Source organism: Engystomops pustulosus, chromosome 4 (genome assembly GCF_040894005.1).
Source record: "Engystomops pustulosus chromosome 4, aEngPut4.maternal, whole genome shotgun sequence".
Lineage (NCBI taxonomy): Eukaryota > Metazoa > Chordata > Amphibia > Anura > Leptodactylidae > Engystomops > Engystomops pustulosus.
The window spans coordinates 71,420,382-71,492,470 of record NC_092414.1 but is presented as its reverse complement, the minus strand read 5'-3'; the positions used below and the strand labels follow the sequence as shown (position 1 = coordinate 71,492,470).

General features: G+C 42.1%; 1 protein-coding gene across 1 annotated transcript; it reads right to left on the bottom strand.

The window, feature by feature from the left end:
• Positions 1-28,447: 28,447 nt before the first annotated feature.
• LOC140129002 (sulfate transporter-like) lies at positions 28,448-41,671 on the bottom strand. The gene is made up of 3 exons (XM_072150657.1): positions 41,608-41,671; positions 37,635-38,228; positions 28,448-30,491 (listed from the first exon to the last, which is right to left on the bottom strand). Exons 1-3 carry the CDS (start codon positions 41,617-41,619, stop codon positions 28,890-28,892), a joined length of 2,208 nt encoding a protein of 735 aa, XP_072006758.1. The 5' UTR covers positions 41,620-41,671; the 3' UTR covers positions 28,448-28,889.
• Between the last annotated feature and the right edge of the window lie 30,418 nt (positions 41,672-72,089).

The following is a 72,089-nucleotide window of genomic DNA, read 5'->3' as shown; positions in this document are numbered from 1 at the left end:
AGCAGGATAATGCGCCATGTCATAAAGCTGGAATCATCTCAGACTGGTTTCTTGAACATGACAATGAGTTCACTGTACTCAAATGGCCTCCACAGTCACCAGATCTCAATCCAATAGAGCATCTTTGGGATGTGGTGGAACGGGAGATTCGCATCATGGATGTGCAGCCGACAAATCTGCGGCAACTGTGTGATGCCATCATGTCAATATGGACCAAAATCTCTGAGGAGCTTCCAGCACCTTGTTGAATCTATGCCACGAAGAATTGAGGAAGTTCTGAAGGCAAAAGGGGGTCCAACCGTTACTAGCATGGTGTACCTTTTTTTTAATATCTGCAGAACATGCAGGGCCGCATCTGCCATGATGCGAGATGCGGAACCCTTTAAAGAGCGGCGAAATTTGCCACTCTAATGTGGAGGATTCGGGCGCCTGTTGATGCCCGAATTGCCCGCCAGATAAATAAATTGCGTCTTTGTTTTTAAGACACAGGTGCAATTTATATGCGGAGTGACGCAGCGCCAATCCGGCTGCTGTCGTCCCTCCGTTCTATGCAGCGACACAGGCGGTGGATGATGACGTCATGCTGCCTGTGTCACTGAGTAGAGCCGCGTCTCACAGAAGAGCCGCAAGAAGAGGGGAGCCGCGGGAGCACCCTGCCTCGAGATGAGTATAAGTTTTATTATTTTTCTTGCAGGTGGGGGCTGTATTATTATATGGGACCAGATTCTTTTTTTCCTAGGGGGTGGCTGTATATATTTATATGGGGCCTATATTACTAAGCTGGGGGCTGTATATAGGATACAGTATATTACTAACCTGGCAGGGCTGTATATGAGATAAAGTATATTATTCAGCTGTCAGGGCGGTATATGCGATACATTATATTACTAAGCTGGGGAGCTGTGTATGGGATAAAGTATATTACTAATTTGGGGGTACTGTATATGCGATACAGTATATTACTAATTTGGGAGGGCTGTATATGGGATACAGTATACTACTAAGGTAGGAGGGCTGTATATGGGATACAGTATATTGATAAGCCATGAGGGCTGTATATGCGATACAGTATATTACTAATTTGGGAGGGCTATATATGGGATACAGTATACTACTAAGGTAGGAGGGCTGTATATGGGATACAGTATATTGATAAGCCATGAGGGCTGTATATGGGATACAGTATATTACTAAGCTGGGAGGGCTGTATATAGGATGCAGTATATTAGTAAGCTGGGAGGGCTGTAAATGGGATACAGTATATTACTAAGCTGGGGGGCTGTATATGGGATACAGTATATTACTAAGGTGGGAGGGCTGTATATGGGATACAGTATATTACTAAGCTGGGGGCTGTATTTGGGATACAGTATATTACTAAGCTGAAAGGATGTATATAGGATACAGTATATTTCTAAGCTGGGGGGCTGTACATGGGTATAGTATATTACTAAGCTGGAAGGCTGTATATGTGGGGCCAGATTTTATTTGAGCTGGAGGGAGATGTACAAGGCCTTTATAAATATATGAGAGCAGGTTTTATAAAATTAATAAATAATTTTATATATATATATATATATATATAGTATTTATTCATTGGGGGGTGCTATATATTCACATTGGTCAGGGAAGCATTGTATATAAAATCATATGTAACATAATAACAGGGTGGGATATATTAGTTATAGGATATAATAGATTACTTTCCCTCATGTAAACCAAATGTTGGGAGGGGTATATATAATTTAGGAGCACAGTATTGTTATCCAGGAGACTTTATACTGTAAGTGACTGTGGTATTTTTAAGGACTTTGGGTGGAGATGTGCTGCACGGAGCTGAAGACATTTGGCCATGAATTCAGCAGTGAAATGTCATGGTTTGGAGAACCCGGAATAAAGTTCTACTGATGGTAGAGGTTGTCATCTATAAGGTACTAGATGCCACTAATGACTCCCAGAACCTGTTGTCAGTCACAGAGTGTCAGTGAGCCTGTCTGTGGGGATGTTAATTGTTAGTAAAGTTTTCAGCATTTAGTGAACAGGGAGCAGGCAATGGAACAGTAGTGGGGGTGCATCAGGCAGCAAATATGCTAGAATTGGCCCTGAGGACATGCCATGTCTGACAGGTTTATGTTCGACCTCTGGGACTCTCAGAAAAAAATTGAACAGCCAAGTATATATATATTTAGGTCCATAAGTAGTGATGAGCCTTCCCCAACTGCACATTTGGGCCTCCAAACACGACTTCATAAGTATAAGAGTGAGGTGGGTCACATGTCTCAGTAGAGAGCTAGAGAGCCTGCAGCTAGAGATAGAGACAGGCAGGGATTAAAAAAGATTTAATAATTGCCCTTTTCAGGGAAGATGGGTAGGGACGGGAGATTGCTATATTAAGGGACAGCTATAAATATTAAATAATAGTCCTTTTTAGGGCAGTGGCAATAACTGCATATGTATAACCTTACTGTCTTCTAATGCAGTTGCAATAACTGTTTGTGTATACCCATAACTTCTTATAGCTCAGTGACATTGCTTGCGTGTATACAAATAGCATCTTCTAGCGCAGTGACAATAACTGCATGTAAATACAGACTGCGTCTTCTAGCACATGGACAATAACTGTGTGTATATCCATGCCATCTTATATTACAGTGACAATAACTGCATGTGTATAAAGATATCATCTTTTAGCATAAAGACATCAACTCGCTGTTTGGGTACCTGATAAAACAGAGACCTTTTTCTTATCCATTTACATTTTGGTCCAGTTTTTACCCTTAGCTGAAAACTGTCTTAAAAAATAGAAACCTATCTCATGCATTGTATTTTGAATTTTTGTTCTCATAACAGGAGCATCTTCTACCTGTGCACTCTAGGGCAGCGTATCTTCTACCTGTGCACTGTTTTTAGAATTACCTACACTGAAAATTCTATATTATAATAATAATAACTGGTATAAACTCTCAAGGAAAATATTAATCTTGAAGGTATAACATTTGTTAAACTATAGGGCAATTACTAACTTTGTTGAACTATATTATAATTGGCATCTATTGAAGCGTCCTTGCAGCGTTTACAACATCTTGGAGATCTTTACAACCTGATAAACTCTGACCTGCAGAATTTTCTGTGGTGACTTCAAAAGCCATCATGTACACACATACAGCAAATACATACATACATCACATACACACATACATACAGCAGATACATACACATACAGCAAATACATACAGCAAACACACACACATTAAGCACATACATACAGAAAATAGACACATACAGCATACATACATCAATCATACATATATAGGGACTTACTTACATTTCTTGTAGACTGGCTGCTGTGCAGTGGGAGACTGGTTGTTCAGGAAGCAGCGGAAATAGTAGGTCGGCTGCGCGATCGCGGTAAGCCAGCCGGTCGACCAGGCACGGATGGAATCGGCTGGCCGGGCAGCCGCGGAAGAAGTGCACCAGCCGGGCGGCTGTGGAGTAAGGGCCGCAAATGCACAGGGCTGGCCTGGCAGCCGTAGAAGCTGAGGACCGGCCGGGCAGCCGCAGATGGACTAGGCCCTGCAGCCGCAAAGTAAGTGGTCTGGCAGGGCAGCCGTGAAGACTGGGCCTCGGATGGACAAGGCCACCCGGTCGGCTGCGGAAGGAGTACGCCGGGCGGCCGCAAACAGACTGGGGCTTGCTACCATGAGTGGCCGCGGATGGTGCCGTCAGGGTGGTCGCACCAAAAGAGGTGGGCGGGCTGACTGCCAACAAATGAAGAGGCCAAGTCCGCGGGCCTGCAGTGGGCACAGGAGTCCGTACCACTATGCAAAGGTGCTCCCATCTTGGCTTTTCATCCCGGGCCCCTGTGCCGCCACTGGTATATATGCAGTGTTCACTCTTTGGGGGCTGCTTGACAAGCTGGGGTGATCCTTATTTCTCCCACCTCCAGGGAATCAGGATTTACTTGTTGTAAGTTGTAAGTTTCTGTTATTTTTCTCCCTTCACTTAAAAACTTCACTTTAATTTTGGTCCCTGTATGCTCTGTGAACTCATAGCCTTGTAAAGTGTGCTTAGCTGTGTGACTGCTAGAGAGCTTAGTGTGCATGTCTAGTAGTGTAACAAGGTGACTGCTTGAGAAGCAAGAGTGGATGTAGAGTGGGATACTTATTGGTTCCGGTATAAATGCAATAAGTGGTGGCAGCGGATCAGGAGTGCTGGAGCTGTATGAGGTGTGATTTATGCTCAATTTGTGTCCTGAGTGAAAGGTGAGCACAAGTTTGAGTAGGCTAAATTAACCTGTACATTCACATCCCAAGTCATGTGAAGAGGCAGTGGCCTCACCTTGACATAAACTTTTTAGAGATGCCACGGGTGCTCCTGCGAACCCTGTCTCGGATCGCGGGCACACCCGTGTCCCTTCGTGTCCCTTCGTGTGCCCCCACTCCGACGGCCCCAGACTCACCTGTCCCAGCTCCTGCTCCACAGCCCACTGCCATGCACAAGCGTCCCCGCCTCCTAGGGCCTGCGCGCGCTGGCTGTCAGAACTTTAAAGGGCCAGCGAACCGTTGATTGGTGCGCTGGTTGGACACCTCCACCTTATTAACCAGCATCTCCCTTCATTCCCTGTCGGATCTTTGTGCCTACACCTTTGAGAAAGCTTCCCTGTGACATTCCTGAGTATTCCTGCGTTCCTGTGTGTTCCTGCTCCTGAGTCCCATATTCCTGTGTTCCTGTGTCCCGTGTGCCTTTGTTCCCATTCCCATCTGCCTGGACCTCCTGTTGCTGACCCCAGATTGGACTTGACCTTGCATCTTTGCCATCTGCCCTGACCCTGTGCTTGAACCTGACCCCAAAACTGTCTTCGGCTAGGGTACTTCAACCATGGCTGCCACTGTGGTCTAGTCGCACCTGTGGAATGACCTGGTGGTACCCTACCAGGTAATATACTGTATGCTCTGCAATCTCATAGCCTTGTAAAGTGTGCTTAGCTGTGTGACTGCTAGAGAGCTTAGTGTGCATGTCTAGTGGTGTAACAAGGTGACTGCTTGAGAAGCAAGAGTGGATGTAGAGTGGGATACTTATTGGTTCCGGTATAAATGCAATAAGTGGTGGCAGCGGATCGGGAGTGCTGGAGCTGTATGAGGTGTGATTTATGCTCAATTTGTGTCCTGAGTGAAAGGTGAGCGCAAGTTTGAGTAGGCTAAATTAACCTGTACAGTCACACCCTGCCTTGACCCAGAGCCTGAATCTGACTCAGAGACTGTTTTATGATAAGGTACCCCGCCCTCGGCTGTCACCACGGGCTAGTCGCACCTGTAGATCGACCTGGTGGTACCCTGCTGTGGCAAGACCATCCCGCTTTGTGGCGGGCTCTGGTGAAGACAGGTGCCACTAAGATTTCGGTTCCAGGTGTCAGCTAGTACCACCTCCCGTGGTGGTCCAGAGGATATACTGATCCTGAATCCTGACAAGAGATGTGAACCCTCACTGAAATGGTTAACATATATTGCCAAAAATAGCTTAATTTGTGTCTAATTTGTCAGCATCCTATGTACGTCATGAAATTCCATGGCACCTGTTGTGAGAGAAAGGTCTAGCTTAGGGATGGTGCCGGTGTGAGTTGGGCCACTGAAAGACAGCTTCTTTGATCTGCTATTTCCTTTTGGATGAATAGATCAAAATATGGTAATCACTCGAGAAGCTTTTAGAAAATCCTTCATTCCATGCTGGGCTGTTGCCTTGGATACCGTTCAAAGGGTTTCACGCTAGTTGTATCTTGTCACTGATGCTGTTCTGAGTTTGGGTGCACTGCAGGTCTTTCCATTGAATTCTGGGTGCTTGTCAGAAATGTTTTGGCAGCTAGAAGAATGAACAGAGGAAATTCGTGTTTTATACCAGACAACTATTGACAATTAGTACAGTAATGCAACAAAATCGTGACACAGTGCTCTAAATACTAAGCAAATTTTTAAAATTTCTGTTAAGGGTTACAGGAAATCTACCATCAAAATCAAGCATGGAAAAACCAGGGATAGTCAGTCATAGGTCCAGGCTCCCTGACCTCCCTGACTGTGGTCAGAGGCTTGGCCTGGAGACATGGCTTTGAAGAACAAAGGTATACAACAAATATTCTGCAAATGCGGCATACTGTTGACTGCAGTTGAGTGGACCTGAGCCTTAAAGTTCAGATTCGCACCTAGCTTTGCAGGTTCCAATGATCTGGACCCTACCCCAAACCTCATTAGAAGTTCGGGACGAGGGCTGAGTTTGGTTCAACTTATGTCTGCATTTAAAGAGCCACAATTTGTGCTGGGACTGTCAGGAAATCTGAAATAGTTGCCCTTTTTAGGGCACTGTATCTTACAGGGGCACTCTCAGTATAGTTCCAGTTCTGGCATCATTCAGGAAAATCTTAATTTTGCTGTCTCAGTACAGTTTACAGTTCCCACATTATCCATCAAAATCTTAAAAGGGCAGTCTCAGTAAAGTTTGCAGCTTTGGCATCATCCAGGAGAATCTTAAAGTTGTTGTCTCACTATAGTTTACAGTTTCTACCTTAACAGCGAAATCTTTAAGGGGTAGTCTCGGTATAATTTGAAGTTCCAGCATCATCCAGCACAATCTTATATGTGCTATCTAAGTATAGTTTAAGGGGCAACTTCAGTATAGTTTGCAGTAGTAATCGACACTAGTGGCTGTGGGAAAAACTAACTCTTCCTCACAACAACTTAACAGATGCAATGAGAAAACCTGGCCCTTCCTTTCAAATTAATGAATACTACATTTCTCATTAGAGTCAATAGGTCTGTGTGCTAGCCATAAAAACTAGCATATGGCCATGGAATATTTTCACGTACAGGAGGCCTTAAAGAAGCAATGAAAAAAAAAACTGACCCTTCCTCCTCCAAAACTGTGCCCTGGCTTGACTGTGGAGTACCTGTCCACTGCTGGACCAGCAACCCACGCTTTCAGCCATTTGTTAACTGGCCTAACACGTGTTCCTCCATTTTTTCCTTGTTTGCCACCATTACATCTTCCATCATGGCCAAAGGGGCTTTTATTGAGGGGGCAAAAGTTACGGATGGTAGCGCTGACAACGGTATTATCAGTGCTGACCATATGGGTAATATATTGGAAGCAGTGCAACATGAAATAAATGTCCCTCATGGAGGCCCAGTCATTGCTGGTGAAGTGCTGTTGGTCAATACTTCGACTCAACTGGAGCTGAAACTCAACTATTGCCAGCTGCTGCTTACAAACCCTTTTCAGGATACGGAAAGTTGATTTGCACTGAGTTTGTTCATCACATTTGAGGTGGTGGGTGGGAAGGCCAAAGTTCCTCTGTAATGCAGATCGACGAGCAGCAGCAGGCTATGAACACCACACACACATCAAGCACTTTATGCAGCAGTTCTGCCAGGTTTGTGTAGTTGACCAGGAACTTTGCACTACCAAGTTTTTAACATGCACAAGTCACAGGATGTGCATCAACCTAGCTTGAGATGTTCCCGTGCCAGCAACTTTTTGTAGTTTCTGTTTTTGTAAATGTATTAGTTTTTTTTGTAAAAAAAAATGGTTGTTTGTTTTTTTTCCACAAAGTTTCTGTTTTTGTAAATAGTTTCAGTTGATCCAGGGAGGGACAGCTATTTTTTTTTACAAAAGATGTGTTGTGTGTGGGGTCTTTTACCCAGTCAGATGACGGATGGCTAAAACTGGTGGTGCCGGCCTGGAGTTAGGAGAAGAGGAAGCACTGGAAGAGGACGCAACTGGAGGCAAGAAGTGATGTCTGGCAATCCTTGCTAGTGGAAGTATAAATACCACAACGATTTTTACACAGGGCGTAGGCACCACTACATCAACCCAGTGGGCAGCTAAAAGATGTAACGTCCATGCACATTACTTGTACACACATGAGTTGTGATGTGTACTGAGACTAAGAGAATTGCACAGTGCACACCTTATTTTTTCCACAATCTGTTGGTGCAGGGTTGGGATGGTCTGCTCAGAAAAGTAGTGGCAGCTGGGAATGATGTATTGTGGGATAGCCACATCCATTAGATTAAATATAAAAATGCTCTCTACTAGCAGGTTGGCAGCCCTGGATGGGAGCAGAAAACCTAGGACCACCTAGAGAAATTAAATAGCATTTTAAGTGACTAACTGTAATGATTACTGTGGAATGGTGGTGTGCTAATGGCAAAATTCAAACTGTTCTGGAATCGGTAAAGCAGCACCTATTAAAAAGCTGAAGTTAATAGAGGTGATGGCAGGTGCTCTTTAACCCTTTCCCTGACAAGGACATATCTTATACATCAGGGTGGCACCTCTATGACCAAGGATGTATGTGATACATCCTCTCTTCAGAAGGCTATAACTTTGGATCCCTGGCACCTAGGATCTCCTCTTTTATATGAATTTAAAATTTCAGGGGGTCAGGGAACCTATTCAAGATGCATTCAAGTTTAAAGTGAGAATTTCAGGTGCAATTTTTGTATAGAAAATTCACTCTCGATGGCACTTTAACAGTTAATCTCTCCAGTTCCCTGGTACCTAGAAACACAAAGTTAGATTCATTTGAAAATGAATCCAAAGTTATAGTCCCCTGAAATGTGCTCCCTCTCCAGCTTCATAGCATGATGCAGGGAGAATTTGGGTGCACACAGAAGCTGTTCCTACACATGTTCATTTATTACATTTAGCAGATATAAAGCTAATTTCTTTCTGTTTGTGGCACATTGTTTGCCATGAAAGTAATTTTTTATGCATTTTTATAACATTTTACACTTTGAATAAAATCTGTATGCCTAAATTTAGATGCCTAAATCTATAACCCCTTTTATGCAATTTTGCAAATGTGGCAAGTGTCTGGGTCAATAAAATATATGTTTTTTGGGGGTTTAGTATAATTCTTTATGCTGGAAAATAACCCAACAAGAAATGCCTGGCAGGGAAAAGGTTAAAAAACATTATTTTACTCAAACACTCTCCGCTACTATCAAATAGCTGAAATCGCTCTTAAAACTTGCCCCATGTCATTGATCAGTTTTTCTTATAAAAAATATTGTTTATTTATTTGAAATAATATTACTAATAGACAGAATTGGAAATGACTTGCAAACAATTGATAAAGTTCACTGATAGCAGAGAAAGTAATCACTCCACATAATGGATAAACAGTCTCCATAATTCATTTCACCCTTTCTTCAATTACCAGAGCGTTTGACACATTTTACAGTCTGCTGTCAGAGTAAAGAAGATGGACTGATAAAAGAAGAGAAGCGATGCACTTCATTCTGAGCCGGTGATGACATTCTGACATTAGGAATGACGCTCAAACACTACAAAGATGACACAGAACACATTTGTCTGTACATCATCAACACAAATAAATCAATATGTGGAAAAGAGAATATTTGACTCTGCCATTTCCCAGTGGAATTTTCTAAGACTAAAATCTTGACACTGGAACAGAATAACAAACACTTTGTGATGTGTGCACTGGACTTATTCTTATAAGAAATTGTGAAGGTCAATAATCTTACTCATTTGTGGCAAAAAGGCTTTCTAACATCAAATAGAGAATTACACATACATCACTCTATCACCATCAACATATGTTTTAATAATGCATTTCTAGGCATAGTATGAAAAGCATTATTTGGATATGAGTCATAGCTTATTTTTAATTACTATCATATCCAATTTAGCAAAATTTACCCTCTTAGCACTAAGACCCAAAATTTGTGAGTTGTGTTCTGGTCACCCCTAGCATTTTATTGCCACCTATACTATTACTGAAGAACAATTTTTCCTGTTATTCTGCATGTACTAGACTCTTGATAAATGTCAGAACTTTCTGTATGTTTTTAGTCTACCTTGATCTATATCATCAACTAATATAGTATAACTACTAGCCAGATCTTTGTATCTCCACAGTTAGAGACAACAAACTGTTAGGACAGGGAAGAGGCGCAGGCCATGTGCTTGCACAGAACCTCTATTTCTGTCTAATTGTCGAAACTGTGCTAACACACAAGTGGCAGCTGGACAACAGTCCCTACCCTCTGGGTGCATGTACAGTGCAGATAACAAGGAGTGTCAGACAAAAGTGAGATCAGGCTAATTACGTCAAAGAGAGATGAGTTTTTCAGACTCAGTCAGGTAAAATATATCTGTATGCCATATATCAACATGCATTTTACCGTAAAATGCACAAAAACTTCTACAGGTAGTTTTTAAAGGGGAAAACTTTAACGATTTATATTTCAATCTTCAACATGTACCAAGAATTTTTAGCTATTTGACATGTTTGGTTATTGTATAGAACAATTTTATCTCATACATGTTTGCAGGAAACAAGGGTTTTTGTATCCATGGACTGGCTGCACCCAAAAATTTTTTTTCCAGGGACCAAGCCGGGTAAACCACTTACCATGGATCTTGGAAGAAAACTGGTCATTTTGCAAATACCCCATATCTGATCCCAACTTATATAATGTGCCATTTCCAGCAGCTGCCCATCTCATTAATAAAATGTCCAGCAGCAGCCTCTGCTCACTTATGAAATATTCAACAGCCCCCGCCTTGCTAATGAAATGTCCATCAGCCTCCCCTAACTAATCAAATATTCTGCAGCAACAACACTTCTTTAATGAAATGTCTACAGAAGAGCCCCACTTTAATTAGATGTGCACATCAGAGCACCTCTTTAAACCCCTTAACGCAGAAGTGCAGGGAATGTGTGAAGAGGGCTCACGGGCTGAGTCCTCTTCATACAAGGGTGGGGGTTGTTGCATATTGCAGCAAACCCCCATCGCTAATAAATGCGGTTGGTGCTTGCACCAATGGCGGCTATTAACCCATCCGTTGCCGCCGATGGCGCCACCATCTTTATTCCGATTGTCGCTCCCCCGAACGTCATCGGGGGGCGGCGACCGGTTGCCATGGTAGCCTTGGGTCTTTGTTTGACCCGAGGCTACATGGCCTCTGCAGATTCGTTAAAATGAGCCAGTGGCTCATTGTAATGAATGACCTGCAAAAATGCCATATATTGCAATACAGAAGTATTGCAGTATGTGGTAGGAACGATCTGACCATCTAGGGTTAATGTACCCTTGATGGTCTAAGAAATAGTGAAAAAAAAAGAAGAAAAAGGTTAAAAAAATAAAAAAATTAATAAAATATTAAAAATTCTAATCACCCCCCTTTCCCTAGAACTGATATAAAACATAATAAACAGTAAAAATCACAGACACAATAGGTATCACCGCGTCCCAAAATGCCCTATCTATCAAAATATAAAAACGGTTACGGGCGGCGGAGACCTCAGAGACGGGAGATGGCGCCCAAATGTCCGAAATGCGACTATTACATCTTATTACATAATCAAAATGTCGCACAGACCTCAAAATGGTAGCAATGAAAACGTCGGCTCATTTCTCAAAAAATGACACCTCACACAGCTCCGCACCTTAAAGTATGAAAAAGTTATTAGCATCAGAAGATGCACATGTACACATTTGTTTAATTCTTGAAAATGTATTAAAATGCAATAAAACCTGTTTAAATTTGTTATCACCGCGATCCGAACCAAAGAATAAAGCTAAGGTGTTATTTTGAGAGCACATTTAAAAACTGAGCCCACAAGAACAGTTTTTTTTCAATTTTTCCACATTTGGAATTATTTTCCAGCTTCGCAGTACACAGCATGTTAAAATAAATAACATCACAGGAAAGTAAAATGAAAAATGTTATGGATTTTTTAAGGTGGAGAGCGAGAAATGAGTGAAAAAACCCTGCGTTCTTAAGGGGTTAATAAAATGTCCACAGCAGAGGCCCTTTTTAGAGAAAGTCCACAGCAGAAACCCACTTTAAAGAAATGTCCACAGCAGAGCCCGTTTTTAGACAAATGTCCACAGCAAAGCCACCCTTTAAAGAAAGGTCCACAGCAGGGCCCCCTTTAACCCCTTCCCGACATGTGGCTGAGCCCTCTCCATAGCCGGTAAGTCTCTGCTGCATATGGCTGGCACCGATCGCGGGTGTTTTACTGCTGATCGCCGCCAGCAAAGGTGTCGGCAGCATCAAAAAGACGGCGGCGCCATCTTTCCGTGGATCGTCGCTCCCCGTGATGTCATCGGCGATCACGAAGACCCGAAGCTACTTCGGGTTAACCCATTCATTACAATGTGCTATCAGCACATTGTAATGTATGAGTAGTAAAATCCCCATATACTGCCATACTGTAGTATGGCAGTATATGATTGGATCGTACAGACACCCTAGGGTTAAAGTACCCGTAGAGAGTCTGAAAAATAGTAAAAATAAAAATTAAAAAAAAGTTAAAATAAAAAAATTATAATAAAAAAACCTAAAAATTCAAATCACCCCCCTTTCCCTAGAACTGATATAAATATAAATAAACAGTAAAAATCATAAACATATTAGGTATCGCCGCGGCTGAAAATGCCCGATCTATCAAATTATGATAACGTTTTTTCACTGCGTTTAACCCCGTAACGAAAAAAATCGCTCCCAAAGTAGAAAATGGCACTTTTCTGCCATTTAAAAAAAAATTAAAAGGTCAAAAGGTCGTACAGTCCTAAAAATGATAACATTGTAAATGTCATCAAAATCCGCAAAAAACTGCACCACCCACAGCTCAATACACCAAAGTATGAAAAAGTTATTAGCGCCAGAAGATGGCAAAATCCCCCCAAAAATTTTTGTACAGGAGGTTCTAATTTTTTTAAATGTATGAAAACATTATAAAACCTATACAAATTTGGTATCCACGTAATCTTACCGACCCAAAGAATAAAGTAGACATGTCATTTGGGGGGCACAATGAAATCCGTAAAATAGAAGCCCACAAGAATATGGCACAAATGCGTTTTTTTACGAATTTCACTGCATTTGGAATTTTTTTCCCGCTTCCCAGCACACGGCATGGAATATTAAATACCACCATTTTGAAGTGTAATTTGTTATGCAGAAAATAAGCCATCACACAGCTCTGTACATGGAAAAATAAAAAAAGTTACAGATTTTTGAATGTGGGGAGTGAAAAATGAAAACGAAAAAATGAAAAAGGGCTGCGTCGGGAAGGGGCTAAAGAAATGTCCACAGCAGAGCCCCCTTTAAATAAATGTCCACAGAAGAGAAAGTGAAGGGAAGCTATTTTGGTTGGTAATGCTGTCACTGTATCTCAAGGTCAATACCAATGGCTGCGTTACAAGGGACACGACATTGGGAATGCAGTGGTCCAGGGTGCTCATCCAGAAAAAAGTCCAAGATATGCAAAAATAGAAAGAAGAAAGCATGTCAGTCACCAGAACTTGCTGCAGAGATATTTATTGTACATGCAACAATACAGGTTAGTGTGCTGCCTCGTCACAGGCGACGGGCCGCTTCGCACTTTGAGACACGCTTTCCCAAGCCTTCAGGCTTGCATAACTGGGACTTGAATATGGATGCGCATCTCAGACCACTGAAGGCTTGACAAAGCACATCTCTACACGCAAAAAAGCCCTTCACCTGTGACGAGGCAGCAACCTACCCTGTCCTGTTGCCTCTGCAATAAATATCTCTGCAACAGGTTCCGGTGAGTTTCTATTTTTGCATGTCAACAGCAGAGCCTCTCCTCCCCCATTAAGGAAATGTCTACAGCAGAACCCCCCCCCCTGCGGTTCCGTCTTTTTCTCTTCCTGCCCATGCAAACACGCTATGACATCATGTGTAGTGTGTAGCGAAGGTGCTTTGCCTCATAGTGTGCGTTGACAGGAAGAGAAGAAGACAGAGCTGCAGGTAGAAGAGCTGCAGGTAAGTATGGAGTTTATTTTACGTTGAAGCCATTTGGCCGCGGGCCAGGATCCAGTGTTCCATGGCCCTATCCAGGGGTGCGGCCTGGCAGATGGGACCCACTGTTGTAAACTACAGATAAATTTAGTATTACTATTGAAATTCCTAAACCTCATAATCAGCTAATATAATACAATTTTTGCATTCACCTGTGACTTGTACACAAATGAATAGATATATGGTAAGGAATGTGTATTCTACACAAGTCAGCATAAGAGATAAATACTTTACCATGGTTTTAAACCTTTGACTAAGCCTCTTTGACGTCACAATATGATGAACAGCTTTCTGTCTGTTCCATGATGGAAGTAGATGACATTGTTATAGTGCAAAGTTAAATGGATTAAGCATTTTCCAGGAGAAATCCACTGAACAGGTTGAGTATGTACTTAATGCCCCCTGTAAGCAGAACATAAAGCAGCTGTCTGCCATATCTAAGGATGTAAGAAGAAAGCTGTTGACGCACATGTTCATCTAACCACATCCTGGTGGATGAATTATGGCAGATGCTGACATGTCTGGTGTCCGTGCTGTACTGCTTCATAACTTTGTCAGTAACAACAATGGATAGAGTTGGATCCTAATTGTTCCCTTTGGCAACAAGTTCAACCTTAGAATCAGTTTGTAAGGTTGCAACACATTCAATCTCTGAAATGTGTCTAAAACTTTTCTTTATTTTGATCTTACATACAACTGCCTGTGTCTGCTGATGCAAGGGTTTTCATCATCAGGCTGTTTTTTGTAGGCAAAATTGTTAATAACTATTTACTAGGAAATTAGGTTTTAGGTTCCTTATTTATCAGAAAAGAAATTCTAATGTTTGTATAACAAAAGGTTATACAATTTTCAATATACTTTCTGTTTCAATTCCTCATGATTTTCTACATCTCTGCTTGCTATCATTCTATAGAAAGTTCCTATCTTTAATTCCAGTGGACATAAATCTGACCCTGGTCACACAGGTGCACAGCCCATTGGTATCACAGAGATTAACTAGAGTTGTGTTATAATGAACCCTGTAACTGTATGACACATGACAATTAAGACATTTCTATCCTCTGGAAATGAAGATAGAAGCTTTGCAAAGAATTACAGCAGAGATCTAGAAAACCATGGGGGTCATTTATCTTATTTCTTTTTGATTTGGCTAGTTTTTTCCTGTCGTTATTCTGTCTGCTTCTTTGGTAATTTTGTCAATTTCACTTTTTCCTTGTGTAAAATTTAGGGTTTTTTTTCAGATCTCTTTTTGAGACATTTCTTACAAATGTCACAAAAATGTCTCAAGTCAATTCTTTCCACTTTCGAAGTTTTTCTTAAGTATGGTTTGCTCTAGAGTTTTTTGTACCATAAAATTTAGCAAATTTTAGACAATTTGAAATGATAAATTTCATTTGTGACATTTAGCATATCTGGAATAGAAGATAAATATGACTTACTGACGGAATACAAACATCCGTCGGATATTTCAAAATGTCCCCAAAGAGGCACAAAAATCGCAATGCATCAAAAAATGTCTCAAAAAAGATATAACAAACTGGAAGAAAAATAGAGATAAATGACCCCCAATTTTTTTTAAAGAAAGTATATTGGAAAATTGTATATCTCTTCACTAAACAAACCATATAATTTATAAGCTGAAATGAGACAACCCTATAATTAAAACTGTAGCATATAAGCATATATTATTATAATTTCTTATATTTAAAGAAATTTGTTAATGGTCAACATCTGCAAAGAGTTTGTATCTTCTCTCCGTGTTTGTGTGGGTTTCCTCTGGGTCCTCTGATTTCCTCCTACACTCCAAAGCCTACTGGTAGGTTGATTAGATTGTGAGCCCCATTCGGGACAGGGACTGTTTTGGCAAGCTCTTTGTAATCTGTGTAATCTTTGTTCTCTGTGTCTGTCCCACTTCCATCTGGGACATTGCCAGTTCCCCTTAACATTTCCGACTTTCAGGAATCTCTCCTGAAAGTGGTGTATATACTTTGTCTGTGTTATTTTGAATAAAGTGTAAATCATTTTTTATACCTACAAGCTCTTTTTTTTTTTTTTTTTTTTTTTTGGTGTTTGTTGGTTTTGGATTTTGGAGGGCGGTATAGATTACATATGGGGCCTTTTTGGTGTTTCGTATTTGATGTTACCACCCTTCATTCTCAAATCATCAGGATGAGCATTAGCACTAACAACTGGGGCGTTAATACCGGTAGCACCATTCCCAGCAATAAAACCCTTTAAATTCCACAGTCAAACATGAACAATTTGGCTTCCAAATAGCTTTATGTAAATTTCTACTGTTCTGTTGCCTCAGGGGCTTTGCAATGGTGTCATGGTTCCATAAGAGGGTCCAATCAAAAACTCTCTGGTTCTTCTTTTCTTCAGCAACTTTCTGAATCATGTTACCAACTGAAGCCACATGTGGCTAGCACCTTGCCGTGGTTTGTATAGACTGCACACCCTGTGTCTTCCTGCCCACCTCTAAACAGAGTGGAGTGCCTCATATATGAAGCTCAGTGCCGAGCCCTGCCTAGCGGTCCTATTGCTTTTGTCAAATACTGAAATTGGTCAAAAACTGAAATATAAGATGTTACAAGCAAGCTTTTGGGAAGGCTACGATTTCTTCATCAGGCATGGTATGATAGTCTTTCTGAAGTGACACAGATCTTATACACCAGTGATTTTCAACCTTTTTTGAGCCACGGCACACTTTTTATACTTAGAAAATCCTGGGGCACACCACCAACCAAAATCACACAAAATGACACTAAAACAGTCACATTATACATATAGTTAATAATATAGATTCTAAATTTATTTTACTCACTCAATGTGAATCCTGGGCCTGTTTCGATAAACACAAAAGGGATATCCTGGCAGGAATGGTGGAAAGACACACACAAAGCTCTTCCCCAACAGTTCTCAGTTTCTCCCTGTTTTTAGTATATGGTGCTGATTATTATGTGGCTCATATACTGCAAAATATAGGGGTACAATGAGAAGTACTATGGCCATGAGGCCAGAGTATAAGTGCCAGCTCATATACTCAGCATATGAGCTGGTACTTGTAGTACTCCAGCCTCATGACTATAGTATTTCTCATTTTACATTTCTCATTGTTATATGCAGTATACTGCTGGAGTACTAAAAGTACCAGCTCATATGCTGAGTCTTCTGCCAACAGTTCATATACTCAGGCAAAAGCTCATATAGTCAGCATTATTGGTGGGCAAATGCGAGAGTCTCTCCGCTCTCAGGATGATGCGCCGGCCTCGGTGACGTCATTTTGTAACACGAGCTTCAAAGCTTGCGCATGTGTTATTGTACATGTCTCCTACATTGTAAGAAGCCATGACTGCGCATCGCTGCGCATTGCCGGGAAACAAAACACAGGGGGCACCATAGTTTGGGGAACTTTCCCCGCGGCACACCCGACCATGTGTCGCGGCACACTAGTGTGCCACGGCACACTGGTTGAAAATCACTGTTATACACCATGAACAAAGAAGAAATGCAAACAAAATGTAAACAAAAGGACAATAGCAAAAACATAGTTGAGACTTTGGTTGACATTGACGTTGATATCCCCAACGTTGATATATCCAACATTTGAGCCACGGCACACTTTTTATACTTAGAAAATCCTGGGGCACACCACCAACCAAAATCACACAAAATGACACTAAAACAGTCACATTATACATATAGTTAATAATATAGATTCTAAATTTATTTTACTCACTCAGTGTGAATCCTGGGCCTGTTTCGATAAACACAAAAGGGATATCCTGGCAGGAATGGTGGAAAGACACACACAAAGCTCTTCCCCAACAGTTCTCAGTTTCTCCCTGTTTTTAGTATATGGTGCTGATTATTATGTGGCTCATATACTGCAAAATATAGGGGTACAATGAGAATGTCATGTCTGCTTTATTCTTTGGATCGGTACGATTACGGGGATACCAAATTTGTATAGGTTTTTATGATGTTTTCATACATTTACAAAAATTAAAACCTCCTGCCATCTTCTGGCGCTAATAACTTTTTTATACTTTGGGAGGTGTTTTTTTTTTGTGTCTTTTGATGGCATTTACACTGTCGATACCTAATGTGTTTATGATTTTTACTGGATATTTATATTTATATCAGTTCTAGGGAAATGGGTGTGAATTGAGTTTTTAGGTGTTTTTATTATAACTTTTTAAAACTTTTTTTAATTTTAATTTTTATTATTTTTCAGAATCCCTAGGGTACTTTAACTCTAGGTTGTCTGTACAATCCTATCATATACTGCCATACTACAGTATGGCAGTATATGGGGATTTTACTCCTCATTTATTACAATGCGCTGATAGCACATTGCAATGAATAGGTCAACCCGAAGCAGCCTCGGGTCATGGCGACGGATCACCACTCCCGATGACATCATGGGGAGCGACATCATGCACCTTAGCATGCCGGTAAGCCCCGGAAGATGCCATCTCAGGCAAGACTCAGAGTCGGGTATGAGAATGCATTTTATATAAAGCCTTTTAAACTTTTATGTTTGTGAGTGTATTGCTAAAAATTAAATACCTTAAAGAATTTAAAATTTATTGCACCATTGTGATCTCTTCCTTTGTCCTTAGTTGTAAATTGGCATGGACAGGGAGGAAGTGGAACTAGCAGTGAGGAAGCTGTTTTTTCCAGTGGGAAGATCTAGAAACAACACAGAGGCTTTCTGTTATTCCATCGAAACCTCCCAAGGAAAGGCCATCTCAGGATGGTGAAATCGCTTCTGGACATTATTCCTACTTGTGAGTTGTGACTGCAAGCTGAAAAGGTATTGTGTTTCCTGTTTGATTCCCTTCGCGACATATTGCCATTGGATTAAAGAGGAGGGCGTAGAAGCAGAGGAACTCATTTGTTATTTGCTACTTGGACTTTGTGGTTTTGTCGGACCTTGCCATTTTTGCTTCCCTTGCGCCGTCTCTCCTTAGTGGTTTAGGATATTTGCATTCATAAAGATAAAATATTTAGTTGTTTTGTGTTCTAATAAAATACAAGCCAATGTGAAAACACCCATAGAAATCAATGAGCTTTGTGAGGCATCCGTGGAAATCACTGAACCACATACGTGAAAAACAACACCAATGTGAAAGAGCTGTAAGACTGGTGAGTCGTACATTGCCCCTCCTCTTAGATGGTCTGGTTTGCTGCACCACAATATTGAATTTTCTGTCTTGCCACACCCCTAGTTACCAAGGACACGTCCCTTTTTTGGAGAAGTCGGAAAACTGCCTAAAAATGGTCCAAAACCTTCAGTTAATGTGGTGCACAGCATTTATGGTGCAAATTACTCCAGTTTACTAGAATACACAGATTGATATATCTCCCCCAATGACTTTAAAGAGATTTTGGCCCTTCATCTAAACAAAACAAAATCCTACATATTGCCTTAGTGTGGCACGTAGAGTCAGGAGAGAACATGTATTCCATTTCTCGCATTTCTTCTTTATTGACTGTGCAGTACTTAAATGTAATTTATTTTAATGCTGTAAATTAGGTGTTAACTGCGGTCAACTTGACAAATTGTATAAGACTAATTGAATGAGGGCAAACACTAGCGCAAGCAAGGGAAAACAATTACAATTTGACCTAAAAAGATCCCACATGCTGATCTCTGGTTTCTTATAAAGGAGACCAGGGCAAGGTATTCAATCTGCACTTCTCACCCAATTGATTCAATTAAAATAAGAGACTTTTCCGGTGTGATTGCATTGCATTAAACAAACAGTAGATCATTGCCTCATGACTGCCACTAGTAGTCTATGCTGCTTTCCCTGCTGGAATCAATCTTCTAAAATAAGGCAACTGCAAAGAAAGAACTTACTTGGCATTCAGACCATTATTGAGTCCTAATTTGTTTCTGTGCAGAGCAGATTATATTGAAAATGTTGTCAGATCATGGCACGTGTCAGCATGCAGTTTACAGCCTTGTTTATTGTCAAATTACATTACATTGCATTATACATCTACAGTCGTTAAACTAAAATGGAATTGTCTGTATTCATTTCACATTTCTGCATGTGCACTCCAAAAGGGATGCATGGACCCTCCTTGTGAATGAAACACCAATGTGCTTGTGTGAGTGATACTTCATTGATTTATATGAGACTGTGGTTTCAATAGTTATTTAGAAATTCATGCAGAGGAACACTAGCCTTTCATTCAAGGAAGAATTCAGCAAGGTTTTGAGTCTATGGTTTTCATGTTTTTTGGGGTTCCTAGTAGACAGACTCCCAGCAATCTGAATCTTATCCCCTATCCTTTGGAATAAGTATAGATGTCTGTGGAGGGACAAAGTTTAGCGCATTTCACACTAAAATCTCTATCTAGCTAGCTAGGAAGCTGTATGATTTAAAGGAAATCTAACACCTAACCTAACCCCTACAAAACATTGCATGTTCTTTGTAGAGGTTAAGAACTTTATCGCAGATATAACTTTATTAACCTCTTCAAGACAAAGTTTTTAGCTATTTTGCTTTTACATATATCTTATATATGAGGGCTTGCTATCCACAATACAAATTGTGGCACCAATTAATATTCCTCCATGTACTGGGAAACTGGAAAAAAATCCACATGTGGCAGAACTAGCAAAAAAACACAGCTACGCCATATTCTGATATTTTTTTACAACTTTCGATTTGCAGTCAAAATGACACCTCACCTTTATTCTTTGGCTCAGTACGATCGCAAGATACCAAATTTATATAGTTTAGTTATGTCTTCATACCTTTAAAAAACCTTGCATTAAAAAAAAATCCCAGGCATCATGCCCCCTGTAGTACTTCAGCCACACCTTTTGCCTCATCTGGCCTCTTCCCCCTTCTGCTGACTGTTAGGCCCCCTTCACACTTGCGTTTTTTCACGCGTGTGTTCTGCGCATGCTTTTGATTACATTGCACTCTGACCCATTGTAATCAATGGGTCAGAGTGGCATATGGCGTTTTCAGACTTGCATTCTATTTCATGCACACATGCATGTTTTTTTAAAGTGCATTTAAATCTCAGCATGCTCTACTTTTGCAAGTCACACGCATGAAAAACGCACCATACTGTGGAGATGTACCGTATATACTCGAGTATAAGCCGACCCGAGTATAAGCCGAGACCCCTCATTTCAACACAAAAAACTGGGAAAACCTATTGACTCGAGTATAAGCCGAGGGTGGGAAATGCATTGGTTACAGCCTCCCAGTATATAGTCTGCCAGCCCCTGTAGCATACAGCCTACCCAACCCCTGTAGGATACAGCCTGCCCAGCCCCTGTAGTAGGAAAAAAATAACACTGTACTCATCTTTCCAATGTCCCCATAGGTCCTCTTCTGTCTCAGACTGAAGAGGACCTATGGGTGACGTCAGAAAGGTGAGTTTTGTCTTTATGTTTTTAGTTGACTCGAGTATAAGCCGAGTTAGGGTTTTTGAGCACAAATTTTGTGCTGAAAAACTAGGCTTATACTCGAGTATATAAGGTATCCAAAACGCATTGCACTCTGAGACACATGCAAGTCCAATGCAAGTGTAATGCGTTTTGCATGCATCAATTGCCATAGAAAAGATAGACCACAGTCCTGAGTCCTTTTCACACACCTTATCTGCATTGAAATTTCATTGAAAATGCATTGAAAACGCGCGTGAAAAACTGAGACACTGAACAAACTCTGACTGAAAGCTGATTGAAGTCTGATGAAAAATGTCAGTTTTTAGCAAATGGCAGTGGATGCTTTAGAGCTTCCCAAGAGCTGATGGTATGTCTTCAGTGGTGGTGGTGCTATGTAGAGGTTAATTTAGGTGGTAGATTCCTTGTAAGGGAGGGGCAAACTATTACAAAAAGTCACAAAGTCACATAATGACTGGAAACATGTTATTCCTCATATACACTTTGTACACTTCTCATGTACACTTCTGCACAAACTGGACTACAGATTTCTTCAAAGTGTGCTGAAAGGTAAAATGTGCTTTAAGCCAATGAAACAATCAGCTTGTTTAAAAAGAATATTCTCCAATTCAAATTATTGGGTCTTGTGACTCTGCAGACATTCTTCATTCATAACTTAATCAGTTCCCAATGCAGGACAAGATGGATCGTCCTAATTAGTGGGTACTTCCTGTATTAGGAAGATATTTTTCATATTCTCCTGCTGATTGCGCTGGCATTGCCAATGTGCCAGAATGATCAACAGTAGTAGACAGGCTGTTACATAAAGCCCCATAAGAGACAGAGGGAACAGAATGATGCGATCATGGGGTGCCCTGGTTGCCATGGCAGCTGGAAGTCAGATGAAGACCTCTGCCTGTCATGTATGTTCCAAGACTGGGTCTAATATGTAAACTGTCAGTAAACCACTGACAGATACAATACATTGCAGTAGGGAAGCATAATAAAACCTCCCCACAAAACTGGTATTGTGGTGTCTGTGTGTCTGTAGTGACCATGGCCAAGCAAATATTACAATATTATACCCGTGTTACAAAGGGTATACAAAATAAAAAACTAATTCAAAATGGCAATTTTAGTGCTTCCTACCTCTCAAAAAAATGGAATACAAAGTGATCAAAAAGTCAGATGTATCCTTTAAGGCCGGTTCCACACTTGCGAGTGTGATGCGATGAACTCACATCACACTGCTGCCAGGATCTCCCGGCCTGAACACTGCAAACCAGGACTGAACTCAGCATGTCAGTTCATTCCCGGTTTGCAGCATTCGGCCCGGGAGATCCTGGCAGCATGCGTTGCGAGTGTGATGCAAGTTCATCGCATCACACTTGCAAGTGTGGAATGGGCCTCAAAGTACTAATCTAGCCATTACCAAGCCCTAATAATCCACTTTTGATTATGGAATTTAAAAAGTTATAGCTCGCAGAAGACATTGTGGTTTTCTTAGTTGTAAGTAGTAAAACTATGTCATGGGTGCCCCTGTGACCCATGTCTTGGGTCACAGGCACATCCTTGTGCCCCTTCATGCCCCTGTGTGTGCATCCCCGTCTTCTAGTGGGTGCAACAGCTCGGTGAGTTTTAAAGGGGCAGCACCCCTGCTAATTAGTGCTGCTGACTGCCTACACTAATAAATGAACTGCCTCTTAATCTGCCGTTCACGGATCTTTGTGCTTCATGCCTGAGAGAAAGCTTGTTTGCTGATTTCCCATTGAGACCCCCGGTTCCGTTTCTGACTCCGCTCCTCCGCTGCCTGCCTTGACCTTTTGCCTTGTTCCTGACTTGTACTTCGCCTTGGCCGCCAGCGTGGACAAAGAGGTGCATTTGGAGCGACCTGGTTGTACCACGCCGCAGCAAGTCCAACCTGCTTTGCGCCGGGCTCTGGTGAAAACTGGGTACCACTTAGACTCCGCTCCAAAGTGTCGGCTTACATCATTGTCCGCGGTGGTAAAGTGGGTCCACTACCCCTGGCACCTGACAAACAAGAAAAAATGTGTACATATTAATCGGACTAACCTGCAGAATAATTTCATCATGTGTATTAAACTGTATGGTGACCTGCGTAACAGTTTTGATTAAAAAACTAGTGGCAAAACAGCTATTTCATTTCATTCCACAGCAGGAAAGAGTTGATAAATTTTAATCATTATGCCAGTTTTACTATAAAAATGAATCCACTTTAAAAAACAAATCTTACCACAAAAAACAAGCCTTCATATGCCCATGTTAAATAAAAAAACTTTTGGAATTTGAGAAGGGAAAACGGAAAAAAGTGCTGTGTCCTTAAGGCCATTTTAAGCCATGTCCTGAAGATGTTAAAAGCCGTGGCAAGACAGTTTATGTGGCCACTAAAATTGTTTGGAAAGTTGCCTTTTTCTCTTTGTTCCCTTTAGGAAAAGATAATTCTAGGAACCCTGAAACCATCTTCTATGACATCTGATATGTGATTAAATAATTTTGTATTTAAGAGCAAGAACAAGTTTACAGCATGTATGCATGGCAATAATAATACTATATAAATATGTTTATTTACCATTACTTATGCCTAGCAATAAAGGTCAGCTTTATTTTTTAGCCAAATCTATCAGCAGGGCTGGATTAAAGGGTGAGCCTGTGGGGTGTGCGCCCCGGGGCCCCCATCACTTCGCCTTTAATGGTGCCCCCACCATTTGGGTGGTCACATGGCCTTCCAAATTGCTCACAGTTCTCCGGCGGTATGCTTTTGTCTGAGGCAGAGCAGGGAACAGCACAGTCCCTGCTCTGCCATAGACCACGGTAGTGCGCAGAACGTCAGCGTTCTGATGCATTTGGAGCATTGTGTAAGGTCACTGAACCACATGGGTTAGCAAGCCAATGTCCTGCATGCTATTGTCTGCGACAGTACGCAGACACTGCAGGAGAAGAGAAGGGGATAATTGCTCATCGTGGGATGAGATGTATTACAGGGGGGCCATATACAGATGTATTAATAGGTTTTGTGGCTGTGTATAGATGTATTACTGGGGAGTTTGCGGCCATATGTAGATGTTTTACTGGAAAGTTGGTAGCTGTATATAGTTGTATTACTGGGGGGGTTGGCGGCTATATGTAGATGTATTACTGGGGGAGGTAACTATGTAAATGTATTATTGGGGGTTGGCTGTATGGAGATGTATTATTGGCGGACATGGCGGCTCTATATAGATGTATTACAGGGGGCCGTATATAGATGTATTACTAGGGTTGGCGGCTGTATATAGATGTATTACTGGGGGTGAGGTGGCTGTGTATAGATGTATTACTGGTATAGTTGGTGGCTGTATATAGATGTATTACAGGGGGGCCATATACAGATGTATTACTGGCGGCTATGTATAGATGTATTATTGGGGGGTTAGGCGGCTGTGTATAGATGTATTACTGGGGAGTTGCAGCTGTATGTAGATGTATTACTGGGAAGTTGGCAGCTCTATATAGTTGTATTACTGGGGGGGGTTTGGCGGCTGTATATAGATGTGTTATTGGGGGAGGCAACTGTATGTAGATGTACTACTGGGGGTTGGCTGTATGTAGATGTATTACTGGGGAGTTGGCGGATGTATGTAGATGTATTACTAGTAAGTTGGCAGCTGTATATAGTTGTATTACTGGGGTGGATAGTAGATAGTGAGAAGAAGGACATGTATGTATGCTGCATTCAGTTGAGGCCTCCACCAAATTTTGCAAGAGTACCCCACCATACTTATTCAGGCCCTTTCTATGAGTATTTCTTAACTGTTATGTGCTAAAAAAACCCATAAACACAAGTCAGTAAAAACATAAACACAAGGTAATTTACAAAAATGTTTTTTACGTTCAAGATCAGGTTTCAGATTAAAAGGGAACCTTTCCCTTCCTTGCAGACCTTTGGTTTAGTGTCCTAAAATGCCTTGTTAAAGCTCTCTCTGTGTCACCATAAAAAAAACCTTAATACTTACCTAGAAGTCCAATAAGGCGCATTAAACGCATCTCTGGTGCTCCCAGCGCCTGCAGAGTGATTTAATGAAACCCTTTATTGCAGATATGCAGTACCTATAGTACCTATAGTACATGAGCAAAGAAGTCAGGGTGTACTACAGAGTCTTTATTGCATCACTGCGCAAGCATCGTAGCTATGGACAGAGGTAAGTTTACAAGTTTAAGGGGGTGTTTTTGGGCCTGGAGGAAAACATTACAGGGCGAAGGAGTAGTGGTTTAGTGTAACAAATTGTTTCCTTTGATACATTTTTTAATAATAGTGGCAACAATCTATTCTTCAATAGAATAGTGCAACACAATAGTTACCACAAGAGAGTGGTGGAGGGTCATTTATGTATTCAATAACTTTCTATGAGAGCTTAGTTTCATTCAGTATCTTCACATTTCTGCACAGAATCAATTACATCTGTCTCTTTACTACTGTAGAGTTAGTGTTCCCTCTAGTGGATGCTTAATGTTATTGTGCTGCTCAGACTTGAAAGAAATCTACCATCAAAATCAAGCATGATAAACCAGGGACACCTACTCATAGATCCAGGCTCTGTTACTGTGGTAATCTTCTTTGTAATCCATGGCTTCCTTTCTTCTAAAATCAGCTTTTCATTCCAATCAAATTAAATTATTAATTATGTAATTATTATTTTTCTATTTTGATTGTGCTGCACTTACCTTAGCATGAAGCCGTGGGCCTGCAGGAGTATGCCTGGCTAGTTCTCTGTCCAACCCTGCAAGCCATTCTACACTCCAACACTCCAGGGGCTTCCAACTGTTGAGCCCAATATCGCACAATTATAATCATCAGAGCTGTGTGATGCTGCTCACTTCCTTCTGACAATGAACCCGAATAGTAGAAGTGAGGTACTCCAAAGTGATGCAACAGATGGTATATTTCATGTTATAGCATTTACTCTTATAGCATTTTGATACAACAGTGTCTGAAGAATAGATAGAGCTTGCATTTTTGTGATAAATCTGTTACTTGACCAATGGATAGTATGTCACTAACTGGAATGACCGTCCCAAAGAACCATTCCTTTAAAACAAAATACACCAATACGACTTTGGGGGGGAGGCCACAGTGGCCTATATTTATTAAAAAACAAATATCAAACATATCAATAACATACATAGACATTCACAATATATTAACCCCTTAATGCCGAAGCCACTTTTCACCTTCCTGACACGGCCCATTTTTTCATACCTGCCACTATGTGTCACTATAAGTGGTTATAAATTTAACATATCCAAGTGATTATGAAATTGTTTTCTCGTGACATTTTGCACTTCATGTTAGTTGAAGAGTTTGGTGGTATGTGTTGCGTTTATTTATGAGAAATCAGATATTTCATGAAAATTTGGAAAAATTTGCGATTTTCGAAATTCTAAATGTTCTACTTTTTCCACACATAGTCATAACCGCAAAAAACGTAATAACTAACATTCACCGAATGTCTTCTTTATGTGGATATGGTTTTTATGCATAGTCTCAATTTTGTAGGATGTAATGGGGCTTTGAACATTTGGTGCGATTTTTCACATTTTCATAAAAAAACGCAAAATCCTGCTTTTGAGGGAACTGCTCACGTTTCAAGTCACTTTGAGAGGCCTAAATAAAAGTAAAACCCCATAAATTACCCCATTATAGAAACTACACCCCTCAACCTATATAAAACAACTTTTATGAGGTCTGTTAACCCTTTAATTGTTTTACAGGGGTTAAAACAAAACCAGATGCAATTTTGAAATTACATTTTTTTTTGGCTAAATGAATGTGTTTTTAATAAAATGTGCACATTGTCAGTGGATAAAATACCAAAATGCTCCAAAAAGCTTGATACCCAATCTCTCCCAAGTATAACAATACCCCATATGTGGTGGTAACACGCCAGGGCATTGAAGGTAAGCTGGTGAAGATTATGCATTGTCACTTTTTATTGGCTATACAATCTTTATTTATTTGGCAATTTGGACATATAAGGTCTTATTTTTTGCGACATGAGATACACTTTACAAATACTTAATTTTAGTGGTCTGTAGCTTATTGATGACATTTTATGTTGACAGGGGTTTTTGGCGCACACGATCGGATTTTGGCGCAATCGCGCTGGCTTTCATGCGACACAAATTGGTGGGCAGGTCTAACGGATTCGGACTAACCGTGGGATTTAACTTTAAAATTGTGTCGCAAGCCAAGCACTTACATGCATTGAAAGGAAGAAGGTGAACTCCGGTGGAACTCAGCGGGGAAGCGTCAGATGCAGGAAATCGGGCGCACGATCTAAGTGAATCGCGGCAGAGTGCATTCTTGACGGACAATGCACTTTCGGTAACATGGAGGGACCACGTAAGTAAATGTGCCCCAATATGTTGAATTGTTCTATTTCTCAGTGGCCAGCAATCATCAATCCAAGGGCAATAAAATAAAATAAGAAAAATACTAAATTCCTATAGACTAAACTTACCAGTCTGTTTCACAATAGGTTTATATCTTGCCTAGTAGTTTTCAAAGTTTAATAACTTTATATAAAACTGTCTCACATCATGTGACAAAACAATTATGGAAACAGAATAAAGTGAATTCATTGCAAGCATCACATAATAAAAGTTACACTTAGTATGCAAATTGTTGGCGTAACTGGTCAAACCAGAGACACACTACCTATAATCAGTACTGTCTCAGGGAACTTGGTCCTCCTCGATTCAGGGTAGTGTTACTGGATGGTTGGATAAAATGCATTCAATACAATGTTTGAAAGAGCAATAGTACCTTATACAGTGTCTAAGCAGGTTTTAGTTCCATCTGCTTCTAATGTGTCACAATTAGGACAATTTGTCAACTTTTAATCCATATGGGAAAAGTATGAGTATGAGAAGTATTTAGTGTGAGAGACTAGGAGCTCCACCATGAAGTCAAGCTCTCCTGCCTCAGCTTACCCCTCCATTATGAAGGGCATCAATGAAGACAAATAATACAAATGGAAAATAAAGCTTTATTTTCAGTTTTATAAACTGATCAATGATTTTTTACATGTAGTTCATAAAAAAACTAATTTATAATTACAATAAAAAATTTGGAGTGAAAAGAAACTTGAACCTTGAGAAAGAAAGTCCTAACTAAAATTCCCCATTCTTAAATTATCGGTAGTTGCAACAACCCAACTCCGGAAACCAGATATATATCTTTATACAGGTCATGTTTTTATGAAACCTTTTAAATTGTTACTTTTGCCTGATATAAATATTCATATATTTTTACATTGCTGGTGCATAACAAACCACATATACCAGACTGTAGTTTTTTTTGTTCAAGAACATTTACTCAAAGCCAACCTTTCACCACTTTCCGAATTTCTTCATTTGATTTGGCACCCCATATGCTAACTAAGCTCTCTACTACCAGTATGTTGTTAAGGTTGATGGATACCAATTTCTTAGTCATTTATCTACATCTCTATGTGATCTCATACAGCTATGCTTGTAACAATTTGTTTTATTTTTACCTGATACACTGTATGAAAAGTGAGTATTAGATATAAAAAGGAAGAGATAAGAAATGAGATTACTAAAGTGTGCTGCCTTCATTGCCTTCCTCAATAGTAGCTGCAATGGAATCTGTATTATTTATTTGATTTAACTTCATTTGTTTTGTGAATTTCCTCTCGGCAAACGTGACAGCATCATGAACGCTATGAAACACATGCTCACCAGTACTGTTATTTGTATGGCTAAAAAATTCTCCTCTGTGAAGTAAGTGTCGAACTGATGGGTTGCAGTTGGCAAGAAAGACCAAAACACCAATCTCCTCATAATCATTTCGGACTTCTTTGAGAACACTGAGACCTACGCTATCTACAAACTGCATGGCACCACAGTCAATTATAAGTGAATGGATATTGATTACTGGCATGGATTTATTCATAGGTTTGTGGGGTTGACATATTGTTTTAATAACATTTAGCTTTGAAAATAAGGCGCATTTTGTTTGTGCATTGGCATCTTCCTCCTCTTTTTTGGCCTTTCTTCGTAATGCTAACACTAGTGATGGATTAACACCAGTTTTTCTACACAAGGCTGATTTAAAGTAATCTTTGTTGGCGTAATACAGAGAACCATCAAAGCGATATATTTTGATATTTGGCACATTGTTCAGCTTTTTGTATTTAAACTGATCCTCATAAATCTCTGTGCCACTGACATGGCCCAAAAGAGTAGCTCTCGGCCTCTGTGTGCGGACTATCACACAGAACATGGAAAAGCAGATACCCACCAAAAGCCCAATCTCAGTTGAGATCACTGCAGTAGCCAACATGCTGACCCACCAGACCACTGTGTCCATTTTACTTATCCTCCACATTTTTGGTGTGTCTCCAATTTTCATAATTGCACCTTTTAGGCTAACAATTGTGATAATTCCTAAAACACATGTTTGCAGTGAATAGAAGAGAGGAGCAATAGCTAGCAATACTAATAACAATACTAGTGCAGATACAACACCATTGAGCTGGGTATTGGCCCCAGAAGACTCTTTTAGTAGAGTTTTGGCGAGAGCAGCACAGCTTGCAAATGAGTAAAAGAAAGATGGAATTAAATTGCACATGCCTACAGCTATCATCTCCTGGTTGCTGTTGACGGTATACCCATGTTTCTTAGCAAATAGTTCAGCCAGAGATACTGTCATTGCAAACCCAATGACAGCAATAGGGATTGCATCAGCTGCGATTTTGGGAATTAAATTCCACTCTGGTGCTTTTGGGGGCATAAATCCTGTAGGGATTGTTCCACAAATTGATGTGTTATACTTGCTATTAAAATTAAAGAAATGGGAGACCAAAGTCGCCACAATTATAACCAGCAGCTCTATTGGAAATGGCACCTTGATCTTGCTCTTATATTTATCATTGAGCATTTTGACTGGTAGTAAAGCAACTAAGGAAACAACACTTGTCAGCAAGTCACAGATGTTTGTGGTTTGTAAGTTTGAGAAAACGTCAATCCATGTCATAATCAGAGACCCTGCACCGTCACGACGAGGAATCTTCAGGCCTAAAACATATTTCATCTGGGAGGTTACAATGGTGAGTGAAGAGCCAGTTATAAAGCCACTGAGCAATGGCTCAGATAAATACATGGAGATAAATCCTAGGCGGAAGACTCCCATAAGTATCTAGAAAGAAAAAATAACAATAATTCAGAAAAGATATGAAATGTTGGAACGATTTCTATAAAAGCACATCAGATAACATCAGACAATAACACAAATTGTTGAATGGTCTATATCCTAATGTTATAATTTACATAAATATTCTATACATATTTACTGTACTGTAGAATATATCATAAATAACTTACCTTAACTTACTCTCCTACTCCTTTCCTTTTCTTGTTACTATTAGACTTACATATGTGTAATGGGTCCTTTGTACTGTTACACTATTGACTTAGCGCTTTATCACCATCTAATCTACTATTATAATGATGATGGAATAGTCAAATGGATTTAATAGAGGGTAGAGACGGAATTTCAAAATAAATCTTCCCTAGTCATAATGTTACTAGTTGATATAGATGTATTTAGTGGTGGATTATAATAAGGGTGGTAGCCTGGGGCCCAAAGCAACTCAAATCATAGACCAAATTTTATACTCAGAAGGACCTTCACTCATGAAATCCTCATACATCTGTTTCTGCTCTCAATACACATATACACAAGAGCTATTTCAGGAACTTTCAAGGTATTCCAAAGGTCCTTAACCCTCAGATTAAAATCAGGCAGAAAGGACACATTCTCCATTGGAGCTTGATTCTAGTACTATTTGTTGGAAGTAAATTCCAGATTTGCAATGGCCCATAATATTAATACGGTCCATGGCCCATGACAGTGACAATCTGACCATAGATATAGTCACAGGATTAACATACTAATCTCTTTCTGCATCATACAGATGCCATAATGATAGGTGCGTATTAATTTTGCTCCATGTATCACTCCACCATATTTAAAGGGGTTACCTAGGCTGAAAAAATTGAAGTAACATATCAATAGACTAAATCAGGGGTCCCCAAACTTTTTACATAGGGGGCCGTTCACTGTCCCCATCAGACCGTTGGAGGGCCGGACTAAAGTTTAAAAATAAATATCAGTACATGTGACCGCATCCATAATACACTGCCCCCCCCCCTCAATTAATTATTTAATATACTGCATCCCCTTAAGAACTATTTAAAATATTGGCACAATTAATTATTAAATATACTGTGACCCCTCTCCATTAATTATTTCCTATGCCTCCCCCCCATTAATTACTAGACTTCCCCTCATAATTAATTATTTCCTATACCCCCACCATTAATTATTTCCTATGCTGCCCCCACTATTATTTCCTATGCTGCCCCCCACCATTAATTATTTCCTATGCTGCTCCTCATAATTAATTGTTTCCTATACTGCCCTCCACCATTAATTATTTCCTATACAGCCCCTCATAATTAATTATTTCCTATGCTGCCCCCCCACCATTAATTATTTACTATACTGCCCCTCATAATTAATTATTTCCAATACTGCCCCCACCATTAATTATTTCTTATGCTGCCCCCCCACCATTAATTATTTCCTATACTGCCCCCCACCATTAATTATTTCTTATGCTGCCCCCCCACCATTGATTATTTCCTATACTGCCCCCCACCATTAATTATTTCTTATACTGCCCCTAATCATTAATTATTTCCTAAGCTGCCCCTAATCATTAATTATTTCCTATGCTGCCCCTCATAATTAATTACCGGTATTTCCTATACAGCCCCTCATAATTATTTCCTAAGCTGCCCCTCATAATGAATTATTTCTTATACTGCCCCTCATAATGAATTATTTCCTATACTGCCCCTCATAATGAATTATTTCTTATACTGCCCCTCATAATTAATTATTTCCTATACTGCCCCTCACCATTAGTTATTTTCTATACAGCCCCTTACCATTAATTATTTCCTATACTGCCCCTCACCATTAATTATTTTCTATACTGCCCCTCACCATTAATTATTTCCTATACTGCCCCTCACCATTAATTATTTTCTATACTGCCCCTCACCATTAATTATTTCCTATACTGCCCCTCACCATTAATTATTTTCTATACTGCCCCTCATAACTAACTATCACAATCCACTTACTGCCCTTTTTAATTAAAAAAAAAAAAACCCCTGTACTCACCTAAGTGTCTCCTAATTTTTTGTTGTGACCGGGCAGGAAAGGGTGCGCGGCCGCGTGATGACGTCATGGCGCGGCCACGCATCCAAGTTCATGGAGCGATGTGCGCCGGGGTTGTATTCCAGCCACATCGCTCCAGTAATAGTGCTCGAGCGGCCGTTTCCGGCCGCATCGAGCACTATACATTGACGGGCAGAAGCTTTCTGTCCGGACGGACGGAGGCTCCTGCCTGACTGTCGAAGGCCGCGGGGGCCCGGCGCTGGCGCGGCAAGCGTCGGGGGCCGGATCAAAATGGTCCGCGGGCCGCATGTGGCCCGCGGGCCGTAGTTTGGGGAACCCTGGACTAAATGTTAAACTGGGGTCCAACATAAACCAACCCAGAGAACTACTTGAAATGAGAAAACTACTTTTTCTCAGTTCAGCCACTAAACTGAGAGCTGACTGATTACTTTTTCACTCTCTGTTTAGCAGATGGTGAAAAATGCTTATAGTAAGGCACACAGGGTGTGCATCCTCTAGCACTCTAGCTTAACATGATCCTGTTTTCTTCATGTCCTAGCATTTTGGCATCATCCAGAATATCAACCTTGATGTGAGATGTAAAATGTTTGTATAAAGTCAGGGACGCAGAGAGTTTAGCATTAAAGTCAAGCTCTCCCTTCCTTTGTTATAAGTGACGCTGCTGCTTCCAGGGACATTATAACTGTCTCTCCTAAAATCAGGTGTAAGATGTCAATCACAGCAGTGGTGGTGTTTGGAGGCAAGGAGAACATGACATTTTTAACTCTCTTCTACTATAACTTTATAGAGCCAATTTACATCCATTTTTTTTAAAAAAATCTGGAAAATACCACCACGCAGGGCTTAAAACAGTCATAATCTGTTTCACAACATACTGGTCATGGTTGATTGGGTTACTTTCTGTTGACAGATTTCCTTTAAGAGAATGGGATAAGCTGTGATACCAAGGACAGCTATTGTATCATATACATCAGTGTGCAGGGCCGACTCCAGGTTTTAGTGGGCCCCTGGGCAACAGAGTACAACTGCCCCCCTCCCCCACGTGGACACACTGCCCCCCCATCCCCGTGTACACCCCCCCTCCTGTATACACTCTGCCCCACTCCCCCTGTATACACACTGCCCCCCTCCTCCCCTTGTATACACACTGCTCCCCTCCTCCCCCTGTATACACACTGCCCCCCTCCTCCCCTTGTATACACACTGCTCCCCTCCTCCCCCTGTATACACACTGCCCCCCTCCTCCTCCTGTATACAGGGCCCCTCCTCCTCCTGTATACACACTGCCCCCCCTCCTTCTGCATACACACTGCCCCCCTCCTCCTGTATACACACTGCCCCCCACCCCCTGTATACACACTGCCCCCCTCCTCCTCCTGTATACACACTGCCCCCCTCCTCCTCCTGTATACACACTGCCCCCCTCCTCCTCCTGTATACACACTGCCCCCTCCTCCCCCTGTATACACACTGCCCCCCTCCTCCCCCTGTATACACACTGCCCCCCTCCTCCTCCTGTATACACACTGCCCCCTCCTCCTCCTGTATACACACTGCCGCCCTCCTCCTCCTCTATACACACTGCCCCCCTCCTCCTCCTGTATACAACCTGCCCCCTCCTCCTGTATACACACTGCCCCCCTCCTCCCCCTGTATACACACTGTCCCCCTCCTCCTCCTGTATACACACTGCCCCCCCTCCTCCCCCTGTATACAGGGCCCCCTCCTCCTCCTGTATACACACTGCCCCCCCTCCTTCTGCATACACACTGCCCCCCTCCTCCTGTATACACACTGCCCCCCACCCCCTGTATACACACTGCCCCCCTCCTCCTCCTGTATAGACACTGCCCCCCTCCTCCTCCTGTATACACACTGCCCCCCTCCTCCTCCTGTATACACACTGCCCCCCTCCTCCCCCTGTATACACACTGCCCCCCTCCTCCCCCTATATACACACTGCCCCCTCCTCCTCCTGTATACACACTGCCCCCCTCCTCCTTCTGTATAGACACTGCCCCCTCCTCCTCCTGTATACACACTGCCCCCTCCTCCTCCTGTATACAACCTGCCCCCTCCTCCTGTATACACACTGCCCCCTCCTCCTCCTGTATACACACTGCCCCTCCTCCCCCTGTATACACACTGCCCCCCCCTCCTCCTATATACACACTGCCCCCCTCCTCCCCCTGTATACACACTGCCCCCTCCTCCTCCTGTATACACAATGCCCCCCTCCTCCTCCTGTATACACACTGCCCCTCCTCCCCCTGTATACACACTTCCCCTCCTCCCCCTGTATACACACTGCCCCCCCTCCCCCTGTATACACACTGTCCCCTCCTCCTCCTATATACACACTGTCCCCCTCCTCCCCCTGTATACACACTGCCCCCTCCTCCTCCTATATACACACTGCCCCTCCTCCCCCCCTGTATGCACACTGCCCCTCCTCCCCCTGTATACACACTGCCCCTCCTCCTCCTGTATACACACTGCCCCCCTCCTCGCCCTGTATACACACTGCCCCCCTCCTCCTCCTGTATACAACCTGCCCCCTCCTCCTCCTGTATACACACTGCTGCCTCCTCCTCCTGTATACACACTGCCCCCCTCCTCCTCCTATATGCACACTGCCACTCCTCCCCCTGTATACACACTGCCCCTCCTCCCCCTGTATACACAATGCCCCCCTCCTCCCCCTGTATACACACTGCCCCCCTCCTCCTTCTATATACACACTGCCCCCCTCCTCCCCCTGTATACACACTGCCCCCCTCCTCCTCCTGTATACACACTGCCCCCCTCCTCCTGTATACACACTGCCCCTCCTCCCCCTGTATACACACTGCCCCTCCTCCTCCTGTATACACACTATCCCCTCCTCCTCCTGTATACACACTGTCCCCCTCCTCCTCCTGTATTTACACTGCCCCTCTCCTCCTCCTGTATACACACTGCCCCCTCCCCCTGTATATACACTGCCCCCCTCCTCCTCCTGTATACACACTGCCCCCCTCCTCCCTCTTTATACACACTGCCCCCTCTTCCTCCTGTATACACACTGACCCCCTCCTCCTCCTGTAAACACACTGTCCCCCTCCTCCTCCTGTATACACACTGCCCCCTCCTCCTCCTGTATACACACTGCCCCCTCTTCCTCCTGTATACACACTGCCCCCCTCCTCCCCCTGTATACACGCTGCCCCCTCCTCCTCCTGTGTACACACTGCCCCCTTCCTCCTCCTGTATACACACTGCCCCTCCTCCTCCTGTATAAACACTGCCCCCCTACTCCCCCTGTATACACACTGCCCCCTCCTCCTCCTGTATACACACTGCCCCCTCCTCCTCCTCTATACACACTGCCCCCCTCCTCCTCCTATATACACACTGCCACTCCTCCCCCTGTATACACACTGCCCCTCCTCCCCCTGTATACACAATGCCCCCTCCTCCTACTGTATACACACTGCCCCCCTCCTCCCCCTGTATACACACTGCCCCCCTCCTCCTCCTGTATACACAATGTCCCCCTCCTCCTCCTGTATACACACTGACCCCCTCCTCCTCCTGTAAACACACTGTCCCCCTCCTCCTCCTGTATACACACTGCCCCACTCCTCTTCCTGTATACACACTGCCCCCTCCTCCCCCTGTTTACACACTGCCCCCCTCCTCCCCCTGTATACACACTGTCCCCCTCCTCCTCCTGTATACACACTGCCCCCCTCCTCCTCCTGTATACACACTGCCCCCTCCTCCTCCTGTATACACACTGCCCCCCTCCTCCTCCTGTATACACACTGCCCCCCTCCTCCTCCTGTATACACACTGCCCCCTCCTCCTCCTGTATACACACTGCCTCCCTCCTCCTGTATACACACTGGCCCCCCTCCTCCTCCTGTATACACACTGCCCCCTTCCTCCTCCTGTATACACACTGCCCCCCCTCCTCCTCCTGTATACACACTACCCCCTCCTCCTCCTGTATACACACTGCCCCCCTCCTCCTCCTGTATACACACTGCCCCCCTCCTCCTCCTGTATACACACTGCCGCCCTCCTCCTCCTCTATACACACTGCCCCCCTCCTCCTCCTGTATACACACTGCCCCCCCTCCTCCTGTATACACACCGCCCCCCTGCTCCTCCTATATACACACTGCCCCCCTCCTCCTCCTGTATACACACAGCCCCCCAGTAAGTAATGTCCCTCACACAGCCCCCCTTATTCTCCCCCTCCCCTGGCCCATGTCATATCTCCTCCTCACCTCGCAGATGCAGCTCCGCGTGGTCACTGCTTTCCCCGGCAGGTCATGTGACCATGACATCATCAAAGGTCCTTCAGCGTCTGATGCTTCAGCTCCTGCTGGGGAAAGCAGTGAGTGCACATGTTCTCACCGGAGAACACAGATCGAGAGGGAAGGAATCTTGATCCGGGGCCCGAATGGGCCCCTTCCAGTACCCCGGGGCCCCGGCACTTGCCTGGGTTAGCCGGGTGCTGGCGCCGGGCCTGTCAGTGTGCATGCTAGCAAGTGAAGGGAGCATAGCACTCATCTTTTTATTTCATTGATCCCTTAATTCCCCTGCGTTTCTCAGCAACTATTATACAGCATTGTGAACACACAAGTTTTCTTCCTATTTTTAGAGTAAATTTAATTCTTGTTGTCTTCATCTAAATGAGCTTCTCAATAAAGCTGAGGTTTGGCTGTATCTGTTTGTATGTCTTTTTTCTTATTCCTATGCTGCAAAGCCCCGTCCCATTATACAGTGATCACCCATATGAAAAGGCATAAAAGAAAGAAAAGTGGTAAATCAGCAAATAAAGATAAAAATGGAAATAAAACTTATTGGGGTAGATTTATCAAGCTAAGAGTAAGAATGTTCTTAGTTGTCCATGGCAACCAATCACAGCTCCCCTTTAAAATATTCATGAGCATTGGTAAAATGAAAGCTGAGCTGTGATTGGTTGCCATGGGAAACCAAGAACATTCTTACTCTTAGACTGCTTGATAAATCTGCCCCATAGTCTTAAAAACAGTATACTCCAAGTATTCTCCAAATTACCTGGTAAATTCCAGCCATGAAAGTTAAAGATGTTGCCACTGTTATCGCATAGCAGCCTCGACCACATACAGTTTCATTAAATTCAAGTGTTGAATTTAATATTATGTCACCTTCATCTGGATAACCTGCGGCAATGAGCTGTTTGTTCACTGACTGGCCTACCATGAGACACAATACACCAAATGTACCAACACAATTATGGCGAGATGTGGCCATTAAAAAATAGATGATACAGCAAAAAAAGTTACTGTATAAACCATAAATCGGATCTTGGCTGGCCAATAGTGAATAAGCTATGCCCTGAGGAATGGTAACAATGCCAACAATGATGCCAGACACAATGTCACCTAGCAAGTATTCCTTAATGTTGTAGCGAGGAAGCCAAGTAAGTACAGGGAAAAGGGAAAATAAAAAGCTCCCTATTTTTCCTGGACTGCTTTTACAGCAGTGTTTAGTTTGGTCCAAAAATACTTCTTTAGGATTGAATGGTGGCTTGGCATGTTCTTCAAGTTCCAGTGACTTGTAAGAGAATGAAAGTGAGCGCTCTCTCTGGTCAGGAAATTCACTTTTAGTAGGATCATCAGAATTCATATCCTAAAAGGAAAAAAGTAGCAAGATTAATGTAAAACATTAATAATTATGTATTCTACTTAGATTTGACAAAAACCACTCATATTGAAATTAAAAAAAGTGTAGGCAGCACTCCAGAAATCCAAAATTCCAAAGGGTGAAGTTTATTGTAACAGCGACGAACTTCACCCTGTGCGGCCTACACTTTTTTCAACTTTACTACTGAAGGATCAATGGGGGCTCTGCACCCCTTCTATTGAGGTTTTCTCTCTTTCTCTCTTTCTCTCTCTCTCTCTGTTTTTTTTTATATATATAAAAAGGGGCGGCTGCTAGGCCTTTGATTTGTGGGACAGGCTGCTGGGCAATTCCTTTGTAAAGGAGGCTGCTGTGTATTTCATTAGTGAGGGGCAACTGCTGGGCATTTCATTAGTGAGGGAAGGCTGCTGGATATTTCAATAGTGAGGGAAGGCTGCTAGAAATTTCATTAGTGAGGGGAGGCAGCTGGGCATTTCTTTAGTGAGGTAAGACTGCTGGGCATTTCATTAGTGGAGGAGGCTGCTGGGCATTCCATTTGTGAGGGTAGGCTGTGGACCAATGCATTTCCCACCCTACGTTTATACTCAAGTCTTTCCAGGTTTTAGTGGGAAAAATAGATGCCTCAACTTATATTTGGGTTGGCTTATACTGGAGTATATATGGTAAATATAATGGGGATATTTATTATAATAATTATTTTATATGAATGTATATCTTATCTGTGAAATGCATGTTCCAGATTCTCCAATTTTTTAATCATGAATTTAATTATGAATTAGTGCATATCTGTGCATTGACAACCTGTAACATCATCACAAGTACATGCTGCTGACCAATGAGAACACAGCTTGTGCATTTTAGACACACCCACACAGGCAAATATGGAGCTTGTAGCTATGAGGCTGAGTAATATACATACATACATACATACATGAAAATTTGAAGGTTTGTTCAATGACAAAAAAAGTTTCAGTATTATTAATTTTGCAACAAGAGAAGAGTGATCACTGTTAGAAGTAATAGGGGGCATGGACATAATGTAGCCCCACTAGATTAAATAGATTGTTCCCAAAAACAAAAAAAGGAAACACACACCAAAATTTAGAAAGTGTAAAATAACGCCTTATTAGATCAACTAAAACAAATCCATTTAAAAAGACAACATACACAGAAAAAGTCCCCCAATGGTCAAATAACTAAATATACCATCAAGGGCACCCCCTTGATCCATACCGTGGATTACGGGTGCACCCGTGCCCCTCTACGCTGCCCCGCTCCCATGGATTACCTCTCCATGCTCCTTCTCTCATCCAGACTAGGCACCACACGCGGCGGTACTGCAAGATTTAAATGGCCAGCACACAGGTGATTGGCGCTGGCCACTTCCGGGGCTGCATTTAATCTGGCAGATCCCATCATTCCCCACCGGATCTTAAGGCCGTTTCCCTGAAGAGAAAGCCCTCCTGTGTATCCTGCGTTCCTGTGTATTCTGCGTGAAGACCAGGTGCCACTTAGACTCCGGTCTCAGCTGTCGGCTAGCACCATCTCCCGCAGTGGTCCAGAGGGTCCACAGACTCATAGCCCTGACATATAGAGGATAAATATATGGATGGAAGGTATAGTTCTCAGAACCAGTCAAGTATTGTACATTACCCAGAGGAATAACAGAGGAAGGGGACACATACACAGGTCTACATACATACATACCCCTTATGAAGCAAGGCTAAAGATGTGTCAGGTGGTGTCCCCTCTTGGTCTGTATATACCTGTGTATGTGCCCCTTGTCCTCTGTTATTCCTCTGGGTAACGTGCAATACTTGTTTGTAAGGAAATACTTACCTTTCATACCTTTATACAGGTTTCAACAGGTGATCTATTTTTAATGTATAGTTAGTTATTAGACCATTGGTGGATATTTTCTGTCTTTTCAAATGTATTTGTTTCAATCTATGTATCTATCTATCTATATTTTTCTATCTATCTAATAAAACTGCAGCACAGCACATGGGACAGACTGAAGACTTGCAGAGGCATATATCACAGATCTCTCTCCTATCTGCCATTTCCTGCTGTCTGAGGTAATGGGGGGAGGAAAGACTGTGTATTTCTTTACATACAAGTATACGGAAAGCTGGGGGTGTTCAGGGAGAGATAGTTACAACATTAGTTACACAGGGAGAGATAGTTACTACATTAGTTACACAGGGAGAGATTGTTAGTGTACTAGGCTACATTCACTCTGCCGCATGGGGGACATATATACAGCAATGGGCGCCCTACGGGACATGTCCTATCTTTTCACGGCATACGGCGCTGTGCGCCATGTATCCCTATGGAGAAGGGCGGGGTGAGATTGTTACTACATTAGTTTGGGTTTCTGTCAGCATATGAGTGCTGGAGTACTGAGCCATGAGGTAAACACCTGAGTGCAGGGAGATGGGATGTGTCTCACATCTACATTCTCACTCAGTATTCAGCTCAGTGAGGAGGAGACAGGGGAAGTCTGCAGAATACAAAAGGAAGGAGAAAGATTTGGGTAACTAATCCAATTGCAAAAGGGCTTAAAATTGCCTGCCCTACAACATACCAAAAGTTTTTTTTTAATGACAGTTACTCTTTAACTCTACACTGCCTAAAAAATGGTGTGAATTTTTGAAATAAATTGATTGAAATAAATCAGGCTGTGACAAAACTTTAGATTGTAATATTTAGTTATGCCCCCATTTTGGTCTGATTTGGGATGTCAAGCTAGTATAGTGATAGACACTGATCTAAAAGAAATAGAAAAGTAGTCTGTTTTTATCAAAGACACCATCACTCCTCACCTGAAGCTCTAACGTTAGTAAAACTCTGATAATATTGCTAAGAATTTGGCGCTTTGTTTTACATACAAAACACAAATCTCTTATCCAACTTTGATTGCAATTAGTCTCATTTATAACAATTTTAATATAACATTATACATAACAATCATTGCTAATTTATTAACAACCATCCCAAGTCATTTTTGATTTAAAAAGAGGCTAAGTTCAATTTCTATAACAAATTTTATCTCTCTTTTATACGTTCTAAAATAATTGACACTAATATGTTTAAAATAGGTCATATCTTAACGTTAATTAAGATATAACTTATTTGTCAGTAATAAAAGCTATATACTTTTATAATAAACCACATTCCCATTGTCATTACAATATACAATGTATTCCATACAGTGAATGAGTTTTTTCATTCATTTCAGCAGGAAACTTATTGCATAAATATCATATCTGTAGCTAATATAATTTAAGTTTTGGTGAAATAAAGTACCATTCTATTATAAAGCTTATTAGTATTCTATTGTAAAGTGGATATTGTGCATTCTAACCTGAGCCATCATTGCTGGTGATCTACGTAAGAAAATATAGTTGTCTTCAGCTGACCTTCTATCAAATGAATGAACAGGCCTGCTGGTATAAATATATATATATCTTGGATGGGAAGTGTTCACTTAAGAAAAGCAATCTCCTCTGTAATTTTGGGAAATACGGTGTGCAACATAATTAGGAAAACAAACAATACAGATTCATCTGTGTCATTCTGCATCATGTTTATATATAATTTGCCAAGATTAAAATTATCCCTTCTATATAATTTGTAGTGTTTAATTGAAAGTGGTAATATAACCAGTTTAAGCAAGTTGTGTTGATAATATAATCACTATGTCGCAAGAATAGATGCCTTTACAGTAAATGTAGTTAATGCAAAAATAACATTATTCAGGTTCGGGAAATATGTCAGTTTATCTGTAAAAAGAGGCAGTCCGCGGGTTACGTACAAGTTAGGTTCTGTAGGTTTGTTTTTAAGTTGAATTTGTATGTATGTCGGTGCTGTATATTTTATAATTGTAATCCCAGCCAAAATTTTTTTGGTCTCTGTGGCAATTGGATTTTTAAAATTTTGGGTTGTCATAAAAACCAGAATTAACTATAAAGCTTAATTGCAGACACCATTGACAACTTTTACAGCAAATTACCAACATCCAGTGGTCCACTTGTAACTAGGGGTCATCTGTAAGTCGGGTGTGCTTAAGTCGGGGACTGCTTGTATTGTACAATACAGGCAGTCCCCGGGTTACATACAAGATAGGGTCTGTAGGTTTGTTCTTAAGTTGAGTTTGTATGTAAGTCGGAACTGTATATTTTATCATTGTAGTCCCGGCCAGAACTTTTTTGGTCTCTGTGACAATTGGATTTTAAAAATGTTGGGTTTTCATAAGAATCAGGATTAACACTAAAGCTTCATTACAGACACCTGTAATAACTGTTACAGCTGATTATTGTAGACTAGGACTAAAGTACAGTAAATTACCTATATACAGAGGTCCATTTGTAACTAGGGGTCGTATGTAAGTCGACTGTTCTTAAGTAGGGGACTGCCTGTATAAGGTTATTGCAACTGTATAAAAAAAGAACATCAAAGCAGGAGGTCTCCTACTTGTATTTTAGGTTATATTCTACTAACTGACCCGTAATGACATATAAACCCCTAATGAATATATTTACATTTATAAATTTACAGTAATAGGTGTATATTATATATAAAATGGAGATGTGGATGAAATGTAGAAGTTTAACTTGATTTACTTATGGTCATCAAAGATTAGAATAGATATCCCCATGAGGAGACAAGCCATAAAACAGGTGTCGAGGGAAAGGCGGGTGGATCACTTAGTTCATCGGGGGTAAGTCCATGTACAGCCAATGTTTCCTTATTGTTAGAGGTGGAATTTTCAACATTACCTGGATTATTTATGATTAAGGTGGTTTATTATCCTTTTTTTAATCTTTGATGGCACTTTACTAAGTTCTTATGGGGTCATTTCGCTATACTGGGCGCCATTTCAAAACTATGATCTACATCTGGTCTAAATTAGTCTAAATTGTATTTTTTATGTATGTGACAGGGAAAAAACATTTTAACTATACTTAACAAAGATATGACAATGCATCTATAAATTAAGTTGTTTTACTCTGTTTTAAATACTAATATTTGTTTAGAAATGTATTATAATAGTTGACTGTACATCTGCATACATGAAATATAATTATGAAAACTGTATCATTTATTATGTATGTATGCCATACATATGAGAACTCAATGATACATAAAGTGGAACAACCATCTGTTTTAGTCAACCTCTTTCCTATTTGGGCTCATAGAGGGAAGTGTATTTCGCCTGTGCTGAAGAATAAAATTCAATTCATTAAAAAATGTTCTACTCTTGATAAACTAGAATTTCAAATCTCAAGATTAAGTCCTGCTCCATTTCCATCACTTATGGCACAGACACTTTTTGTAAACGTAGTATGAGAGGCCACAGATGTTTTGTTAACATGTAACATGTTTTGGTGCAAAAATGACTGTGGGGGTGAGTCTTTTTGCCATAAATTTATACCAGAAATTCCCCCATGAATTCATTGCAGCATCCACTCAAATGTGGTAATATACAACCATTTGGTTTAGGAATTTTCATTATCGCTCCCTTGTCCCGTCGGGCACCGCTCCCCCGTTGTAGAGATAGTTGATTAAAAAAAAAAAAAAATCTAAACTCACCTTTCCGGGGGGCACCGATCCCCCGTCCCGTCGGGCAAGTGCTCCCCCGTCCCGGGCACCGCTCCCTCGTCCCGGACACCGCTCCCCTGTGGTAGAGATAGTTGATTAAAAAAATAAATAAATCTAAACTCACCTTTCCGGCGGCCCCCTCAGGTCTTCTGCGCGATCCGCCCGTCAGCAGCATTGGCGGCAGCTCCGCGCGACGTCACATGGTATTGTGTGTGCCGGCAGCCGGCACACACGCTTGATGTCTGTTGACATCAGAGCTGTGCGTCGCACGGAGCTGCCGCCGCTGCTGCCAGTCGGATCGCGCAGAAGACCTGAGGGGTCCGACGGAAAGGTGAGTTTAGATTTATTTATTTTTTTAATCAACTATCTCTACCACGAGGGATGGGGGAGCGGCTGTATACTGGAAGCAGGGGGCTGGCAGACTGTATACTTGGGGCAGGGGGCTGGCAGGCTGTATACTGGGCAAGGGGCTGGCAGGCTATATACTGGGGCAAGGGGCTGGCAGGCTGTATACTGGGGCAGAGGGCTGTCAGGCTGTATACTGCGGCAGGGGGCTGGCAGGCTGTATACTGGGGCAGGGGGCTGGCAGGCTGTATACTGGAGGCAGGGGGCTGGCAAGCTGTATACTGGGGCTATGGGCTGCCTGGCTGTATACTGTGGCAGGGGGCTGGCAGGCTGTATACTGGGGCAGGGGGCTGGCAGGCTGTATACTGGGCAAGGGTCTGGCAGGCTATATACTGGGGCAAGGGGCTGGCAGGCTATATACTGGGGCAAGGGGCTGGCAGGCTAAATACTGGGGAGGCTGTGACCAATGCATTTTCCACCCTCGGCTTATACTCGAGTCAATAGGTTTTCCCAGTTTTTTTGTGGTAAAATTAGGGGCCTCGGCTTATACTCGGGTCGGCTTATACTCGAGTATACACGGTACTTATTTAATGTGTTTTTTTACATTTGAGTATAAGCTAAATTTTTCAGCACAAAAAATGTGCTGAAAAAACTAAACCTTTGCAATGCCCCTCCCAGGTCCTCTTTTGGCAGGAGGCAGGCTATATACAGGGGGCTGGCTGGCCAACTATATACTGGGGGCAGGATGCACGCTATTTACTGGGGCAGGAGACATGCTATATACTGCAGGTTATATACTTGGGCAAGGGGCTGGCTGACTAGCTATATAGTGGTAGCAGGAGGCAAGCTATATACTGGGTGCAGGAGGCAGGCTATATACAGGCAGTCCCCAGGTTACATACAACATAGGGTCTGTGGGTTTGTTCTTAAGTTGAGTTTGTATGTAAGTCGGAACTGTATATATTATAATTGTAATCCCAGCCAGAACTTTTTTGGTCTCTGTGACAATTGGATTTTAAAAATGTTGGGTTGTCATAAGAATCAATATTAACACTAAAGCTTCATTACAGACACCTGTGATAACTGTTACAGCTGTTTATTGTAGCCTAGGACTAAAGTACAATAAATTACCAATATCCAGAGGTCCGTTTGTAACTATGGGTCGTATGTAAGTCGAGTGTTCTTAAGTAGGGGACCGCCTGTACTGGGTGGCAGGAAGTAAGCTAAATACTGGGGGCAGGTTTTATACTTGCAGGTGGGCTGGCTATATATGGGGGACAGGGATCTGTCAGCTGTATAATGCTTTTGTGACCAATGCTTTTCCCACCTATGAGTCAATAGGTTTTCCTATTTTCTAATTCGGTACCTTGGCTTATATTCAGGTCGGCTTATACACAAGTATATATGGTATGTCAGAGAGTGATCTCTAAAGATTATTAAAAACTTTTGAAAAATGTTTCCACATTATTTCTTAGTCTCTAATTAAGGTTGCATTCACACTACCGTATGGGGGACCTATGTTCAGCCGTAACCTGGCGGCAGTACATATGTCTCTGTAGGCGGCTATGGCTGCACAGAGTGATACACTGTGCAGCACACACACAAGTACCGCTCCGTACACAGGGAAAAGATAGGACAGGTCCTATCTTTCCCCATGTTACCGTCCATATGCATTTCTATGGAGGGGTCAGCATTCATCCTCTCCATGGTGCCGGACGTATGCCTGCCCGGCCATAGCCGTGCGGGCATACATTTGTGTAAATGCAGCCTAAGTCTTCTCACCAATAGAGAGTACTAAACAGCTGCATTGGTTGCCGCAAGAAAGAAGGCAATGCCCACAAAAGCGACCTGTGACTGGAAGAAAGAATAGGTAAGCAGTTCCCATGATCAAGAACGTATCTGTCTTATCGTCACTTTGCTCAGAGCATGTCTATTTGTGAGGAGTGAGGTAACATGACTATCAACTTAACAATCAATGGAATGACAACTATCTTGTGTATGACTAGTTCTAGATTCACTATTGTGAGCAAGGCAGCAAAGCTTCATTGTATTTCACCCAAAAGATTAAGCTGATTGCTCAGTTTAGAGAAATGGTTTAATCCATTGCAAATTAAAAGTATACAAGATTTACAAGATGTCTCAGTACTTCAAGGGTTATTAGTAATAATACTATTTCCATACACAGTCTACACTACAGGATCATATGTTTCTAATTACAGTTTATACCTCTCATTGTCATTTATAACTTGTATGTACTTCAAGCACTCCTTGGACTACCCATATATTTAATTATAATTACTATTGTTACATTATATGATATAAGATGAAACACTTGCACATGGATTTGGTCATAAAACCTTACAGGCATTTTCAGGTCACTACCTCCAGAAAAAGTATTAGGACAAAATATAATAAAATAAAATATCTTTGAAACCAACCTGAATGCTAACTTCACAGCATGAAAAATTTATGACCAGGACCATAGAATGACATTGTGGCAGATTTACTTCCCCGGTCCATTCGCGATCCAGCGGTGAATTCGGGTCTTCTGGCGATTCACTAAGGTAGTTCCTCCGCTGCTGCGCTGAAGTTCCCCGAGGCCCGCTGAAATTCCCTGAAATTCACCGGCCTATACCTGGTGAAGGTAAGTGAAAGTTTTTTTAAAATGCGGCGTTTTTTTCGAATCCGTCGGGTTTTCGTTTGCCCACGCCCCCGATTTCCGCTGCGTGCATGCCGGCGCCGATGCGGCAAAATCCCGGGGCAATAAAGGGAAAATCGGCGCAAATCAGAAATATTCGGGTAACACTTCGGGAAACCGCGAATCAGGCCCTTAGTAAATGACCCCCATTGTCTTTGTACATGGGGCCCACTTTATTGATTTGGGATACACATATTAAAATATAGTCTGATCATAACATTGAAAAACTTCCTCTTACGGGTTTTGTTTTTGCCTAGTAGAAGATCAACATGGATGCCTATTAAGTTGAATGGAACATCTAATTCTGGACCAAAAGATTTTTGTCTAATAACACAATGCACTTCAGAAACTATGATTAAAAATATATTAATTATAATAAAAGTGGATGTCATCATTTTAAAAATATCCTTATGATTGACATCATCAATGACACCATTGGAGGCATATTACATAACAATAGTTGTTTTCTGGCTATTTAATAGCACAAAACATGCTATCATTTCAACATTATTATATATGAAAAACATGTGTTGTCTGAATAAATCACTTTTCTTGCTTTAGGAACACTTAAAAATATACAACATCTAATTCCAATAACCGAGAAGAGAAGCACATGTTGGATGCAGGCCTGAATTTTCTAGGTCCTAGGTTTGGACAACCAGGGACAGCAGGGAAAAGGAATGGCCGAGAGCAAAATTGCTCGAAGGTAGCAGAAACTTTAAATAGTGGGAATGAGATGCCTGGGAAACATAATGAGAAAGGTTGAGACGCAACCACGCCTCTGCTACAGACAGAGGGCACCTGTTCTACAGCACATGGGGCGTAACTTTAACTTCTCATGCTATAGCAGAGGAAATTTGTTCTTGTAAAGGTAATGTAGGTATTGAAAATACAGGTAACAGGTAATGATGAGAGAAAGCCGCCATAATGAGGTGTTGGGATTGTGGTAAGGTAGGCCATATGGCCAGAAACTGTTCCCAACGGGGTGCTGTTGGCAACTCTGGATTTGCTAAATCTGCTAGATCTGCCTGCAGTTGAGGGGGGAACTGCAGGAGGGAGTTGGAGGTTATGCCCCATTTTGGAAGTCCAGGACTTAATTGGTGAGAGTCTGGTGTTCAAAGCACAGGGTGGTAAGTGGACATGGACTTCAGAATTTTAACTCTGGCCAGGACAGCATTTGAAAGATACTTCCCACTTAATTAGTTTGAAGTGCATTTTAGGTGAACTTAAAAATGGCTGATGACTTTGCTATTCAAACCCCTTGGGTCTTGAAAGCTGAAGGTGTAGTGGTGGCGTAGAACAACATGAACTCTCAAGTGCCAGTTATCCTTGGCATGAATGTATTGCAAGCCGTGCATGGACTCATGGCTCGTAAATTGGGGCCAAAGTATTAGAAACATTTTCCTGATAATTGTCCACCCACAGAACCTTGCAGCGGGCTTTTGTTGACAGTGCCGGGTGAAGGCAGAACTAGATGTGACCCTTCGGTTCTGAAAGGATTACAGATGTCTTAATGCCTGTAAGAGATGCTTACCCACTTCTCCAATACTTTTCTATGCTGGACTTGGCTAGTGGGTACTAACAGGTGCCAATCGCTGAGAAGGATCGGGCGAAAAAAAGCCCCATAGGCATTATAACCCCCATAGGCCTTTTTTAGTTTGTGCATATGTCCATTGGATTAAACAAGGCACCAGCCACATTCCAGAGACTGATGGTATTACGCCTGGGGGACTTAAACTATTATACCTGGCTCATTTACTCTGACAACATCATTATATTCTCATCATCATTCACAGAGCAGTAGGAAAAGCTTCACCAGGTGTTAGCAATGCTGGAGGCCAACAGTGTGAAGTTGGAGCCCCACAAATGTCATCTGTTTTGGGAGAGCATAAAATACTTGGTCCATAAAGTGTCTAAAGATGGGGTCCTACACATGGACTCCAAAGTACAAGCAGTGCAGCAATGGCCCACCCACTGTACAGTAAGTGAACTGTGGTCCTTCTTGGGGTTAGTAGGGTATTATAGACCAAGCTTGCAGCCCCCTTGTATGCACTTCTGTATGTCTTTTTTGAACTTATTTGAATTATAATTTCAAACATAGAAAGAAAATATCCAGCTTCCCGTCCTCGTACATGTTCTTTAGTAAACAGCTCCTAGAGGGTTTATTCCGGGTGACAGGTCCTCTTTATGTTCTGGTTCTTGCTGCTTCTAAGGAGGAAGGACTGGTGAGTAGTTTTATGACTTATTTATGTTATGCATATTAATATGCTTTTATTCTTTTTCACGCTGCTGTACACTTATGGATTATTTTACAAGATTTTTATTTCAATAAAATATTTTGTAATTTGTGTGTGAGTTTTTATTTATTTTTATCAGCATGAAGACTTAGTAATATTCGCTATCTTATAGACGGTGACCATTACTAAGGCTGGGGCTTAGAGCTTGCCTGAAAACGCTAGCACTAACCCCCAATTAATTACTTCCACACCCAGCGTCACCAGGGGTGTCAGGAAGAGCCATTTACCAGCAGGAACAGACCATCTACACTGAAGGTTTGACTTCCTGGGACGGCAGCAGGCTATTTTTGCTAGGCCAGGAAGGGCCAATAACAGCCTCTCGTCCTGCCCTGGTACTGATAGATTACTTCTGCTAGTTGTAGCGATTCCCAAGAGTGCATTTTACGACTCCACTTCACTGTGCCGCGATTCACAAAGATTGCGCCCGATATCCTGTATCTGTTGTTCCCTGCTCAGGCCCGCCGTAGTTCACATCTTCTTCCTGGTGTATGTAAGTGCATTGGTTGCAACACAATTTTAATCTTAAATCCCGCGCTCAGTCTGAATCAGTTGGAGTGTCCGACGGCCAGCCCCCCAATTTCTCTTGCATGAAAGCGCCGCCACTGCGCCAAAGTCCAATCGCGTGTGAGACAATCCCCTTCTCAATACTTGTCAAAGTGGCGCAAATCCCCAAAAAGACAGGAAGTCAGGTGGAATTGCGATCCGCTGACGCTCCAATGTGTGGGATTCTCCTAGTTTTCTCTCTCCATCCAGATACAACCACCAGCAGCAGTAACAGGGCAGGTTGAGCTGCTGTTATTGGCAGTGGCCCATAGGCCCTGGGCAGTTCACACAACTGGGGCCAAACCAACTAAGCGTCCAAACCAACATATCCCCGGAAGTTAGGACTTAAGTGCTAAAAGTAATTTTATGATGAACTTCCTACTTGCACTTATAACTCATCTATATAGGAAAGCCAATCACATTCCCTAACTGCATGAAACCCTCTACCCGACCACTGCAGCTGATCTATCCCTCATACTTTAAATACTTGTGTATAAAGCTGAGGATCCTAATAGAAACTGGGAAATGTTATTGACTGGAATATAAGCCTTAGGGTAGGAAATGCAGCCGCTAGTCTAATAACATGTCCAGCAGCAACCGCACCTCATTGATGAAAATGTCCCTCAGCAGGTGTCCCCTTTACAGAAATGTCCACTGTAGAGTCCCCCCTTTACTGAAATATCCACTGCAGAGGCCCTCCTTTGCAGAAATGTCCACTGCAGAGCCCTCCCCTTTATTGAAATGTCCACTGCAGAGCCCCCCTTTTACTTAAATGCCACAGCAAAGCTTCCCCTTTACTGAAATGACCACAGCAGGGCGTAAAATGTCCACGGACAATGTCCCCTTTACTGAAATGTCTCCACAGCTGATGCCCCCCTTTAATGAAATGTCCACCTCAGATGCCATCTATTAATGAAATGTCCGCTCCAGATGCCCCTTCTAAATAATAAATGCCCACCCCAGATGCTCCCCCTTTTCATAAACCCCTCCAGCTGCTAAAAAAAAAATCTATACTCACCTTCCGGCTTCTTCTCCTCGACCCCGCGGCTCTGTGTTCTCCGTCTTATGGCCCGGGCACATCACTATCACGGTGTATCAGGCCTTGCTGCATATAAACTATGATGTCAAGCAGCCACGACACCACTGCTACATAGTTATTCGCTCGGGCCAGAAGACAAAGAACATGGAGTCGGGGAGAAGAAGCCGGAAGGTGAGTATATTTTTTTTTCCATGACTGATAGCGGATCTTCATATAGGGCCTGGGCCCTATATGATCCGCCATTGGTTATTGGCACTTCCTGGCCCAGGAAGACCAGCCTGCTGCTGCCTCAGGACCAGACCATCAGAAAACAATAATGTGCATAATAAAAATATGTGACCTGCCATTGAATCGCATGAGATTGGTAAGAAGCACTTTGTGTTTTGCATTGTTTCCATGCAAAACACTGGATGCCTGCTACTGATCGCATGCGTTTCAGTGGGAGCACTTAACAACTACCAAAAAATTTCTCTTGAACACAGATATCTTATAACTACATTAACTAATAGACACTTCTGTTACAGTGTATCCAACAGCTCATTAGCCGCACTCATCAGCGCTTGTAAATACTAAGTACCAAGCAGATATAATAATAACAAAGTAACAACCACACCAATCAATTTACTGGCCACATTAATACTTTCCACACATCGTTGGGTTTTTAAATAAGTTTATTTGCTTCAATAATTTATTATATCGATACTAATAAAAGTTACACTTTATTGACACTCGGATATCGGCAACAAGTCCTTGCCTTAGGCAACATACTGTTAACCCCTTAAGGACGCAGCCTGTTTGCAGGTTAAGGCTCGCAACTTTTTTTTAAAATTTGACCAGTGTCTCTTCCTGTGGTAATAACTTTTCAACGCTTTAAGATATCTCTGTGATTTTGAGATTGTTTTCTCGTGAGACATTGTAGTTTATGTTAGTAGTGTCATTTCGGTGATCCGTTCCTTTTTTGGGGGTAAAAATTCAAAAATTTAGGAAACATTTGAAAAAAATGACTATTTTCAAAGTTTCAAATGTTATACTTTTTAGACAAAAAGTGATACCGCAAATTTTTTTTGATAGAAACCTTTTGCCATTGGTCTTCTTTTTATATCCATTATTTGTTTTAAGTTTCCATTTTTTTTATGGATGTGAGAAGGTTTGAAGTTTTAGTAGCAACTTCTCAGATTTTCTTGAAATTTGAAAAATGCGAACTTTTTGGTGATCAATTCAGTTTGGAAGTGCCCTATAAAGGCTTATGTACTATATACCCCCACAAGTAACACCATTTTATGAACCTAACATCTCAACCTATTCAAATCAGCATTTAGGAAGTCTGTTAACCCTTTAATTATTTTTCCGGAAGCATATGAAAATGGAGTGGAAATTTTGAAATTTCAATTTTGGATTTCAATCTTTCCAATTTAGCCCTAAAATGGATACATTCAGAAGGAATTTGAGGTAAATATATATTCCTAATTTCTTGCCCTGCTTCTTCCTAGTACGGCAATACCAGACATGTGGATGTCAGCTGCTGTTTCCCCGCACAGCGATGTCCAGAACAGAGTTAGCGATACTGGGAATTTGGAAAGCCAATTTGGCTGCAAATATTTTGTGGTGCCACAGTGTAATTGAAGAGCCCCTGATGTAAAAGTACAATAGAAAACCCCCCAAAATGTCACCATTTCGGAAACTAGACCCCTCAAAGAATTTATCGGTGGTTGTGGTGAGCATTTTAACCCCCAACACGCTGGTCAAAATTGAATGCAAAGTAAATGGTGCAGAGTAAAAATTGCGTTTTTATCTCAAAAATGTCATTTTAGTGCCTCATATACTGTGCCCAACCCATGCCACTTTAGACAAACACCCCAAAAATCATTCTGCGGGTTGTCCCGAGTACAGCAATACCACACATGTGCCAATAATTTACAGACTGGGCACACAGAAGGGATGAGAACGGAAGGAGTGAAATTTTGATTTTCCAGCTCCGTTTTCACACGTTTGGATTTGGAGTGCCATGTCATGTTGGCAGGGCCCGTGAGGTGCCAGTGCAATAGAAACCCCCAATAAATGACACCATTACGGAAACTAGACCCCTCAAAGAATTTATTGGTGGTTGTGGTGAGCATTTTAACCCCCGACACGCTGGTCAAAATTGAATGCAAAGTAAATGGTGCAGAGTAAAAATTGCGTTTTTATCTCAAAAATGTCATTTTAGTGCCTCATATACTGTGCCCAACCCATGCCACTTTAGACAAACACCCCAAAAATCATTCTGCGGGTTGTCCCGAGTACAGCAATACCACACATGTGCCAATAATTTACAGACTGGGCACACAGAAGGGATGAGAACGGAAGGAGTGAAATTTTGATTTTCCAGCTCCGTTTTCACATGTTTGGATTTGGAGTGCCATGTCATGTTGGCAGGGCCCGTGAGGTGCCAGTGCAATAGAAACCCCCAATAAATGACACCATTACGGAAACTAGACCCCTCAAAGAATTTATTGGTGGTTGTGGTGAGCATTTTAACCCCCGACACGCTGGTCAAAATTGAATGCAAAGTAAATGGTGCAGAGTAAAAATTGCGTTTTTATCTCAAAAATGTCATTTTAGTGCCTCATATACTGTGCCCAACCCATGCCACTTTAGACAAACACCCCAAAAATCATTCTACGGGTTGTCCCAAATACAGCAATACCACACATGTGCCAATAATTTACAGGCTGGGCACACGGCAGGGGTCAGGAAGAAAGAAGCACAATTTAGGTTTTCAAGCTTCGTTTTCACTAAATTGGTAATGGGGGGGTACCCCCGAGGTACCAGTACAATAGAAACCCCCAAGTAGTGAACCCATTTTGGAAAGGGCACCCCTCAAAGAATGTATGTAGGCTTGTAAGAGCATTTTAACCCCCAACACGCTGGCCAAAATTGAATGCAAAGTAAAGGGTGCAGAGTAAAAATTGTGTTTTTATCTCAAAAATGTCATTTTAGTGCCTCGTGTACTGTGCCCAACCCATGCCACTTTAGACAAACACCCCAAAAATCATTCTGCGGGTTGTCCCAAATACAGCGATACCACACATGTGCCAATAATTTACAGGCTGGGCACACGGCAGGGGTCAGGAAGAAAGAAGCACAATTTAGGTTTTCAAGCTTCGTTTTCACTAGATTGGTAATGGGGGGTACCCCCGAGGTACCAGTACAATAGAAACCCCCAAGTAGTGAACCCATTTTGGAAAGGGCACCCCTCAAAGAATGTATGTAGGCTTGTATGAGCATTTTAACCCCTAAGGTGCTGGCTAAAATTTAATACAAAGTGAGTAGTGCAGAGAAACAATTGTATTGCAATTTATCAAATATGCCATTGAAGTGACAAAAGTATTTTGCCCAACTCATGCCACTGGGGAAAAACACATCAAAAATCATTCTGCGGGTTACCCCGGTTAGGGCGATACCCCATAGGAGGCAATAATCTGTAGGATGGAGATACGACAGGGCTCAAAAGGGAATAACTTGTTGGAGCACAGACATTGTACATTTTTTTTTCTTTTTGGCATCATGAAAGATTTGTAGATGCCAATAGGGGCCAGTACAGTAGAAACCCCTAAGAACTGACCCTATTTTGGAAACTACACCCCTCCATGAATTAATCTAGGGGTATAGTTAGCATTTTAACCCCACAGGTGGACCCCTGAAAAAGTGCATAATGGATAGTGCATAATAAAAAATATCCATTATGTCATTTTGTGCCCAGCTGCTGCCATGGGAGACAAACACCCTAAAAATCATGATGCATGTTTTCCCGGGTAAAGCATACGGGACAGTAATCTACAGGCTGGGCACATGGCAGGGCTTAGAAGGGAAGGTGCGACATGTGGCATGATGTATAAGCTGTGCGTCAGGGTAACAACAGAGTACTCTAAAAATCCAGGGATGTATGATAAATTCGGAAGCAATCTTTCATACATAACCCTGGTTTTTCTGGGCATGTCTCACAGTGATGAATGGTGTCCTTCCGAATGCCATTTTTGGAGCACACCCTGCACCTCTTCTGTGTCCTTCCCTTGCTGGCTGTTTGGGGAACTACTCCTGGAAAGTGCTGCCCTGGTACAATACGTGATGGGGCCTCACTTCCAGATGTGCTAGCACTCCCCCTTCCTGGTCTCCAAAAAGAAAGTACTTTATTACCACCTCTTGAAATTCCAGGAAAGTTCCCCTCTGGCCGGCATATCGATGCAGCACATAAGCATTATACAATGCCATCTGCATCATGTGCACGGCCAGCTTCTTGTACCACACCCTCGACTTCCGCATGGCATTGTACGGCTGAAGAACCTGGTCAGACAAGTCCACCCCTCCCATGTATTTGTTATAATCTAAAATACAGTCTGGCTTGGGGGTTTCTGTACTGGCACCTCGTACTGGGACAGGGGTGGTGGTGTGCTCATGTATTGTGGTTAATACAAGGACTTCTCTCTTGTCCTTGTACTTAACACACAATATAGAGTCGCTGCATAGTGCCCTGCTTTCGTGCCTTTTAAGTTTTTGTCCAAGCAGCGACTTAGGGAGACCTCTCTGATTTCTGCGTACAGTGCCGCATGCCGCAGTATTTCTGGAAGTGAGGCACTTGAACAGGGTGGTGCTGGTGTAGAAATTGTCCAGGTAGAGGTGGTAGCCCTGGTCCAGCAGTGGGTGCACTAAATCCCACACTATCTTCCCTGTAACACCCAGGAAGGGGGGGCATTCTGGGGGCACTATAGTGGAGTCCTTCCCTTCATATATCCTGAACTTGTATGTGTACCCTGATGAACTTTCGCACAGCTTATACATCTTCACACCATACCTTGCCCTCTTATTGGGCAGGTACTGGCGGAAGTGAAGTCTCCCTTTGAATTGTACTAGGGACTCGTCTATGCTCACATGTTTGGCGGGGGTATATGCCTGGGCAAACTTGGCACTAAAATGATCTAATATGGGCCTGACCTTAAATAACCGATCATAACTGGGGTCACCTCTGGGTGGGCACTGTGTGTTGTCAGTGTAGTGCAAAAACTTATGGATGGCTTCAAAGCGCATCCTGCTCATTGCCATGCGGAACATGGGGGTGTGGTACAGTATATCTGTGCTCCAGTAGTCCCTGATTGAAGGCTTCTTTACTATCCCCATAAGGAGTAGTATGCCCCAATACTTGTGCATCTCTGCTGCAGTGACAGGGGTCCACCTGTAGGGTTGTGCATAAAAGGACGTGGGGTTTTGGGCAATATGTTGTGCAGCGTAGAGATTTGTCTGAAATATAATAATATTCAGCAGCGCCTCATCAAAAAAAAACTTTAAAAAGTCCACAGCTCTGAGCCCTGTCGTGTCAAAGTTAATGCCAGGATGGCCCAAAAAGTCAGGGACCTGAGGGGTATAATTATCTGGGGCTACCCATGTGGGGTCAGTGGAAGCCCCAGACGCTTCTCCTGCAGAAGTCCCAGAAACTTCTTCTGCAGAAGTCCCAGGCACTTATCCTGCAGAAGTCCCAGGCACTTCTCCTGTAGAAGTCCCAGGCACTTCTCCTGCAGAAGTCCCAGGCACTTCTCCTGCAGAAGTCCCAGGCACTTCTCCTGCAGAAGTCCCTGGAACCCTACGGCGCCTTCTTGGGGGTCCTTCCAGGTCACTGGAAGATGAGCAGGAGGATGATGATAGGTAAAAGGGACCATCATACCCACTAGCTGACTCGGTGTCAGAGGCAAGCATGTTATATGCCTCCAACACGGTGTACGTCTTCTGAGACATTGCACACAAAAAAAATAGAGAACTAGAAAAATTAGATAATGTGCACCAAACTACACGGATAAACCGTCTAGCAGGCACACAAAAAAAAAATATAATGCACACCAAGCTACACGGACAAGCCGCACAGATGGCACACACAAAAAATAATGTGCACTAAACTACACGGACAAGCCGCACAGATAGCACACACAAAAAAAAAAGATAATGCGCACCAAACTACACGGACAAGCCGCACAGATGGCCCACACCAAAAATAATGCGCACTAAACTACACGGACAAGCCGCACAGATAGCACACAAAAAAAATAATGCGCACTAAACTACACGGACAAGCCGCACAGATAGCACACAAAAAAAAAAAAGATAATGCACACCAAACCACACGGACCAGCCGCACAGATGGCACACAAAAAATAATGCGCACTAAACTACACGGACAAGCCGCACAGATAGCACACAAAAAAATAATGCGCACTAAACAAATCTCGTCCCAATGTCACCACGTCGCGAGACGTGGTGACAATTCTAAAATCCTATGCGCTCGCGCCGTAGCTGTACTGCGCTGAGCGCTAATCGTCGGAAGCTGCGCAGTACAGCTACGGCACGGAGCGCTAAGGGGTTAAAAAAGCTAACCCTGCCAAGTGTTTTTTGTCCTCAAGTTCTGCAAAGTATAATTTCTCAGTAAAGTTTTGTTTTTTAGTGAAGGATTTAAGTTTTGACTGCACCTGCTAAGTTTCTACAGAACATATATCACTATATAAATATACTCATATTCATTTGCTGATTAAACTATAGAAAACATATCTATAAGATTTTAATGAATCTTGAGCAAGCTTTTAACTGCCATTTAGAACACTTTAAGAACACTTTAGAACAATTTAATTTTCCCAGGTGGGTTTTTGATTGTTTCCTCTTGAGACGTTGTACTTCAAGTTTTGGCTGATATGTTTTGGATTTATTTATGAAAATAGGGGAATTTTTCCAAAAATTTTGAAAAAAATTTTTGTTTTCAAAATTCTAAATGTTCTGTTATTTAAACAGATAGTCTTACTAGCTAAATTTGTTTCTAACTGACATTCGCAACATCCCCCACTGGCTAAGTGATGGCCTAGCGCTCGACGGGGTCATGGTCACTCGGTACCAGAGGAACAGGCCTCACACATGCCAAGCACATATCCAGCAGGCAGAAAAGAAGGGAGATGCTGCGGATGAATGATAATCCTCCCTGGGGCAGGATCCCTGGATGGATGGTAAAGGGGGTGCCCTTGGTGTTAGCAGCTTCTGGCAGGTATAACACGGAGACAAGGGATGTGAACCTTAAATTTTCAGTTCCTTTATTCCAGAACATGGTAACAGCAGCAGACAACAACTTAACTGATCCAAGGCCACTGGTTGGATGGTGTTTGGTAAAGGTTGCTCACAGCCTGGTATAGATAGTTTCAGGCAGGAGCTGATTGGCTGGTTCAGCTACAAAGTTCAAAAGCAGGCCCTGATAAATCTCTAGGTCCTGTAGCAACAGGTCTGGAGTTTGTGTTGAAACATGTGCTTCTTATGAAGCTCAGGAGAGAAGAACAAGGGGTTTTATAACTTCAGTTCAGGGGGTTATCCAACCTGCACCTTTGTAACAGATATAATTAACAAGGGATAAACATTACTTTCAATTGGTCACAATAAATAACTTTCCTTCACAGGCAGATATGATATTACCATTAATAGACAGCAGATGGCACACAGAGGTGATCAGACTCTATGAGACACATAACATCTAATGGAGTTTTATTTTGTAATGGGCAATGCAAAACATTACACATTTACCACATCTCTGCTTTGTGTTGGCATCATTTGATCAGTGTCCTTTTGTTTATTACAATGCAAGAAAGATTTAAATGGAACAGCATTTTTTGAGACTTTTTCTGTTGTTTGTACCCAACCTTCAAAAATCTATAACCTTTTATTTTTCTGTTTTGAAAAAAAATTGACAAGAAAACACATTTATGCCATATTCACGAGTCCTCTGTTCTTTTGGCTATGACACATGTACATTAATTTTTGGAACAGTATAATCATGGGGTCATATGGTTGTAGGTTATATTCAGTTTAAAATAGATTTTAAAAAATTAAAACCTTTAGTACAAAAATAATTACTTCATTTCACCATATTCTAAAAACAATAACTTTGTTTTATATTGCAGTATACAGACCTATGAGAGGTGTCATTTTTTGTGCCATGAGTTAACATTATCATTGCTACCTTTTGAGAACTGTAAAACCTTTTGATCAATTTTAATTAAAAATTTTATGTTGCAAACTGTCAAAAATTATGATTTGAGCATATGGGCATGTTTTTCCATTACATTAATTACCTATGCCTAATATGTTTAGATTTTTTACTGATTTCCACTTTTTTTTGCATATTGTTTTATTTGTATTGAGGGCTTTTGGAATCGGAAAGATCTCCCTTCTTATTTTTAATACCAAGTTATATGCTAAACCGTATTCTTAGACTCTTAAAGATTCTTAAAGTGTAACTGTAAAGTTATAATGTTTTACTAAATTATTATATGTGATTCCCCCTTTAAAAACAGAACAATACCTACTTTGTGCTCTCCACCCTTTTCTTTACAAAGTTATGGCTTTTTCTGTCCTGAAAGTGTTTGACAAAAAATTTGAAGTGGATGGAGACTTATGTCTGTCTGTCTATGCCCTCAAGTTGAGGCCAGTTAGCTTGCCCACAGATCCCATGATGCTTTGTGTTCTCTCTCAAAGTAATTAAGTATTAAATCCATTTTGATTCCCACAAGTAAATCCACTGAACGCTGCACAGTGGACATACAGGATGTATATGGTGACTAGCCTGGCATCTTCTATCACATGGAGGAGCAGGGAACATGTAATACGTAGTAGAAATAATAAGTAAACCAGTTACATGAAGTCTTTAGCCAGTGGTGTGTGAGCACTAAGGGTTAACAGCGATCTGCACAGTTCACAAAGTGCCAACTGCAAGGTGGGGGAAGGGCTTCACCATGAGGAGCAGAGAGAGACAGAAAGTTCTGTGGAATCACAGACTGGGATGGAGGGATTGATATGGAACAGGGGAGATCTTGTAACTCTTTATTCTCTGCAGGAGACATCTGTTTCCACACTCTTGAACACTTACAGCTCTGCTACATACACAGAGAGACAGCTCTGACACATGACCTCCTCCCAAACGTCTGTAGAGTTTGTTTATAGTACAGACTCCAGGGCTAGTCAGCACAGGCAGAACCACTGCAGCACTGAGATAATTGGAGGGGTATAGCAAAGAAAATGTGGATAAAGGTAACAAAGATAATAGGCAAAGTTGTTTTACATTCCAAGAGCTATTGATTTGTGGAAAAAAATAAACAGTACAGTTACTCTTTAACCCAGTGATGGCCAACCTATGACACGCGTGTCAGCACTGACACACGTAGCCATTTTCAGTGACACAAGGCTGCTGGAGAAAAATGGCTGTAGTGCAGTTTCCTGGGGCCGGTCAGGCCGTCGGTCGGTGATGTGGTCTGGAGCGAGCGGCTGCATCTCAGTCAGAGAGATCGCAGCTGCTGCTCCTGTCCTGCAGTCCTGCTCTGCGGAGGCCGCGCAGTGACTCCAGAGTGGAGCAGTCCCAGCTTGCAAAGACGAAACCTATGCTGTGCCTCCGTGGGAACATCTACACAGGAGCTGAAGTGGCCTGAAGAGGAGTAACGGATGTCCGTCATTGGAGCCTGTGCCAGTTAGGTAAGTTAATTTATTGAGTTGAGCTCTGCTAGGCTGGGCTGTGATGTACACTGCTTTGGGGGGCACTTCTCAGGACACAAATGTCCTTAAAACTAGCTGTTGCTGGACTGCCACAGGTTCGCCATCACTGGAATAATTCCCCCTCACCCTCACTTATCTTAGTTCATGGCACCCCACACAAGTTAAATAACAGCAAGACCAACAAAAGAAACCAACTGACCAATTAAAACAGAAGTCACTAAGCAGGTAAGTTAAATAACTATACATATTTGTTATTTAAACTCTAAATATCACAAAATAAGGTTTTTTTTTCTAAAGGTGACACACCACCCGAGTTATGCTCGGTTTTTTGGCGAATTTTGACACACCAAGTTCAAAAGGTTGCCCATCACTGCTTTAACCCATGTGGAGCAGGTAAGCTTTGCTCTGGATTGCAAGCAAATTAATCAAAACATTTGCCCTCATTGCAAGGGCACGTGGAGGCAATCATGTTCTGTTCTTGCATGAGAGACAGAATCATCAGGGGATGAAGGTGCCAAATGCTATCTCTCATATGATTTTTGGGTCTCCATTGGGACTGGACAGACATGCCCCCTTTCAACCTTCCTATATGAGGCATCATAATAAGGGGACTTAACTTGACTCTTTTTGTGGATATCTTGTGGAGGTTAGCATTGTCAGTTGTCATGCAAGAAATCAACCAACATGGCATTGTCATTAACTTGTACATGACTGTACAGGATATTTTACATATCTAAGCTTATCTCTAGAAATTACAGCATCCATGGCTATAAGTCTCCACATACCTACACGGTGCCTTAATTGGCAATCTCAGTAAGAAGTCTTACTTCCCAGCCCTAGTCACAAGCCTCTTACCCAGCCAAACCAATTCCCTACACTGTACTGAGGAGACCCAATCAGGTTAAAACAGATCTGTCTACATTTGGGAGCCTGTTCCTTGTGGAATAGATATACTGGTTTGGTTTTAATCTTGCATCACATCATAAGGTTTCTTGTAGGTCATACTTGAGGTCAAGGGAACTGCCTTACAAGGTAGCTAAAGAGGCGTGTATTTCCTTATCCCATACTGGAAAATTTATTTGCATACTTTGCCAGAACCCCTGGCATAGTCATCGTTTGGGAGAATTAAAGGGATATTCACACCCACGAAGACAAGTTTCTTAAATGTACTCAGCATAACAAAATAACACATTCTCTAATTAGATCTTATTAACAAAAATACAGTATTCACAGATATAATTCCAACCTGTCTCTATCAGTCCTGGTGTACACAATTTTGGTTGCCCATGGATCCGACCCTGGATCTTCTGAGTTTAGGGTCAGCAGACATCTTGTTCTTCTGTCTGATGCTACGCTGAGATTCTCTCTGCTCTCTGTCTAGCCTCCAACCTTGCATTCCAGGACAAGCTCACATAGCACACTGACTTCCTGGTGGCCTGTAAGGAGAGTAAAGCTACAGAGGAGATCTTTATCCAGGGGAGGGGGACGCACAGCAGATCTGACAGTATGTGATATATGTGAGATATAGCAGAACTGTGAATGTAATGTCTATGATATGAGAGTTATGTGTAATATGCATAATGTTCTCATCTCTGATCTGTCTTTTTCTATGTGTCAGATACTAGTGAAAGTTCAGAAGCTAAATGAAAGAGTATATAAACGTGTATTATTTTCACTGAATAAATTAGAGACGCTAAAAAATAACTTTTTTTAGTATTGTTTAAAAAAAAGCCAAAATAACTTTGTAAAAGGATCAAGGGGACAATTGGCCCTAAATGAGACCCATGCTCTTACTTTCTACTGGCCTCTCCTTTTAAGTTGTATTTACAATATCCAGTACGCCCATAAGGTAGGCTCACTGGTATTAATGAAGGCCAATAGTATTAATGAAGACTATTCTAGTCTATAGACCCTGATAACGACCATACGCGTTTCGGCGAGAGTCACTTCCTCAGGGGTCTCAATTTCACTCACAGTTTCTTTATTATCTAAACATTCTTTTCAGGTCAGACTAGATTGAATTAACAGTGTATGCCAAAAGGATGGACAATTAATGGTAGTGTGTTTATTACATTCAAAATCACTTCCCTCCCTGTCGCTTACATAGGAGCCCACACTGAGATCATTCGCACACAAATGCAGCCTGTTCTGGCTATAGGTTCCTTTACATGTGTTTTTTTAATTTTTGGGAGCTCAATGTATCTTTGCAGCATCGTCACATGTCCTTTAGGAATGATCCAACATGCGATATAGTAACATCAGTGATTATAGGCCATTGTATTAAGGCTAAGTAGGTGTTATCCAAACTTTTGGGGGTTATTAATCACACTCTACTCCACAATACCCACTCTACTAAGGTTGCTTAATATTGGGTCATTATAATCAAAGATTGCTCCGTTGCAGTTAGTAATGTTGCTGACTGAAGGCTATAGAGAGCTTATAAGAGCCACTTGCAGTGTCCACATGCAACCAGCTCCAATTGAGAGCCACCACTTTCACTTTCCACACTGAATGCATATATTTAATCTTTCCACTACTGACGTGACACTGACGGCTGCCTCATCTGCTGTAGTGCTAGTTTTTGTATCCCTGCTTGCATTTTTTAATGCATGCGGTTTTTACAATCTGAAAATTCACTAAACTAAACTAAAAATGGCCAAAAAACGGCCTTAAAACGCCACGTGTGACATCACCCTAAAACATCAACACAAAGTGAGTGAGGAAACAGAACCCCGCCAATCTCTTTCCTTGGTCCGGATAGCTCAGAATGTTAACAAAAACACATGTATATGTTGCAATGTGCCAAGATGATAAAGCAGTAACTTATTGATCCCTGCTGTATCACAGGTTTTAATCGTATTGGTGTCCAGAGCTCACCAATACAATAGAAAGATGATGGAGAAAATTGTATTGTAGCTTCTCTCCAGGGTCCCCTGAAGAGGAAGAATCAGGGGACCCAGAGCAGGAGCTCCAATGACAATCCATCTCTATCCACACCTTCTCGCTCCTCTTATAGTTCTGGCAGCTTTAAAAATAGCGCTGAGCATGGCACTTCCTGGGCTGTATTGGACCACAGAAGAAAGTCTCGAGTCCTATCTGGCAAACTCTGTGTTGGGTTGAAGGCCTGAGTGCCCACAGAAAGGGCTCTGAGTGCCACCTCTGGCACCCGTGCTCTAGGTTCGCCACCACTGTTGTATAGGGAAACTCCTTCTACATCACCTGACCGGATGCTTTGGCCGTCCCAGCAGTCATGTGACCCGGCTGGGTCATGTGACCCTTCTTGGACCGCATCAGTGATGATGTGGAGGTCCATGTGACTAGCAGGGGTGGAGCATCTGACATTGTCAGTATCTTATTGGTGCTCGGAAAAGAGGCTTGGATCAACCTCTTGATTGGAGGGTAGGAAGGGGTGTGTTGTAAAAGGATCCTTATAAGGAACAACACCCTTAGCCTAGCGGCATGCAATAATATTGGCTACACGCCGTGTAGAATGTGATATACACTTGTGAAGGTTATAGATAGCCAGCTTAGCCTAACAATCTATTCCTAGCCAGTGAGTAAAGGAAGGAATGACTGAAAAGAATGAATGTGCTATGTAATAGATCACAAGCTACAGGGGCTCCAAAGAGATTCTGGAGCAAGCAGGGATACGAGAACTAGCAATAGAGCAGATGAGTAGTGAAAAGATCAAATATATGCATTCAGTGTGGGCAGTGAAAGTGGTGGCTCTCATGTGGAGCTGGTTACATGTGGACACTGCAAATGGATCTTATAAGCTCTCTATAGCCTTCAGTCAGCAACATTACAGACTGCAACGGAGCAATCTGTGATTATAATGACCCAATATTAAACAACCTTAGTAGAGTGGGTATTGTGGAGTAGAGTGTGATCAGGGCTGGATTAAGCTCGGTGGGGGCCCCTGGGCGCAAAATATGGTGGAGGCCCCCATTGAATGTAGTACAGACAGGGAACAACAATCGCTATATACAGCTCCCCCAGCAATCACTATATACTGCTCCCCCAGCAACCACTATATACAGCTCCCCCAGCAATCACTGTATACAGCTAACCTAGCAATCACTATATACAGCTCCCCCTGCAATCACTGTATACAGCTCCCCCAGCAATCAATATAAACCGCTCCCCAGCAATCACTATTTACAGCTCCCCCAGCAATCACTATTTACAGCTCCCCCGGCAATCACTGTATACAGCTCCCTGGCAATCACTGTATACAGCTCCCCCGGCAGTCACTGTATACAGCTCCCCAGCAATCACTATATGCACCTCCCCCGGCAATCACTGTATACAGCTCCCCCCGGCAATCACTGTATACAGTTCCCCCGGCAATCACTGTATACAGCTCCTCCAGCAATCTCTATATACAACTCCCCCAGCAATCACTATATACAGCTCCCCCAGCAATCACTGTATAAAGCTCCCCCAGCATTCACTGTATACAGCTCCCCCTGCAATCACTGTATACAGCTAACCCAGCAATCACTATATACAGCTCCTCCAGTAATCACTGTATACAGTTCCTCCAGCAATCACTTTATACAGCTTCCTCAGCAATCACTGTATACAGCTCCCCGAGCAATCACTATATACAGCTCCCCCAGCAATCACTGTATACAGCTCCCCCAGCAATCACTGTTTACAGCTCCCCCAGCAATCACTATATACAACTATAGGACAACTACATACGGTCCTGCTATAATAACTACATACAGTCCCTCTATAATAACTAGATACAGTCCCCATATAAGAACTATATACACCCCCCTATAAGAACTATATACACCCCCCTTTAATAACTATATACAGTCCCCCACAACAACTATATAGTCCCCCTATAACAATTATATACACCCCCCTCTAACAACTATATACACCCCCTCTAACAACTATATACACCCCCTCTAACAACTATATACATCCCCTCTAACAACTATATACACCCCCCTCTAACAGCTATATACACCCCCCTCTAACAACTATGTACACCTCCCTCTATAATAACTATATGCAGATTGCTATTATTGCTATATACACCCTCCACACACACATAATAAATATATGCAATCCCCCAATAATAACTATATACAGATTCCTAGTATTGCTATATACCCCCCATAATAAATATATACAATCCCCCAATAATAACTATATACAGACCTAGATAAAATACTGAAATTGTTCTCACCTTCTTCCGATGCGCGTCGTCCTCATCCTCCCTCGCAGTGTCGGGTGGATGTAAACAACATTTGATCGTCTATGGCAGAGCGAGGGAACTTATTGTTCCCTCGCTCTGCCATAGACTAAAGGCAGAGACATCGGAGGGATTTGGCCCGTGGCCCGAGGAGCCCGGCGCCAAATACATTGTTGGCGATTCAAATGGTCATGTGACCACCCGAATCGACCCAATTTGGTGGGGGCCCTTTTAAAAGCTGTGAGTGTGATTTATAAACCCCAAAAGCTTGGATCACAACTTCTCAGCCTTAATACAATGTCCTTTAATCACTGATGTTACTATATCGCATGTTGGACCATTCCTAAAGGACATGTGATGATGCTGCAAAGATACATTGAGCTCCATAAAAATTAAAAAATCACATGTAAAGGAACTAAAAAGAAATAGGCTACATTTCGGTGCGAATGGTCTTAGTATGGACAGGGAGGGAAGTGATTTTGAATGTAAAAAACACACTACCATTAATCGTCCAACCTTTTGTTATACACTGTTAATTCAATGTAGTCTGACCTGAAAAGAATTTTTAAATAATAAAGAAATGGTGAGTGAAATTGAGACCCCTGAGGGGGTGACACTCGCAAAAAAGCGTAAGGTCGTTATCAGGGTCTATAGACTAGAATAGTCTTCATTAATACTATTGGCCTTCATTAATACCAGTGAGCCTACCTTATGGGCGGACTGGATATTGTAAATACAACTTAAAAGGAGAGGCCAGCAGAAAGTAAGTGTATGGTCTCATTTAGGGCCAATAGTCCTCTTGATCCTTTTGCAAGGTTATTTTGGAATTTTTGAAACAATACTAATAAGTTATTTTTTAGCGTCTCTAATTTATTCAGTGAAAATAATTAACTTCTGAAGGCATGTAAACTTGATCAGCTTAGGATAATCAGTGCTGCAGTTCTATATAAACGTGTAACCTAATAATCTAGCCACATTTTCATCACATAGAACTATTTGGATGATGTTGGGGCACATTTACTTATCTGGTCCGAGGAGTTCACAGAATGTGCATTGTCCGACGAGAATGCACTCTGCCGCGATTCACTAAGATTGTGCGCCCGATATCATAAATGTGTCGCTTCCCCACTTAAGTCCGACAGAGTTCACCTTCTTCTTCATGGTGAATGTAAGTTCATTGTCTTGCGACAATATTTGAATGTTAAATCCGAAACATTCTGATCGTCCCACGGCAGGCCCCCCCCCCCCAATTTGTGCTTCATGGAAGCCAGTGCAGCAGTGCAAAAACTGATCGCAACCCTTAGTAAATGAGCTGCAATGTGTCTGCTTAGAGAGTGCCCACCCATATCTGTTCATCTGCTTCATCATGGACATTCCCTTGGTGGTGACGGAGCATGAAATGCGATTATTCCATTATCTGGGTGTTTTTTCACCCGAACAATGTCTGTAGTTGAAGAGCCTAAATTTAACCTGTTTCTCTATCTGTCTCCCCATTTCTCAGAGTTAGGGATGTTGTTGATGTCTGTGGGTTGCACGCCCTCTTGGATCTCTGCTGTATGGTATGCTGGTTTCGATTGACTTCAAGCCAATTGTATGATGTCTTAAAACAAATTATCTTCTTCCTGTAGGTTTAACGAGCTTTACTGCAATACTGGTATTGGTACCCAGTAAGATTTCACAGGATTATCACAGGATTTTTATCTGGGGCTCAAACCCCCCCAATTGCATGGTGGCTAAATCTTTCATGGCTCCCGGTACCAGGGAGGAGAGAACAAACCCAAGAAGTAGACACGGTCTTCAGATGCACTCAAATCACACTGTTTATTTTAAAAAACCACAGTCATATATCAGAACAGAAAAAGCAGCATTGGGGGGTGTGAAAAAGAAGATAAGAATACTGTAATGCTATTGGCCATAATGAATTTACCAGCACATTCTCGGAAAAGATTAATAGGACTTGTTCAAAGGCATGTTTATACTAATTTCCCTGAAAAGAAGGAGATAAACTGGCGCTAGAACCAAAATATATAACAAAAGATGAAGGACAGACTGGCTACTCATTAAATGTCAAGGGAATTAGTTGGCAGGCGAGCTTGCTTTCTTTCTTCCTACCCCATGTCTTATATTTTCCTCTGCACCTGAGATAGCATGCTGTAGCGGCTTTCGCAGCTTGGTGACCACAAAGGTCAGTTCATTCCCATGCAGACACAGGTTATAATAGCTGCCTTCCCCTGGTATCACCCTCCTCCCCACCTCTCACTTCCTTCTGTCCTGTTTCTGCCTCCTTTCTTCTTCCTCATGTTATTAGCCCCACTTTGCCCTATGTGTTTATTTTGGGAAATACCGTGACAGCATAGCCAATTTGGCAATTCTATCAAAGCAGCAGGCTATGCAATTTACCCTGCAGCAACTATTGTACATGTTTATTCTTTTGTCTTTAAATGCTGATTTTGAAAATTGTTATTGATCCATATTACGACTCAAACCTTGGTTCTGTGAATACAGCTTACAGCATCTTAAAAAAGAATTGTGATCAAATTCATGATATTAACTTCTTAGTGACCGACTCGTTTGTGTCTCGATGTCCAAGCCCTATTTTTCCAAACTGATAGGTGTCACTTTACTGGTACATTTTTATCCATTGATACACATTGATATCCAAAATGACAAAAAATAGAAGGGCACATAAATCTTATGAACACCTTTTCCCTTTTCATTGTGAATAAATACTTACAAAACAAATAGGATGCAGAGAGATGTCAAAGAGAGAGGAAATGGCCTTGCTCCTGTTTTGTAAGTATTTATTCTCATGTTCCTTGTCTTTACGATGCCATCCTGTGGTCTAATGGGAGCAGAGCACCACCTATGGAACTGTTTTATAATTGCAGCCTGTTCCTTGATAAAAGTAGGTGCATATGGACAAGTTGCTTTGAAAGAAACAATTACAGGCGGTCCCCTACTTAAGAACACTCGACTTACATATGACCCCTAGTTACAAACGGACCTCTGGATATTGGTAATTTATTGTACTTAAGTCCTAGGTTACAATAAACAGCTATAACAGTTATCAAATGTGTCTGTAATGAAGCTTTAGTGTTAATATTGATTCTTATGACAACCCAACATTTTTAAAATCCAATTGTCACAGAGACCAAAAAAGTTCTGTCTGGGATTACAATGATAAAATATACAGTTCTGACTTACATACAAATTCAACTTAAGAACAAACCTACAGACCCTGTCTTGTGTGTAACCCGGGGACTGCCTGTATTCCAATTTTACAATGCTACCAACTTTTTCTTCTTTGCATTTTAAAGGAAACCTACCACTTAAAGTGGCAGGTATAAGAGGGAACTACCGAGCACCAGCTCAGGGTGAGCTGGTGCCGGAGCTTATTTTTGTTAGTGTTTTAAACCGCAGTATCGCGGTTTAAAACACTTTTTAAACTGTATGGCCGAAGCTGCTTCGGCGCAGGGAGGTACGCGCTCGGCGCACCATGCGCGCGACCGTGCACGCGGCTACATAGGAAGAGAATGAGAAACGGCTAAATTCCCGTTTCTAAGATGGCTATTATGTGGACTTATGACCTTCGTGCGCATGCGCACGCGCTGGACTCTGGATGTATGATCCAGACTGATTGACAGCCCTGAATCAGTGCTTTGTCCGTGAGCTTGCATATAATTAGCTAATTACTTTAAAATTTGACACCACGGCATGAGACTTCCTTGATTTTATATGTATATTGGTCTATGCACACTTAGTTATGCACTTTTATGAAGACTACGGCCTTTCACTGACATGTAATGATAGCGTCCTATAGATATCCATGGTAACCAATGGATCTCTCCCTATAGCTATAGTACACCATTTTTACTCTCTCTTGTACTGTAAATATCACAGTTCACTTTTATGTATCTGTAACGTGTTTTTAACATTGTTCAACATGTTTTTGATACTTTGTATGATATGTCACGTGTTCCGGCGCTGTAGACGTCGCCTATTTAAATCAGCTGATCTCTGTTTAACACCATGCTTGAAAATGCCTTTATTGATAAGGTGAAACGTCGCATTGATGGTGGAATAAATGACTTCATTTTTTCACTACTATCGGAGTGCCCCCAATTTGTTAATACATAACCCCCCAACATTTGGTTTACATGATGCAAAGTAATCTATTGTATCCTATGACTAATATATCCTACCCTGTTATTATGTTACATGATTTTACATACAGTGCTACCCTGACCAAATATATAGCACCCCCTAATGAATATATACGGTATATATTTAAAGGCCTCATTATTCACCCCCCTCAATTAAATTATATACAGCTCCCATATACAGATCCCCTACAGCTTAAATAAAATCTTGCCCCACATATACAGTCCCCACCCAGCTTAGTAATATACTGTATCTCATATATACCCCCCCTAGCTTGGTTATATACTGTATCCCATATACAGCTCCCCAGTATAGTAATATACTGCATCCTATATACATCCCCCCGGCTTAGTAATATACTGTATCCCATATACAGCCCCCCCCAGCTTAGTAATATACTATATCCCATTTACAGCCTCCCAGCTTAGTAATATGCTGTATCCCATATACAGCCCCCAGCTTAGTAATATACTGTATCCCATATATAGCCCCCCAGCTTAGTTATATACTGTATCCCATATACAGCCCCCCAGCTTAGTAATATACTTTATCCCATATACAGCCCTCCCAGCTTAGTGATATACTGTATCCCATATACAGCCCCCCAGCTTAGTAATATACTGTATCCCATACACACCCCCCAGCTTAGTGGTATACTGTATCCCATACACAGCCCCAGCTTAGTAATATAGTGTATACCCCCGGCTGAAATCTGGCCCCATATAAATATATACAGCATCCCCCAGTAAAACAATTCTGGCCCCATATAATATATACAGAACCCCAACCAGTATCAAACGATTCTGGCCCCATATAATATATACAGCACCCCCCCTCATAGTATAAAACGATTCTGGCCCCATATAATATATACAGCATCCCCCCCAGTATAAAATAATTAAAGCGCCAAATAATATATAGAGGATCCCCCCCAGTAAAAAACAATTCTGGCCCCATATAATATATACAGCACCCCCCTCCCAGTATAAAATGATTCTGGCCCCATATAATATATAGAGCATCCTCCCAGTATAAAATAATTATAGCGCCAAATAATATATATACCACCTTACCCCCAGTATAAAATAATTATGGCCCCATATAATATATACAGCGACCCCCCCCCCCCCCCAGTATAAAACAATTCTGGCCCCATATAATATATACAGCACGCCCCCCCCCAGTATAAAACAATTCTGGCCCCATATAATATATACATCACCCCCCCCCTATATAAAATAATTATAGCCCCATATATTATATATAGCATTCCCCCCCCCCCAAGGATATAATAATTATGGCCCCAGATGATATATGCAGTAACCCCCCCCCCCCCTCCCAGTACAAAATAATTATGGCCCCATTTGATATATACAGCATCCCCCCCCCCCCCACACACACAGTGACACAGATGGCATGGCGTCATGACGCCTGTGTCACTGCTCAGAACGGAGCGACACCGGAGACATCTTGACTCATGGCAGATGCGGTCCTGGATAGCTGAACCAATCAGAGACCATGCCTGTCCTGACCTCCTGCCTGTCCCCGACTACGAGATTGCCTGCCGTTTCTGTACCTCGACCTTGGCTGCCACTGCGGACAAGTCATGCCTGTGGAACGACCTGGTGGTACCACGCCGCAGCAAGTCCAACCCACTTTGCGGCGGGCTCTGGTGAAAATCGGGTGCCACTTAGACTCCGGTCCGAGGTAGTGGCTTGTGCCATCGTCCGCAGTTGTCCAGAGGATCCACAGCCTCTAAGCCTGACACTCCTTACTTTAATCAGTGCTGGTCGTACTAAGGGGTGGAATCCCAACAGTTCTCCTGGGCTTGATCGAACAGGCTGTTAAAATTGCTGCTGGCTATGCGAGCCAGGGAGAGAGAGGACAGAGAGCCGGCTCTCATGTCAGTGGCTCCTAGGTGCTGTGTACTAAAGACTAACATATTACCAGCAGTGCACATTGCCACTTCTCACTAAAGACAGAAAACTCAGCTGTTGCTGATCTGTACAAAATGTTTTAGGGGACATGCTGTTAGGGGAGCATCGCAGGTTATGTGGGCAACATGTCAAAAATAGTGGGTAGGTGTGCCAAAGCAAGCTAGCTAAGCTTTGCTGTCTGTCACAGTGAGTGACATGTCAGTGCTACAATCTATCATTCCTATACGCCAGTAGCTTTACATATTCAAAGCAGTCTTGGGGTGGAGGATCAAGTAGTGATTGGTGGTCCTTTATCCAAGCCACTTTCTATATAAGGTGAAGTCAGAAGTGGGATCCGACCTGTTCCGCCACCACTCAGGCAAGCTGCTTGTTAAAATCATGAAAAACATGAAAATAAATTCAGCATGGAAGTCCATCCATTTCATAAAAGCATCCAACTTTATTCCAATATGATATATGTCCAAAATGAT

Bases quoted from the DNA above. Each gene is read 5' to 3' on its own strand.
- LOC140129002 (XM_072150657.1), bottom strand. The intron at 30,492-37,634 runs GTAATTTGGAGA...TTTTCTTTCTAG, and splicing joins TCATGGCTGGAATTTACCAG to ATACTTATGGGAGTCTTCCG.